The sequence below is a fragment of the Phaseolus vulgaris genome, chromosome 1, assembly GCF_000499845.2.
Source record: "Phaseolus vulgaris cultivar G19833 chromosome 1, P. vulgaris v2.0, whole genome shotgun sequence".
NCBI lineage: Eukaryota > Viridiplantae > Streptophyta > Magnoliopsida > Fabales > Fabaceae > Phaseolus > Phaseolus vulgaris.
Window position 1 is genome coordinate 42,893,708 of NC_023759.2, and position 62,706 is coordinate 42,956,413.

General features: G+C 32.2%; 6 protein-coding genes across 6 annotated transcripts; 4 read left to right on the plus strand and 2 right to left on the minus strand.

Moving 5' to 3' along the window:
* Window positions 1-5,721: 5,721 nt before the first annotated feature.
* LOC137814397 (phosphatidate phosphatase PAH1-like) lies at window positions 5,722-13,522 on the minus strand. Its single transcript, XM_068617107.1, has 11 exons — window positions 13,253-13,522; window positions 11,295-13,107; window positions 10,622-11,208; window positions 10,457-10,530; window positions 9,415-9,499; window positions 8,188-8,274; window positions 7,306-7,378; window positions 6,588-6,631; window positions 6,365-6,493; window positions 6,172-6,270; window positions 5,722-6,086 (listed from the first exon to the last, which is right to left on the minus strand). Exons 2-11 carry the CDS (start codon window positions 12,892-12,894, stop codon window positions 6,033-6,035), a joined length of 2,832 nt encoding a protein of 943 aa, XP_068473208.1. The 5' UTR covers window positions 12,895-13,107; window positions 13,253-13,522; the 3' UTR covers window positions 5,722-6,032.
* A 399-nt stretch (window positions 13,523-13,921) lies between these two features.
* LOC137814398 (protein CANDIDATE G-PROTEIN COUPLED RECEPTOR 7-like) lies at window positions 13,922-15,773 on the plus strand. Its single transcript, XM_068617108.1, has one exon. The coding sequence runs from the start codon at window positions 14,023-14,025 to the stop codon at window positions 15,343-15,345; it is 1,323 nt and encodes a 440-aa protein (XP_068473209.1). The 5' UTR covers window positions 13,922-14,022; the 3' UTR covers window positions 15,346-15,773.
* A 4,404-nt stretch (window positions 15,774-20,177) lies between these two features.
* Window positions 20,178-21,059, minus strand: LOC137814399 (uncharacterized). The gene has a single exon (XM_068617109.1). The coding sequence runs from the start codon at window positions 20,844-20,846 to the stop codon at window positions 20,412-20,414; it is 435 nt and encodes a 144-aa protein (XP_068473210.1). The 5' UTR covers window positions 20,847-21,059; the 3' UTR covers window positions 20,178-20,411.
* Window positions 21,060-28,836: 7,777 nt separating this feature from the next.
* LOC137816070 (wee1-like protein kinase) lies at window positions 28,837-29,989 on the plus strand. The gene is made up of 2 exons (XM_068619168.1): window positions 28,837-28,843; window positions 28,929-29,989. The coding sequence occupies exons 1-2, from the start codon at window positions 28,837-28,839 to the stop codon at window positions 29,987-29,989; spliced, it is 1,068 nt and encodes a 355-aa protein (XP_068475269.1).
* Window positions 29,990-41,865: 11,876 nt separating this feature from the next.
* On the plus strand, window positions 41,866-48,276 carry LOC137814400 (calcium-transporting ATPase 4, endoplasmic reticulum-type-like). Its single transcript, XM_068617110.1, has 8 exons — window positions 41,866-43,732; window positions 43,962-44,034; window positions 44,358-44,479; window positions 45,068-45,349; window positions 45,448-45,825; window positions 46,090-46,199; window positions 47,059-47,287; window positions 47,422-48,276. Exons 1-8 carry the CDS (start codon window positions 42,323-42,325, stop codon window positions 47,995-47,997), a joined length of 3,180 nt encoding a protein of 1,059 aa, XP_068473211.1. The 5' UTR covers window positions 41,866-42,322; the 3' UTR covers window positions 47,998-48,276.
* Window positions 48,277-53,587: 5,311 nt separating this feature from the next.
* Window positions 53,588-55,950, plus strand: LOC137814401 (ABC transporter G family member 20-like). Its single transcript, XM_068617111.1, has one exon. It carries the CDS (start codon window positions 53,644-53,646, stop codon window positions 55,873-55,875), a length of 2,232 nt encoding a protein of 743 aa, XP_068473212.1. The 5' UTR covers window positions 53,588-53,643; the 3' UTR covers window positions 55,876-55,950.
* The last annotated feature ends 6,756 nt before the right edge of the window (window positions 55,951-62,706 follow it).

Sequence of the window (62,706 nt, forward strand, 5' to 3'; positions counted from 1 at the left end):
TTAGTGGTAGTTATTAGCTTTTCGGTTTTTCTTTCCTCTTTTTTCAGTGCATTTATTGTCTTTGTTTAGTTTAGTATTAAAATACATTTCTCAACGTGTTGACGTGAACTTTATAATGAATACTAAGTTTGGTATGTATTTTAATAATATTTAAAAGACTAAAGATAATTCTATTAAAAACAACACTATTATTTTTAAGTGTATTTTTTCTTTTCTTATAAAATTGTTGAAGATGAAGAAGACAAAATCATATTCCCACAGTGAGAATTATGCTGGAAGAATGTTCCCCATAAATCATATTTCTCACCACTTTCCAATTCTTTATTTTTCATTTTCAACTCATTTATTGGCCCATTAATTTTAATATTAAAAATAATTTATCGTCACGTGTATATAAAATTTATATTTGATATAGTTTAGTATATATTTTTAGTAATATTTAATAACATGAAATTAATTCTATTAAAAGTAATCTTTTTTTTAAACGTGTATTATTTTCTTAACAAAACTATAGGTTGGAAAATGAAAAGTGAGAATTATGCATGTTAAAGCAAGAGTATTCCATCTCAAATCTTAGTTACAAGAGAGAGTTGCAAAGGAACCATTTTTTAATTACTAACGTCGCAAATTAGCAATAATATCGTTTCGCATCATTTCATCGTAACCTTTTTCTGGCATTATTCTATAGTAAATCCCTTAATCATAACTTACACATGTGTTACAATCAATTTTTAATTATCAACCATCTTTTTCTCACGAAAACCTCGTCACAATAAATCATTTTCACTTGTTAATGACCAATACTCTATAAAAACAACTAGAAATTGGATAGAATGTGTAGATTTGAAAATGTTTCTACAAACAAGTTCATAAACTGTTTCGTAGGTTTTATCTAAAAAAAAAAAAATCGCGAGCAAGTGAATTCTCTTAATATAGGATTAATAATTACATTTAAGTATTATTGAAATGTACAGTTTTGTCGTTTATTTTTAAAATGCATATCAGCAAATTAAAAGAGAAATGTGCATTTTAATTGTCATGAACAATATGTGATTATTGAGCGTACCAAAACAAATTTCTCATTAGAGAACTAAAGGAACAAAAGTTCATCTTCGAAATTATCTTTTCATGTCCAAAGATATCAATGTTCGTTTCTCAAATCCGTTGAGATAATATCATTATGTGAATCATTAGAATTTGAAGAGAGATCACTCAAGCCCACTAAAAATAGAGACTAATTTAGAATATAAGTAGTTAGTAAATAAAACTTTGCACCTAATGATTAGATACCTATTTAAATTTTTTTATTAATAATAGAAACCACTTTAAATACCAATAATTTTTTTAGTTTCTAAAATAGTTTCTAATTTAGTTAATATAATAGTTAATTATTTTAATCTCTAAAGTTATTTTCTATTTTACAGTCAATTAAAATAGAAATAATATTTCTTTTGGAAGAGGATGAGGATGAGATGGAATATAAATATTTACTGTGCTTTTTAAATTAAATTAATATTTAATTATATAATTATTTATTTATTTATTTAAGTGGAGGAAAAATCTACCTTTTATTTTATTTTTTAATATTATCATTATTTTATTTTATTTAAAACCTTTTTCCCTTCATTTTTTTATATTATTATTATTATTTTATTTTTAGAAAAAATATTTATATTTTTTACCTTTTTTACCTTGTTATAATTTTTTAAAATTATTCGATTCATTTTTCTGTTTAGTTTTTATTTGCATAAAGTACGATTATTTTTAAAATATAAATTTAATTATAGTAGTTAAATTGTAAGATTTTATACAATTATTTAACAGTAAAGATGTTATATATGGGAAATTCTGAACTGTGAAAGGTTGTGATAATCATATTTGAAATTTGAAATTAAATATTTAAATTAAAAATGATTAAATATTTTTTTCATTCTTTACCCTAACATTTGTTATTGGTCTAAATTTTAGAACATTCAATGTAGTATGAAAATAATTTAAAAGATTACTTTTATAAGTGAAATTGATTTAATGTGATATTTTACTTCATCAACTCATTAGAAAACATCGTTCCATCAACTCATTATAAATAATTCCAGTGCACCCGTCTACAATCAATATATAACAACGAATTATCTTGAAAAATTATCAATCTTTAAAAAAGACTAACAAAATCATTTCACATATATAAAAGGACTCATTTTCTAATAATTTTTAAATTACAATTATCTGAATAATCTAAAATTTAAAACAAATAAAAACTAATTTTGCTTTATATTATAAAAAAAGAAAAAAAGAAATATATATATATATATATATATATATATATATATATATATATATCCGATTGAATAGTAATTAATACTTGTTTGTCTAATGTCGAGACTAATATAAGTTGGGAATGTTATAAATGTTGGTTTCTTGTGAACCATCCAACAGTAATTAACATCGATATGACTCTAATATGAAAAGAAAAGAAAGTTGTGTCTAGATATGTAACTTGTTACTGTTGTTTGGAATAAATATATCCTCATTATTCATTCACACTGACGTCCACTGCTTTAATCATTCTTTCTAGAACACCTATTAACGGCTACTTTCTAGAACAATAATTGTGAGTGAATAAAAAGGTCTGAATATTTTGTGCAAATTAAGCAAGTTCAACTAAAGAAGAATCATATGAGAGATTGAATCTCGACATAATTGACACAATCATGCATGTGTTTCATTCATACATATAATAACATCCTTATTTTGTTGTCTTCTTCCATTTGAATTTGATATACGTAAGTACAGGATCATGAGAGTCTCCAACTCAGGACGATGTTGACACTAACATTGTTTTTTTTATTGAGTTTCAATGTTGTTCGTACCATGAAAATGAAAGTAAAGAATGATTCATCTAAGCTAGTACCGAAGTAGGTAAATGATACATCTACTTTGGGAGAGGTCTCAATAAAATGAATCTTCGCGTCCTTATCTTTAGGCCTTTCATTAATCACTAATTAACAACGTAACTATGCCATGCAACAGTACCACTGTTATGTACGTAAAAAAGGAGTTATAAAATTTAATTTTGACAATGCTTTTTTCCTTAATTTCATGTTACACCGACGTGCTTCTCTGCCATATCTTGGAAACAACATAAAATTTTCTCTGTATTAAGACATGTCTCAAGTGAGAAGCTGATTCGTAATGACGTGTCTAAATATCAGAAACCCAAACGCAGCATCTCTCGTGGAGGAACCTTGTTTTGTCTACTTTTTCAATTTTTCCTTTTGTGCCTACTCTCAATTTTATATCAATTAATCATGACAAAAGGCTTTTTTTACTAAAAAAAACAAATTATTATCTTTCTCAATTATTTTATCAAAAATAATTTTATATGTTTTGAACATATTAATGTGGTAAATATGTTGATATATTTGACTTGGTCAAATAGAAGTGTTCTCTTTTTTTAGCATTTTGCTTTGTTTGTGTCTTTGGAAATTCTAACATGTTTGAGGTGATGAGATGAGAGGGTATAGGTGATTAGAATGTGATCATAGCTCTCCAAAGCGACCCAAGACGTTGATTTGGAAAAACAAAGAATGGGGCAAGAAAACAAAGGTTGAAAGCAATTGCTTTGTCCTTCGCCAAGTTCCTATTCTCAGTAGATTCTCCTTCCAACTTGAGTAGCGTTAGAAGAGATAAAGGCACGTTAACAACTGCCAAAATAAAGTTCAGATCTTCTTCACAGATTTTTAAGCTCAAAATAAACTTATGCTTCTAACTTGGAACACTATCATTGGATTCTTGTGTCCATGCTAGCTGCTTCAAACCTAATCAAGAGAGTAAACATAATAATTTCAAGTTATGTTTGCTGGTTATTCTCATTTCAAATGTTTTTTACTATCAAAATACTCACTTCATTATTCCAAATTTTCACCCATGTCTATAGTTGGTCCTATTTTTTTCAAAAAAACTAATGTTTATGATGAAATAATTGTGAATAGCGAAATGTGATGAAACTAGAGTTATTTCATTTAAATTTATAGCGAAATGTGATTATTTTTTATTACGTCATCTACAAAATAATAGAAAATTTAGTAAGAAAAAATAAATGCATTTTTTTTATTAAACCATTTTCTTAAATTTGACAGAGAAGAAAAATTAAAAGTATTTAAGACAATAATATTTTTTTTAAAAATGTTTTAATTTAATTATTAAAATATTGTGAAGATCCTAAATTGAAAAGTGAAAAACTTATCTTTTGACACACTATAATTTTGAAAAATGAATTTGCACTCACTTTCATCTTATAAGAATTAATAATTTACACACGCCGTGCTTTTCTTATAACCGTTTTGATAACTAGAGGTATATAATGTATAAGGTTTAGGATTCAGACGGTTCTTTTTAAATACTTTTTAAATAGTGTGTTCGTGTCGGACACATGTATTAAATACCGATATTTTTATAACACTCGTATGATACGTATCGGTGAAGTGTCAAATTCAAAAAATATTTATTGGATTTCTTACAATTCTAGTACGATTCTAAAATAATTTTAAAATTAAAAAATACATTAATTTTCTAAAAACTAAAACTTATTGTATAAATTTTTAGTATAATTATAAAAATAGAGAACAAATTCTTTTGAACCAGCTATGAAAAAACATCTTTCTGTTTAAAAAAAAACTAAAACATATTTGTGCACATAAATCTTTATTGTCAATTTATAAAATTCATAATTATATAATATATAAATTTGTGTCCCCGTATCCTACATTTTAGAGATTATACGTATCTTTGTATCTTTGTCCGTGTCGTATCAGTGTTCGCATCGGTGTTTGTGCTACATAGTATAAAACCATTTTTTTACCAAAATTATTAAACATTGATATTTAAAAATCAGTTTTTGGATAAATTGATTTAAATGCAAATTATAAATTAAAAAATCGGTTTGCCAAAATTAATTTTATAAAGCCTGTCTTTCAAATAAAAAAATCATACTTAAACTTAAAACTTAATGACTTTCTTCCGCTTTGAGATGAAAATAAATGGAAAAAATAAATTTATTTGATCTATTCTGGTTTAAAATTTTGAGAAAATAATTAATTTTTCTGAAATCCAATCAGAGAATACGTTTCCTAAAATGGAAATAGGCAAATGAGTCTTAATTTATACGTAAAAGAGGAAATGCAAGTTTTATAGTAAGTGTAGGAAAAGCAAAAAGTAGAAAAAACTGGTTTTCTTTGTTAGTCTCTGAAGTACTCGACAAAAGTGTCGATGCCACTTCACATGAGGCTCTTTGATGAATTAACAATCACATCTTCACTTCTAAGAATTGTCCTTCTAAGCTCAATGGACAATTGTGATTCGTACTACATGACATGTACCTTGTTGGAATTCGTTATACCAGTATTCTGCATGTTTCAATTTCCGTTTAAAATGTTTCAAAAACATAATTTCATATGCAATACACAGCCTTGTACCTTGTACCTGCTTTCACTCGTGTGCCCAGGTTCAACGAATGGAAACTGATATAGATAGATGCATGGGTCAAAACAATCACTCGTTTCACCATTTTTTAACCATTATAATATCTTGAGATCTCTAAATGCATTTTTCAATGCATTGGTTTCAAGGTTTTCAAACTTGGCTAAACATTTGAAATCATTTAAACTAACATGTTTTTTTTTACCAAGTGAATTTATTGAACAGATGTTGGCCCGGACAATATTTGGTCAGGAAAAAATGAGTATAATACATGTAAACCAAATGTTATACAATGTGGTTGATTAATGGGTAATCATTAACCAAGATTCAATGAAGATCAAAAAGAAGAAAAACAAAGGCGTGTTGAATAACGTTCTGCTCTGCGAGAACACTTGTATGCAATCATCGAATTCCCGTGTAGTAGGACACTTTCGAATCATGTCACAGTTTTGTGCCAAGTAGAAAGGACATGTTGCATTATCGATCAACATCTTGGATGGTCCCATACCAACGGATCCTTGTCAAAAAAGGAACAGAATATCTTAAGCATTGAACTAATCCACGTCTGGAAAAGGCATTCTCCAATAATTCCATGAGTTGAAATCCTCCTGTCATAATTGAAAATTGCAAATCAAAACTTATTAGTTGTAAAGTTCATAACAAGTCTACGCGTTTTGGAGACTCTTTTATCACCTGCTCAACCAAGGAAGTGGGAGGGAACATATCATTGACGAGTGTGTGTAATGATGTGTAGGATTTTGAATCAATACGGTGACTTGTTGCGACTTCACCCTATTAGTTTCCATGCCATTTTGTTAGTGCCCTGTGAGAACTAAAGAAAATACTATGAATACTATGGTAAAAGAATATCAATCCAGGATCAAACCTTGGGATTGATGATAAATATCTTGCCCTTTGGGATTCCAATCTTCCTGTAACTAAGTTCATCCGTGTCTCTATTGCCAAACCCCGCATAAAATGGATTATAATCAGAAGGGAAAAGTCTTTTGATATCCTGCAAAACATTATTAACAGAGCATGTGTGATGTCAGTATGGAAAATATCTTTTGATGGCACTTCTGAGTTGCTTGTGTTTGGGAAAAAATTACCTCTAGACAAGCAATCTTGAACTCATGAGGTGCCCTTCTTATTACTTCCATCAGTTAAGAGGCCCAATAATAATATAACAAGTCAGATGTGTATATTTAATAAAATATGATGGGTATCATAAACACACAAGTGATAGCTGATTGTTAGTTTTTTTTCTTCTTTTTTTAAAGCTTTGTAATGTCTATCAGCACAGATCAGGAGGACTATAGATAATTCAATGCCAGACAAAAATAAAAGTGAAACCATGTTTTTTTGCTGCTAATAAACCAAAACAAGTATGTTAAAACTTTTAACAATATCATAATTCAAAATCAATATATGAGCCCAAGCCCATAATATACCCAGCCACTTAACTCGGTCAGAACTCCGGACACATAATGATGAAATGATTAAATATCAACATCTCCATTAGCCTAACAGTAGTCAAAACTCAGAAAACACTTATTTTTGCTGAAATCCGTGCATTTGCATCACTTATATGTTCCATAGTGACAATAGATTCCATGTTGGTCCACCATACTATTTACTGTCTAGCTCACTTAGGTCATGTTGACAACAGTACACAAGTAATCATAAAGATGGCATCATCATATGTAAGCATGTGTACATCAACAGAAAGAGAAGTCATTATAGCATCCATGGATCACAAGTGGCTACATAAACAGAAATTGCAATACGTATTCAATCGTAATTTCTCTCACATTAAAAGTGTCTCACCTTCTCGGTAAAGAGAGGGAAATAATCCGTCAGGAGAAATAACAACAGGTCCATTGGGTAAGGTCTTGCCATCCTGCAAATATGAACTTTTAGTATCACCTGAGATGGGGGAAGCACTAGCTAGCAGAGAGAATTTCTGTTATACTGCTCTACAAGGGAAAACCTCCTTTACACCATGGAAACAGTTTAACTCAATTACGAAAGCATTGCCCTTGTACAATATACAATGGTATTATTAATCCTTCTCCTCTTAATTCCCCTAACCGACAAACAGGCCTTCCAACTACCCACTAGATCACATTGGTTCCTTTGCCTCCTAGAATAGACCTTTAATATTGGTACCTCTTGGTATCTAACACAGAACTTCTAAAAAGATAACCGACCAGTCAAGATGCAAGGATATAAAGAAGAGAAATTACAAAATTGAAAAGTTGACAAAGTGATGATATCCAATTTATGAGGTATGGGACTTGAGTCCCATATTGGAAGTATAAGATTCTGATGAGAGGTTTATAAAGCCTGGAACTCTCTGGCTGGCTAACTTTTATGGTGCGGTACTCCCATACTTCTAATCAATTGATATCAGATTGCTTCAACATGTCTTTCAATTGTAAATGTAAATTAGTGATAAGTCACACGTTTTAAGTATGATGTGATTTTCATATGCTAATAATTATGGCTTCCACATCCATTCAACTTGACAATCCTAGAAGGATAATTAAAGTTGATAAGTCACACCCCTACCCACTTACCTTTATGCTAAACTTTTCAAAACGAAAATCTCATAGAAGGGTGTTTGGCATCATCTCATTAGAAGCAGAATAATCCTACTATAAAAATTATCTGTTATTTGATTATAGAAAAGCTTGGCTGTATCAGTACCTGTTTCAGGTTAACTAAAAAATTCCTGGTAAGATAAGCTTGGACAATAGCACGGGCACTCAAAAACAGTAGCTGGTATCCATTCTCCTGACATAAAATTAGGATCTAGTATGAGACATTAATCTTCTTGGCATAAAATGAAGTATAGGAAATCATGATAACATTAAGCACACTATGTTGACTTATACAGATAGAAAAAGGTGAGCTCATACCCACTACATGTATGTATCTGCATCTATACTATATTCCAAAGCAAGAGAAGGTAAGCAGAAAACTAGTACTGAAGCAAAAAAACAGTAATGTTGATTAAGTGTGCGAACCGCAAAATGAAACAGTAAAAAATTGTAAATGTTATTGAAAGAGGCCTGTGGACATTGTCCATTACCATTTTAGGTACATGGTCTTCAAGTATATACATTAATCGGCAGTATATCCCTTTCTTTTTAGGATCTCTGTAACAAGTTTATTGCAATTTGTTAGCTTAACCAAATTTTGTTAATTACAGTTTGTTATCCTTACTGCAGTGAACATCTCTACCATAGTTAGTTCACTAGCATAGTTAGCTCATATCTGTATAGTTATAAATAGCTGAGCTTACTGTAGTAAATCAATTTGTATAATCTCATAATAAAATCTGTTTCTCTCTCTTCTCTGTAAATTCTAATACATGGAACCAAAAGAGCCTAATCACTAGTCTTTGTATTAACTGAAAATTACTCATTAAACACTAGATTTTGCCAGGCTCGTGGCTCACTTGCTGAACTTGCTTCAGTTTTTAGCAAACCTGCTTGTGTGCATAGATACATACCCAAAGTGTTTACAAAATCCACTCCAATGCAACAAGCACTCTTAGTCTATAGTTCATCTCATCCTTAAAATAGAACACTGATTAAGTAAACACCAGTTACTTGGGAACTGAGTGTTCTTTTCCTGTTCTTCGAAGTCAAAACTCAAAAATATCGTTACAAAAGTCAAGCCACTAATTTGAGAATCATGTAAAACTTAAGAATGTTGAAATGAGAACTGAGGAGGGAGTTGCATAAACATTCAGAAATGGCAGCAACAACAAAGCAGATATTTGATTACAAGCCCACTACACAATATGCCTCTTACAGATAGACGTTTGAAAGATCTATTGCCATTGACCTCATTAAATGTAAACATTAACTACCCTACTTCATCTCAATTGGCATAAACTTCGATGTGAAGTAAAATAAATGTACATACTTTAATGGCTGAGAAAAGCCTTGCCACTCCAGACTGTGTCCAATCTTTGCCAACTAAAGGCATGACCTGCCCCAAAACGTCAGATCTGAAAGGAAGAAAATAGCAAAGCACTAAGGAGTTGATATGAATTGAAACCAGTGGCACTATAATACAACCCTGTCTTCTATTCTTGCAGCAATTTTTTTTCATATTTTAGTTTAATGTTCATTAAGATATGTTCAGCTAGCCATAAACTCTCTCTATAATTTCATAGCCTGGAAAAAGGACTGTTAAGCATTTGGCAGTCGGCATAAAATTAAAATCTGAACAAATTCATCTACCCATAACAGCAAAAGCATTCATGCAAACAATTTTTGTCTAAGCTAACTATTACATTAATGTAAAAGCAACCTAATATCGATAATAAATTTCAGAGTAGTTAGTGAACATCACTGAAAAAAGTAAAAAAAAAAAAAAAAACATGACAATTCATTTCAAGATTTAGAAAAAAGGATTGCCCTAATATTGTACACACATAAGCTAATGATAGAAAGGTTGCTCATCCCACCCCGAGAATCTGAATAAACATTATGTTAATGTATTGTAAGACTACTCAAAGCCTAACTGATTCTGGCCTACATCACTAACCCTATACCATAAACCATATAAAACAGAACTACCATTCCCTTATGTATATTCCTTCATCCAGTAAGATCCAGGATTATAAATTATTACCAAAATTAGCATATTAGATCCATACTCAGATTTCATCAAAAGTAATGTCCAAAGCAGGGAGCAGAGGTATTGTAATGAATTAACAAAAATAAATAAATAGCATAAGAAATACAATCACTAGTCTTACTTGGTAATAGTTCCATCTACATCAGAAATTACAATTCTTGCATTTCACTTCCGGAAGTTAAAAGAACATTAAAAAGCATAAGAAGAATTATCTCTAGTCTTACTTTGTAATAGTTCCATACACATCTAAAATACAATTCTTGCATTCCAATTCCACAAGTTAAAGAACATTAAAAAGCATAAGTATGAACACTGGTCTTACTTGGTAATAGTTCCATCTACATCTGAAATTACAATTCTTGCATTCCACTTCCATAAGTAAATATGAGCATCAACCTGTAACATGATTATACATCCCTGCTAAAGTAAGTAAAACCCAACAGTGTGTATAGTCATATGGAACTCAGATCCACAATTAATGTCAAACCTGCTGTGTTCCAAGAACCCTGGAAGAGAAACTGAAGGTTACCAAATTTTGACCATCCTTGAGATTTAAGGACGCTATCATCTCATTAGACGGAACATTTGTCCTCACGAATTGCTTGCGAGGAGACTCATGCCTAGCAGATGTTGGAGAAGGTTCGACAATAGAAGTTTGCCAATCAGACTCAGAATCTACGAATACATCCTCATTTGATGCACTATCAGTGTGCTCAATTGTCTTTACTCTTCTAAAAGCAATTGGCCAAAGTCTCCATCTGCGTCCAGATGAAGCTGGCCCGGAATCTTCATTTGTAGCCTTTACTGCACCATCCTGTCCCACTGGAATTGTATCTTTGGGATCAACAGGTAAGTCTAAACCAAATACAGTCATTCCAAGGACAACAGGAGCAGCCTTTTCCCACCGCAGATACCTCTCTCTGAACTTCAAAACCAGATTTTCATTCTTAATTATGGATGGTGCAGAACTTCTAAATTCCTCCACAGATATCCGATGTGCTTCAAAAACCTCAGCAGCAGCAACTAAACCCATACCCACCTTAAGTTCATGACCACAAAGTGAGGCCTCAAATCCTGCACATATTTTAAGAAAAATAAATAAATAATTTAATTGCTTAGTATCAGCCAAACTAATTTGAAGCGCAGTTTTTAGTTCTTACTCAAAGCAGAATGACATTGGTTCTCCTCGTTGGAAGTTTCTCTTTGAGGTTCAGTTGGTTCACTATTCTTACTGGCATCTTCAATTGCAGGAGTTTGTTGACTATCACCAACCTGATCATTTGATACTGACTCTCCAACATGTTCATCGTTACATCCAATAATATCCGTAGTACCAGAATGACTTCCAGAACCAGTGTCAACTTTCACCGATGCATCTTTATCAACCTCTTGAGGTTCTACTTCTAATTCTGGAGAACTATGGTCATCCAAGGAAGAAGGTGCACTAAGGGGAGATAACTCGTCAATTTTTCTACATTGTTCGATGTTTTGTTGTTTATTTTCATCAGTAATTGAACCATTTGCAATGAATTCCTCTGCTGTATTTCGAACCTCCAGTGAAGAACTTATTACATCTAGTAAATCAGCCTGAATGTTTTCGTCTTCATTCTCATCAGTAATTGAACAAATTGCAATAGATTCCTCTTCTGAATTTTGAACCTCCAATGAAGAATCTACATCTTGTAAATCAGCATTTCCAGCCTGCTGAGCAAACTCGTGTAATTCCAAACAACTTTTAAAGACTGTCTCTCTCTTCATACAAGATACAACCTCTTCTGAATCAGTTTGCAAAACATGATTTTCTTGATTTTTAATCACTAAGGTTTCCTCAGTGCAACAATTATTTTCCTCCTGTCTTTGAGCTTCCAACAGGAGCTCCGAAGTATCATCACCAACCTTAGTGTCATAACTACTAGAAGCATCCAGCTGACTAACATAATCAGCAGTCCAAGCATTTTCATCAGAAATAAGTTCCCCATTGCCCTCATAGAAGTCAGTCCCTTCACCTGGGCCTAGATGAAATTGAGGATTTTTTAACTGAACATTGTCCTCATTCTGCTCTGATTCTGAGATAGGGGCCGTCAATACATGACCATCAACACTGACCAAAACCACCTCCGGATGGGAGCCCTGTGAGTCCATAAAATTCTCCACGTCTAGAGTCTCATACCTAGTAGAATCATATTCTGAAACATCAAGTGAACCTTCAAAAGAGGATTGATCATCAGGGAATTCATAAAATCTCCTATCGACATCAGATTCTGCTCTTTGAAGTTGTGACAAAACCGAGGAATGGTCTTCACCAGTAAGATAAGGCACCCGTGAATCAGATATGCTATGGTCAAGTCTGTGACCAAGCCTATTATCCATGCTCAGATAACTATTATTTTTTTTATCAATTTCAACACCAACGTCTTCTTGACTACACTCAGAGTTATCAGCAGTCCCATTTGACTTTATTCCTTTATCACCACCACCATCATCATCCACCTCTTTTACAAAATAAGCCTCCCCCGAATTGTCAAGATACATGTGGAAGTGTGATTCAACCCCATTGACGTTTATCCGAACAACTTTTTCAGTACCTTTGAGCACACCTTGAAACTTACCAAAGCGAACATACCACGGCGTGCAGCGGAACGTGCCATCTTGCTGCTGGACAACAATGACATCAACCGCCCCACCAAAGGGATGAAAAGGGGTAGCAACTGAATAGACACCTTGGGTTATCAAGCTTCCAACTTTGCCCACCACATTCATTCTTGGCAGCAGCAACCAATGACCAAATCTCTAGAATTTTGGGAGGCCCAAAACTCAGACCTCAAATGTATTGAGTCTGATCCTGCTTTGTTTGAATCACGACAGGTTGATACAACCATATACTTAAATTACTCACCAACCCACCTAACCCAAGATTATCCTAATTTCTTGGTTTATTTCCCCGTGATTTCAAATTCTTGTTCAAAAACAGCACTGCATGGCACTCGACAAAATTAACAAACGGAATGATGCTTAAGGTGATGAAATTCGAGCAACTCAATTCCAAGTCACAAAATTTCAAAGTTTGAAAATAGCAAAACTTGTTCAAGAAATAAGAAGAAAAGGCGGCGAGACTTACAAATTGAGAAACCAACAAGAGAGCTGAAAAAAATTGAAGGCGATTTGCGTTGTTTTAGCAACAAGGCTTCTTGAGATTCTTGCAGTGCGTTGAATGGTGTTGGGTTTTTTTTTTCTTGGGGGTTTCCAAGTGAAGACTTTTTTTTTATTATGTTTATTTATTTGTTTTGATGAAGGAATGGATAAAGAGAGAAAAATCAGGTATTAGAAGTTTGAACAGTGACTACGAAGCAGAGCATTTAATAAATCGTGCCAACCCAGACTACTAACCGAGTGAGGGCTCTTCCGCCATTTCATACTAGTTAGTTGCCGTTACAAGTGTTTTTCACGACAATTTTATGTCTATGTCCAGATCATGTTACGAAACCAACTTCGTGTAACAACTACAACTCTCTCCTGTTTAACGATCCAACATAAGGTGCAATATTTTTCTGAAAAAATTAAATTAAATATATTTTTATTTATCAAATAACATCTCTGAATTAAAACATATTTAATTGAACTACTAATACTAAATATATAGTTATATAGTTAAATATTTAAGTAGCTTATGGGTCAGATCTATGACAGATGTAATGAAGAATGAAAGTAATGGGCCTAAAGAGGAAAAGGCCGTGTTGGGCTTGATATGTTTGCAGGCCCATGGAATGTGTTAGCTCCACGTAGGTGGCAAGTCATCGTCGTGGAGAAGGAGTTGAGGAGCAGATTCAGATCTAGGAATATGATATGTTGAGATCGGATTCACTCACATTCTGAACCCAAACCAGAGCAATGGCCATGGCCGGAATGCGAACGGCATTGTCGCTGATCATCGTCCTCTGCCTCCTCTCCCCCTCCACGGCGGAGATAAAGTCCCTGACCATAAGCTCCGACACCCGCCCCATGATCCTATTCGAGAAATTCGGGTTCACACACAAAGGCCATGTGTCCATTGCAGTGTCCTCGGTCTCCGTGGGCGTGCTCTCCTCTGCGGTGCAGCCGGAATCGTCGCGGTTGGGATTCTTCCTCCTGAACGAAGAGTCTCTCCTCCAAGTCCTGATGGAGATCCAACAGAACCCTTCCTTCTGCGTCCTGGACTCCCACTACATCCTCCACCTCTTCACATTCCGCGACCTCTCACCTCCCCCCGCGGCCTCCTTCAACCGCTCATACCCGGTCACCTCGCCCAACGAGTACAGCCTCTTCTTCGCCAACTGCGCACCGGAAACCTCGGTCACCATGGTCGTCCACACCGAGGCCTACAATCTGGACTCCGACGCTTCCCGCGACTACCTCTCCGCCGGCCAGACACAGCTCCCCTCCCTATTCTTCCTCTTCTCCGTAACCTACTTCGCTTTCTTCGCCTTCTGGCTCTACCTCTGCTACACCAACCGGCGCTCCGTTCACCGCATTCACATCCTCATGTCGCTCTTGCTCCTCATGAAGGCCTTGAATCTAATCTGCGCCGCCGAGGACAAGCATTACGTCAAAGTCACCGGCCTCCCTCATGGCTGGGACGTGTTGTTTTATATATTTCAGTTCATCCGCGTGGTTTTGCTCTTCACGGTCATCGTTTTGATAGGGACGGGATGGTCTTTTCTCAAACCCTTTTTGCAGGACAGGGAGAAGAAGGTCTTAATGATTGTGATCCCGCTTCAGGTTCTCGCTAACTTGGCTTCCGTTGTGATAGGGGAAACCGGGCCTTTTATCAAAGACTGGGTTACTTGGAACCAGGTGTTTTTGCTTGTGGATATTATCTGCTGTTGTGCTATTATTTTCCCTATTGTTTGGTCCATAAGATCGCTGAGAGAGACGTCCAAAACCGATGGGAAGGCTTCGAGGAATTTGGCTAAGTTGACGCTTTTCAGACAGTTTTATATTGTTGTGATTGGGTACTTGTATTTCACCAGAATAGTGGTGTTTGCTTTGAGGACTATTGCGGCTTATAAGTACCAATGGGTGAGCAATGCTGCGGAGGAAACTGCTAGTCTTGCGTTTTATGTTGTCATGTTCTACATGTTTAGACCTCTGGAGAAGAATGAGTACTTTGTGCTTGATGAGGAGGAGGAGGAGGCTGCGGAGATTGCTCTCAAGGATGAAGAGTTTGAGCTTTGAAGATCTTCTATATGGAATTTGGCTGGCCCTTTTCTCCTTTGTTTTACTATACCCCTTTAAACCTTCTGCTGGCAGAGAAGTGTCCACAAGGGAATACTGCCTCTATGTTTAGCTTCTTTTTTTCTTGGTTAGCTTTGATGATGATGATGATGATGATGATGAATTCCGCGGCATAGAAAAAGGTTTTCTGCTTTTCATTTCTCCATTTCAAGCTGTATGTCTTTTGAGAAGTTGTACTGGTGAGATCTTTTATTGATCGATCATTCTTGGATTTCTTCCTTCAGATTTGGCGGGAACAGGTGCTGTACATTTCTCAATTCATTCATTAGTTTCTTACTTTATCCAAATTTTTCCTAGTAGTATAATACTGTTGCTTTACTTTACACTACTAATTTCTGTGCAATTATATAATGTTACGTTTATTACAAGAGGGTGTTCCTGTCATAATTCGTATTGCTTTTTTATTTAGTTTTGATGCAGAGACCCTGATTAGAATATTGGATAAATTCTTTAAAAAAAACTTGAAATGAAGAAAACAAGAAGGAAAAAAGGCATTGAAGTTGTCCTATAAGCTAAAACCAACTGATGTACCTGCCTTATGATGTAGTCGTGAATAATAAAGGATTTATGCTTCTTTAGTTAGCGGCGAAATGAATAGAGCGTTGTTGAATTGCCTGTGAATGGTATCAACAGCCAGGATCAGGCTTCACATTTTTTATCAAAAGAACAACTGATGGGTTATTCACTTCATAAATATGTGTTTTATGCTTAGTTGTTTTTCTGAAAGATCTTCTATATAAGCTAATCTTCTTTAATACATGATAGTTGGAATATAATTTGGGCCCAATCACTAAGTTGATCAAATGTAATTCTCCCCGTTTTAATGAGTTCACTGAATAAAGACTTTCCCTCTCTAAGAAAAAGTGTCTAGAGTGATTTTTCCAATGTGAATTTCTAACTATATTAGGGACTTTGAGTGTTATAATATCACCAATAATTCTTTTTTGAAGGAGTCATTTAGGTCAAATTGGTTGGTAGATAATAATCATTGCACACCAGCTAGCTTTCTTGGGGGAGTGGATATGAGTGAGAAGAAAAGTATTAATTTGAAGAGAAAGAGAAATGATTTGGATTAAGGTAATTGAAGTTAACAAAGTAAAAAAAAAAGTTATAAAAGGTTGTGAAATATGGATCTGATTAAAATTTTAATTTTATTCATAAAAAAAATACAAATTTGTCTTTTATTTAAAATTAAAAATAGTGGAAAACAAATATATTCTCATTTCAAAGTTATTTTACAAATTACGATTCAATGAACATATACTGTAAAATAAAAAGTAATTTCATTTCAAATGAACTTTGCCTCACAAATTCATCCAATAAAAGAAAAAGGAATGAATTAACAATGGTGTTTACACTTCTAAGAGTGAATGAAAGAACCACAGCCATCAACACATGAACAATATAATCAGACAATACTTGCACCACTGCGGAAGTAATCACCGGTAACACGTCCACACCAAAAATTATGGAAACGATAACTCATAATTGATTATTCATGGACCAAGATCATAATTACTATTCATTACCATAATCGATTAACACATACAAACATAAGTCATAATCCTTTATCAATGTATAGATAATCGTTTATCACACACAATACTCATATAATCGATTATTCTTTTTTCATAATCAGTTATGCTTACTTTATGCATTTCTTCTCCACTGACCAACACCACACCACCTCAACGACAACAAGAACCAAGGATCCAAGCACCACAAAACCAGTTTCACTCACTTACACACACCACCACTGTGTTTGTTTCATGACTTTCACTGTGCATATAAATCTATGCGCCTAACAGTGAAAAGCAGGTTGCCATGTACAAATTTTGTATTTTTACATGCAGATACATGACTTTGCTCTTGTTTCTCACCATGTAAACGAGGCTATAATATTTAACAGCCTCCATTTTATTGTACATCACTTGAAGTAATCAACCTTTAACGTTAATGAAGATTGTGTGGATAAGCCGATTTAGGAATTTCTAAGTTAGTTTTAACTTTAATTTTGATGTGAAGATTTATTTTATGATGGATTTCCTTATGGAAATTATTTGAACTAAAAAATACTTTTTAGAATTGTATGCAAACATATTTTGAAAAGAAAAACATTAAAAAATGAAAATAGAAAATAAAAGTCAAAAAGTTATTCTTTAGAGACTTTTTAGATAACTTTTTAAATTTTCCTGTGAGAGGAACAAACGAGACTTATTCTAGGGTGATCACCTTAACAAGTGGTCTTCTATACACCATTGATACTGGCCATTGGACTAATATTAATTCACGATTATATACAGTTTGTTATTTTCAGTTAAATAAACTTTATTAGTCACCAAATGAATCATTAATATTTATCCTTTGAAGATGTATCACGGATGTATTTTGAGTATTATTGTCATCTTTTTTTATTTTGTATTAATTATTCTTTATTGTATTTAGACTTTATTGTAATTTTATTCGTCCCTATATTTTGCAAAATTTGCAACTTTGTTTCTATTTTGTCAAATTTTAGTCTATTAATTTTTTAATTATTGGTAATTTTGGTATTTGAAATTTCTTTTACGTAATTTTAGCCTCTTAATTTTTAATTATTTGTAACTTTATTTAATTATTAGCTTTAAAATTACATTTGATAAAAGTCTTTACAGGTGGTGAGCATCATGCATTGTTCTTCCATCTCATTACGTCATGCCCAAAATAATAAAACGTTACGAATAATGGTAAATTAAGGAATCAAATTTGTGTAAGAAAATCAGAGACCAAAAAAAACATACTAAATTGTGAAAAACAAATATTAAAACTATGAATTCTATAAAATATAAGGACCATAATTATAATAAAGAATGGTAATTTTGTTTAAAATTATATTACAAAAATTGTAAAATAAAAATTTAAATAATTACATTCATACATTTCTAAACATCGATAACTTATTTTTTTTTTCAAGAGTAGAATTCCTTGTAAACAAGACATTTATATCCAAAGAAAAGTTGAAATTTTAGTTCAGTTATAAGAGTATAAAATAAATTAGTAGAAAGATAGATATATAATTAATGTTATTTGGTGTAATATATAATAATGAAGAGTTTTTAGAAAGCATAGATATCGCAAATGCTACAGTAAAAAAACATAACACCGTAGAGTGCATGAGTGAACGGGCGTGGATATATAATCATTATCATCCACCAAACTTGTATGTATCACTCAAACTTGCGTATTCACCAGGACCTTAATCAATGCTCTAATTATTTATTCATTTTTTTACGGTTTAAAAGACAATAACATTTTACAACTAATTTTTTTTTAGAATAAAATAATTTAGATGTTAAGTGAGAGTAATCCATATAAAGAATCATTACTCTATAATCAAATTAATAAAGTGAAAAGAAATCGCAGCAAAATCAATGAGGGTGTCAAAACAGCTAAGGCTGCAGTAGAAGTAAACTTCAATTCTAAGATTCATATGCCATATGAGAATATTTTTAATTTCAGAACAAAAAATGGTTTAGTTACAATCTTTAGTATAAAGATAGTTTAAAATCCTCCAAAGGAGGAAACAAAAACTTAGTAATGAAATTTGTTCCAATATCAAGTATGAGAGATAACATCGTTAGAGTCAATCACCACATTCGAGATATTGTCCGCTTTGGAGTTCGGTATTCCGTCACAATTTTGTCCTGAAAATGTGTCTTGACCTTGACTCCTGAGCGATGTGGGACTATATTGGCATACCGGAACAATCTCCAGTTGAGGTCTAAGGGGAGTGGATTCCCCCTAGCTGAGGGGCTAAGGAGCCTAGAGAACGATTGTCTTGTTCCTCCACTCGGTCGGTTGTTGCCTCTCTTAGCTTCTTGTTTCTTCTCTCCCCTCTCGGTCGTCTGGTAGCACAGACTGGGACAATACTCTGACAACCGAGGACCGACACCCTTACTGACTTGATTGTCGGAGTGTCTTCTGCGGATACCATCTCAGCCTGTGCTACCAGACGACCAAGAGGCGAAAGAAGATCATCGTTCTCTAGGCCCAACACCCATTCGAGAACAAAAATTTTAGAAATTCACGTGTAAAATAAGAAAGTTAAGAAGAAAAACTCGTAATTTTATTATTTTAAAATTTTTAAATCTTATAAATTTATTATTTAAGGTTTTTTTTATTGGAAGTGGTATCGAAGTTTCATTTACAACTATCAAATCATAAAATATACGATTAAACAAATTGTATCTAGTGACTCTTGAAATATTCGAAAAACCCATGGTCTCTAAACCCGCATGAAATGTGTAGCGAGCCGAGGACAAGGACCCCTAAAATGTTACAACCTCTACAATTTTATTATTTAAGGTTGATTTTCTTTCATTTTTTTTATTTTTTATTTTTGCATAAATTGGTCGTATTTAGGTTTATAGGTTTGAGAAAATAAAGGAGTAGAAAATAAAATGAAAATATGAATAAAAAATGGTACATAAAATTTGCTATGTTCGAAGGGACAAACCTGGCGTGAACACCGCTAGGCGTGGAAGGCGACCAACTTTCTATTTTTAGGAGTACATCACAGAGGAAGATTCTAACATCTCTCTCACACTCCCAGAGATAAATAATGAAACAAAAAAATTAAAAGAAACTAAACAAACCATCAACATTACATGTATCATTACTTGATTTGTCTGCAGTTTTTCCAACTGCCTTCAAAACATAGTTAAATTTTGAAAATCCAATATGAAATAGGATAAAAACTATGTTTCTGATATCCAAATATTAAGCGTGGATCATAAACTGAAACTATACATTTTCCTTGATAAGACCACAAAAAAGTTGACATAAGGCAAATACAGCATCACAAACAGAAATGGTAGTAAAAAACCACAAACCTTTTCCTGTAAGACACAATTTTTTTACATACAGAAGTTAATAAAAGAAAGCAAAGTGAAAGATACAGCACTAACAAACTCTTCTCTCTGGAGCATAAATAGGAACAGAGTGTGTATATATATAAAAAAAAAATATTAATCGTGGACAACATCTACACTAGCGGAGCAGAACAAGACCCTTCGGAAAATCCTGGACAAAGCAGAACATGAGATCTCCTTAGCCTTACTCCAAACCAAGCACTTTCTTTTCCCAGTCTCGGGCTTTGAGTTCTTGTTCTGCTGTTTCTTCTTCTTCTTCTTCACGCCAAAACATTTGTGTGTTTTCTCACCTTCGTTCTCTTCTTCCCTGGAGAAGGTGTAGCTTCTGAGATACATCTGTCTGCAGGAGATGCTGTCCACCACCCTGGGGTGTCCGTACACCTGGGAACCCTTTTCTCTGTTGCAACTCACTGACCTCACAAACTCCGCATCCGATTCCGGCCACTTGTAGAGGTTCACGTACGTTGCCCTCACCGGGACACGTGGGTCACGTGCATCGTTGAGGCAGTTGGATATGCAAACTGAGGTCATCTTTTCTTCTTCTCACCTCTCAGGTGAGGTGGGAGGTTGTGCAGGGGGTATAAATTCACAAAATGAAAAGAAAAAGAAGAAAAAACTTAGATTACAAGAAAAGGGTGTGGAAAGGAAAAGACTAATAATTGAAGGGTTTTGTAGTGGACATTATTTGTGAGGCTATGATGTGCCATGATTTGCAATGACTACGTTTTTCGGTGTTAGTTGTTGTGTGTATCAGAGTTTCTGATGCTGATCGCAAGATTAAAGCATGTTTCCAAGCATCTATACGGTGCCAAAACAGAAGCCAAGTGGGCGGAATCATGTTTTTTTTTAACCTAATTTTTTTTATCTTTAGATAAAGGCACATTTTGTAATATATAACTAATTACAAATTTTACTTTATAAATTAATTATTATAATGTTGTGATAGGTTTAACGTTCATTTATGTTTTAATATGATAATAAAATCATTTAAAGTCTATTTTATCAAGAGTTTGTTGAATTTATCAAATTATCTTGACGTTGAATAACTATATTACAAAGTGAATTTTAAGTTTAACTCAACCCATAAAATCGGCTCATAAAATGAGATTTACACTCACTTATATACAATGAATTGTCATCATCTCTAGTCGGTGTGGAATCTCCAATAAATTAAGATAGTCTCAATGTAAAAGACATGTGTTGAATAACTATGATTAATAAAATGAGACAAACTTAAAGTTAAAGTCTTAATATATCTATTGATTCCTTATTTGATGTTATATGTTGAAATGGATAATGGCCTCTTCTGAACCAAAATGCTGATGGAAAATAATAAAGGAAGAGTTAGCGGGTCAACACAAACACCATGCGTAAACTTTGCTTTCAGATTTAGGGAAAAAGAAGGAAGGATTTGACACTTCAGAAAATAAAACAAGCAGATCCAAACAATTTGGAGCATCTCCTGACTTTTCGAATGGCTTCTTAATTTGTTTTTTTGTGTCGTATAATAATGTCACGTTAGATTTAAGAATTCCCACCAAAATGTTTAAGTTGTTGACACAAATTTTAACTTTCTTACGTGGTTTTTGCAATTAATGATATTGCAACTTTATATGGTGCATGAGAGAGGTGCAATGCATTTGTGGATAAAAAATATATATAATAATAACGTATCATTAGTTGTACAAATAATCAATACCAATCGACTAGATAAATAGACAACATACATACGCAAAATCATAGAGGATAAAAATTATGTATAAGAAATATCTCAAATATGTGACACCGAATTTCAAATCTGTTTATATTTTTTATATTTATTAGAAGATTGTAGTTAAAATATTAAGATCAGAGAGAGATACAGAGTAATCGTTTTGAAATATAAAATTATTACCTTAAAAAACAAGCATAATCATTATCACGTTATTGTAATTAATTAACTGTGTAATGCATAAGATAGACGCTTATTTTATATCACTAGCGCTTATGATAAATGTTTTTAAAATATGTAATTTTTTAGTATATACAGCGTTATTTTTATTTTAGTTATTGATAATTTTTTGAAAATAATGAAATACATTTAAAATAGGATAAAACTGATAGTTTGAAAAATAAATAGCCGATATAAGAATGTGAATATATCTCTGTGTGTGTGAGAGTGAGATTTTAAAAAAATTAAGAGTGAAAACTATATATAAAAAATATCGAGTTTTAAAAAGTCTTCAAAAATATTATTTTCGTTGAAAATGACCTATTGAAAATATTGAGATAATAATCTAGAGTTGTAATTTAGTAAGAACTTATGTAAATTGAGAAGACATTTCTCCAAATTAAGAAAATGTTTGAAACATAAAAAGGAGTAGAAGAGGCCAAATAAAAGTGTAAAAACAACGATAAACATAACATAAACATTAATTACATTGAACGACGTCAATTCATGTACAAAATGAGGGAAATAAGTTAAGAGAAAAAAAAAACTAAAATTGAATGTTTAATTATTTTGTAAACTAGAAACAAGTGAAAAATTAAAATTAAAATTATTTTGAAAGTTATTTAATTTATTACAAAAAAAACACAAAGAAATAATTAAACGCATAATATATAGTAAGTCCTATAATATTTTTTATTCTCTCATCTTTCCTAAATCAAATAATTAGTATTATATTTATATCTCTCCTATCGACGAAACCAAGTAATTTAGAGCATTTATATGATATAATCGAAGATTTTACGTATGCATTTATGAAGTAATATGGAGCATTACGCGGGTCATAAAAAACTCGCGGATTGTGCTTGATGGGTCTTAGATGTTGGGCTGGACCTTCCTTGTTTTGGGTGTGCTTGGTCGACCAGAGGCTCGCGAGATTGGGCAAGATGGTCGGTCAGATTCCTAGTTGTGATTCAGACGGTACAGGGACTGATGAGTCTTTAGATGTTGGGTTGGACCTTCCCTGTTTTTGGGCATGCTCGGTCGGCCCAAAGACTTGCTAGATTGGTCAATAGGGTCGGTCGGATTCCTAGCTGGGATCCGGACGGTACACAGCCCTCCAGCCTTGAGCCACGCTTCTGTGGGATAGAAGCTTAACACTACATGTCGTTGAGTATACAAAGCTATAATTCAAAAGACTTGTGGTCAAGCCACCTTCCGACGGCATCTGACTGATGCTACTTACTCTGTTGTTGATGTGTCTGGACTCCATTGAAACATCATGTTTGTACCATGATTTGCTTTGATTACTGCTCGGAGGATTAAGCTCTTTATTGGCTTATGACTTCGTTCCCCTTTTTTTGCGAGCTAAGCGCATCAGGCGGGAAAACCCCTCTTTTAAGGGTACTGAACCTCCTTTCCTAACTGGGATCTAGACGGTACAGTCACTTAGGCAGTGTTTGTTTATGCAGTTCCACTGTTAAGGCATATGGAAAGGCGAAAAAGCTCTGTATTTGTTTCTTGTAATTCTTGATGGTTTGCGAGCGCAGAATGGCGAGGAGGTTTTTTTTTTTTTCTTTGTTCAAGTGCAGAGAAAGCATGAGAAAAATGGCATGACACATGTTTGTTCTCCGTAATGTTCTTGTTTTTCACGAATCATCACTTACAACATCGATTGTCTAAGGTTTTTTTAGTGAACATTGATGTTGGTTATTTTTTGTGTAAGAGAATCGATGTTCCACAAGAATCGATGTTGGTTATTTTTTGTCTCACATAATCGATGTTTTACTCTATTTATTATCACCAATAATCTATTGTCCACACTTTTTTCACTAAATATTTTCATTATTTATTTTATGTTTTTTCTTATATATACATTTGTAATGTATGCTATTTAACTTTTTTATACACGGACTTTATCCATGAATTTTGTTTTAATACATTATAATTTACTGCATTTTCAAATTTTCACAGACATATTTTTCCTTTACACAATTATAGCTCTGACACAGTATTGGAAATAATCTTTTAATTACAAACAACTATCACAAATAAATAATCGACAATTACAATTTTTTTAAATAAAGTTTCTGACAATCATAAACATCTTTAGAAAATTGTACACAATTAATATTTTTTTCTAAGTTTGCTCTAACATAGTGCCGAAAATAATGTTTCAATTAATGAAAATAATTTTTTAATTAAAAACAATTACAATCTTCAAATAAATCAATCAAATTATTTTTTAAACAATTTTTAAATGTAAGGAAAAATTTGTAAACTTACATTTTTATTAATTAAAAAATAAAATTTCAATCACACACGTGACATTACTCACAAACTTTTCCCACAATTTTTACTTTATTTACCTTAATCCAAACAACCTTACTTTCTTCACATTTTTTCTTCAAATCATCTCAAATTAACTCTCTAATCCAAACAAAGAAATGACGTCAATAAACCACAAAAACTATTATAGAAATAAAAATCATACCATATCAAATTTATCAATGACCAAAGCGTTTAAAATTATTGGGAACTAAGAGTGGAAAACAATGCACATAAAAGTATGAACCAAAATATGTCACTTGACAACATCCACTTAACAAGTATCAATAGATACTAAAAACAAAAAAATTATTAAGGATTAATGTAACTCCCTTTTTAATACTAATATACAAGATACATATGTTACTGGGTATGTGTATATAACTTAGTCTACACAACATTGGAACATTAGGGTCCCATAAAAATATATACATCAATTCAAGCAAAAATTAAAACATAGGTAGGTTTTTCACTCTCACCTACAACATCTTTTATTATTTTCGTATTGAGTAAGATTTGTACTAGTGAATTAACTCATAAAGAATCAAAATACTCAACAACATGTACATTACGGGTCCGTTTGTTTCCAGGTAAAGAAAAGCGCAGTTTTACTTTGTGAGGGGAAAGCGTGAAAACCAATGTAAAAAGCACGGATATTTAAAAAATATTTGCACTCTAAACTTTCTTCGTTCAACTCCGAAAAAAGTTGATTAATTAGTTTTAATTTACTATTTTATGCTTTTTATTTTAAACAAATTATTATTATTTATATTTAAAATAGAATTATAATTTAAATATAAAAAATATATTTAAAATTATACGAAAATAATTAGTATAAAATAACATAATTAATCATATTATATATATAATAAATTATAAACATAAATAATAATAATAAATATACCTTTTAATAATGAAGAAATAAATTTATATAATAATTATATTAATTACAAAAAATTAATGATAAAATAATAATTTTATTTAATATAAAAAAAATTATCAAATATTTATAATTATAATTATTTAAATAATATTTTAAATAAAAATAATTATAATTTATAAATAAAGAAATCAAATTAATTTTTTAACAATTTTTAAATATAGGGATAAATTTGTAAACTTACATTTTTATCAATTAAAAAAATAATAATTTCAATCACATTCATCACATCACTCACAATTTTTTATAAACCTTTCCTACACTTTCTACTCTATTTACCTTAATCCAAACATCCTAACTTTCTTTAAATTTTCCTTTCAAATCATCTCAAATTCACTCATTCATTTCCACTTTTTAATCCAAACAAAGCATACAGATATATCAACCATATCATACTATCAACATAGCGCAAACACAAAAAATTACAAGTGAATAACTTACTTCAAATGTAAGAATCATCCAATAATGTATTTTTATTAGCATCTAACAATGTAATTTATTACACTTTATGTCTTCAAAAAGTCTTATATTAAGAATGTCTCACTAAAGATTAATATCTGACTCATAGGAAATATCATTAGTAAAAAATAACCATAATTTCTGATTATGGTGATTATTTGCATTTGTTATAGAAAATGGTCATACAATAACCTCTTTTAACTTTCCACCCCCTCAAATTTATCTATGTGATTAAATTATTAATGAAACATATGATATATCCTTTTGTTGTGAGTTTCATACTCAATACTACGACTCTTGGGGAGCATACCATCTCAAACATTCTCACTACAATCATAGAGGGTAGCATACTCATAAAGGGTCACACCCATGGAGTGCAACCTATCATACAAAAATCACAATACATATCATCATATATATTGTATCAATGCATATATCTTATTATCAAAACAATTTATCAAACATGCATCTCATGCATTAATCATATACAGTTGATATAACATATAATCCATCAACATCGTGATCACCATGAGCTAAGTGTCACTTAAGTGAACTCCTCTCGCTTAAGCAGTCTCGTACCACTTGATCAGGATAACTCCAAGGAGCAAGATTGATTATATGTATCCCTTTCTTAAACACTCTTTTCACACTTGAGGGTCCATCACTTTAGTGTCCTTACAACTTTTAACAATGCATTTTTTGTATCACTTATAATAAGTTTCAGAAGAATAAGATAATTATTTCACCATTTCTTGAGCGACTCTCTCATTGGTTGAACATCATCATCTAGTTTCATGAACTCACATGTTCCAAAAACTGAGGAACCACCACCAAGACTTAATGGTTGATAATTATATTGTTGCTTGAACATCATCTACTTTAGAGGAGAGGGAATCGACTCAACCTCTCACTCGTTCAAATTTCAAACTGTTCTAGACAGGCCAATTGGTGACCTAAACCCAGAACATTCAAGGTAGTCAAGAACAAGTGCTCTTAACCTAATTTGTGATATGTCTATATGTGAGGTTTTACCTAGTATATATAGAGTAAGTATTAACCCTTTGTCTGTCGTTATGATTCTCTCTTTACTGCCTGGTTAATGCTAATTAATCCAAATCTTCATCCTATACTATTTTCTTTACATTATTCATTTACATCGGCGTCCTACCTAAATGAGAAAAGGTCGGCCCAAGGCCCATAACCCAACATGCCCCCCAGCCTTATGCGCAGGCAAATAAGGCTACTACTAGCTTAAAGTTGTACTTGATCACCAAGTTGGGCTACACCCGCGATAATTAGATCGGCGTCCTTCCTTAATCGCCAAGGGTCGGCCCAAGACCATAACCCAACATGCCCCAAGCCTTCTAAAGAAGGCTATTGTAGATCCCTTTTCACTATCGACTTCCGAGCTCGCGCCTTTTCCACAACCCCTCATTAAATGCATTCTGCCATGCGTCCCATCATCTGACTGTTTCGTCTTCCCGGGCCCACGTGTCGTCAAATTGGAGTGGGTCGACATTTTCTTCGTATTGATAGATCTCCATTTCCTTCACCTGCAAAAAATATAATTTCATTCGGCATCTCCTTCCTAAACTGGACCGATTGTTATTGGCATTTTTTTCATCTGATAAATCTCTATTTCCTTCACCTGCAAAACATATAATTTAAATCGACATCTCCTTCCTAAACTGGACCGATTGTTGTTTGCATTTTTTTCATCTCATAAATCTCCATTTCCTTCACCTACAAAAAATATATTTTTTGGTACCTTATCAGGCTTTTCACCTTATTAAGGATTTTTTGGTACCTTATCAGGCTTTTCACCTGATTAAGGATTTTTTGATACCTTATCAGGCTCTTCACCTGATTAAGGATTTTTATTTGGACCAAGCATCTAGCTTGGCACCATGATCAGCATGGATTTTATTTGGACCAAGCATCTAGCTTGGCACCATGATCAACATGGATTTTATGGGACCAAGCATCTAGCTTGGCACCATGATCAGCATGGATTTTATTTGGACCAAGCATCTAGCTTGGCACCATGATCAACATGAATTTTTTGTATTGGACCGATCATGCTCCTACAAACTTCAAACTTGTACACCATATAGTATATTGAACACCAAACTTATTTTCAATCAACATAAATTTCAACGAAACACTCAACTTAATTTACATATAGAATAAGGAAAATTTTAAATATATATTATGGAGGTAGGAAAAGTTTTAACTAGCCCCACGGTGGGCGCCAAATGTTCTAGCCAACTTGAGGTCGGTCGACATCTGGATGAGCTTCTGGTGGTGGTCTCCCTTCAAGAGATTCAACCTTCGGGAAACGAAAGGGGCTCCTCCTGCGATAACCCTCCGACGCTCAAGTCAGTAAGAACATAAATATAATGAGTATAATATGAAATAGGAGTTGAGAGCACTCCATGTGTTATTTATTAGATGATGATTAGATCATATATTATATTATCTTTTCTTTAGAGCGTAATATGGTATATATAGATTGAATTGTAACCTTTCCACCTTTAGTCATGATTATACCTTAATTGAGTGATTAAAGTTAATCAATTGAGATCCCTTGAATTGTAAAGGTTTTAGACAGGCCAATTGGAGACCTAAATCTAGAACATTCAAGGTAGTCAGAAACAAGTGCTCTTAACCTAATTTGTGATCTGTCTATATGTGAGGTTTTACCTAGTATATATAGAGTAAGTCTTAACCATTTGTCTACCATTATGATTCTCTCTTTACTGCCTGGTTAATGCTAATTAATCCAAATCCTCATCCTCTGCACGCGTCCCTTCAATCTTTCATACTATCAGTTGAAAACTCTCGGAAGTTCCAATCTCAAGAACAAAATGAACGGTTAGGATGAATTTGGTTTCTCTACAGTAACTTTACCGAACCCATTAGAAAATAACTAAAACGCTTTCTCTCACTCACTTCATAGCGAAGCAGCAGAATAGGAAAATGGGAAAGGAGAAGGAGCAGGAGGAGTTGGTGCCTTCTACCGTCACCGCCGACGAAGTTAACCATGACGACTTGATTCTCAGCCAGGATCTATTTTGCACACCAGATTACTTGACTCCGGAAAACCAGTTTCCTTTGAAAGGCTTCCATTTTAGCGTCGACATGGAGGAGGAGGAAGATTACCCTTACCCCAAGTCACTAGAGAAGCCCAACACTTCAAAAACCAAGAGACGTCGAATGGATGATGGTATCTCAGGAGACACTCTCAGTTCTATGTCTTCTGGTGATGGTCAGGCAATTGTGGAACTTGGGATGGACTTTGTTGGAGAGGAAGTCGAATATAAGCTTAGGGCTCGAAGTTATGTGTCACGTTCTGCAATTGCATTGCGTTGCAGGGTTATGCCTCCTGCTTGCACTAGAAACAACTTTATGACAAGTCTTTCGGAAGAGGAACTGTACCCTTTTAGACTCCAAAATTCTAAATGTGCTGACCTCTTCCCTTCACTTACTCGTGGTAATGGTCAATCACGCTACCACAACGACTTTTATCAGTATGAGCAAATTGGTAGAGGAAACTTTAGCAATGTTTATAAGGTATTGAAGCAACTAGATGGTTGCTTGTATGTTGTGAAATGTACCACCAAGAAGTTGGGCAGTGGAAGAGAAAGGATTAAAGCTTATACAGAAGTTCAATCTATGGTTGCCATAGGTTTCCATGAGAACATTGTGGGATATTATTCTTTGTGGTCTGATAATGGACAACTGTATATTCAGTTGGAGCTATGTGATCACAGTTTATCCACTAAAAATTGCCCAGCATTGCTTACTGAACGACATGAAATAGAAGCTTTATATCAGGTTGCTTGTGCATTGCAATTTATACATGAGAAGGGAATAGCTCATCTTGATGTTAAGCCGGAAAATATTTATGTCAAAAATGGTGTTTATAAGCTTGGTGATTTTGGATGTGCAACTCTACTTGATAATAACATGTTTATTGCAGAGGGTGAGCCAACTCGAGGTCGGTCGGCATCTGGATGAGCTTCTGGTGGTGGTCTCCCTTTAAGAGATTCAACCTTCGGGAAACGAGAGGGGCTCCTCCTGCGATGACACTTCGACGCTCAAGTCAGTAAGAGCATAAATATAATGAGTATAATATGAAATAGGAGTTGAGAGTACTCCATGTGTTGTTTATTAGATGATGATTAGATCATATATTAGATTATCTTTTCTTTAGAGCGTAGTATGGTATATATAGATTGAATTGTAACTGTTCTAGCCAAGACAGATGACCCTTAGCTAGAGCATCAAATATATTAGGAAACAGTGGTTTCCAATTTTTCTGGTCCCTTTTCCTGTTCGGCCTCCTTTCTTTCTTATAGAAAACTTCTCTCATGCCCTTCTTTGTAACAGTTCTCTTTCATGGCTTAACTCCTTCATAAATTCTTGTAACCCCCACCTTCGCCAATTTCGCACTCTATTCTTTATGAAGATTTTGCGGGTATCTTCATTAATTTCTCGGATCAGACTGTTATAATATATTAATTGGATCGGCCAATGACCTTACAACCCCTCAATGATCGTCCCATGACCTCACAGCCCCTCAATGATCGTCCCATGACCTCACAGCCCCTCAATGATCGTCCCATGACCTCACAGTAACCTTTCCACCTTTAGTCATGATTATACCTTAATTGAGTGATTAAAGTTAATTAATTAAGATCCCTTGAATTGTGCTCGCTCATAATGTTAGATACATAGGTCGGGAAACAACCTATAAATGACCAAACATCGGGTCAGGCCCATGACCTAACATGCCCCCCAACCTCAGGTGTAGGCCAATGAGGCTAATAAGTTCATAGTCATTATTTACATAGATCGGTATCAGATCCATTTCACCACATAATTGGACTCGACACTTTTTTACCTGCAATAAATATAATTTAAAACTTACAAACTGGAACGAGTGAGATCGGTATCTCCTTCCTAAACTGGAAGGATCATTGTCAACATTTTCTTCACATGATAAATCTCCTAAACCCAGAACATTCAAGGTAGTCAAGAACAAGTGTTATTAACCTAATTTGTGATATGTCTATATGTGAGGTTTTACCTATAGAGTAAGTCTTAACCCTTTGTCTGTCGTTATGATTCTCTATTTACTGTCTGATTAATGCTAATTAATCTAAATCTTCATCCTATACTATTTTCTTTACATTATTCATTTACATCGGCCTCCTACCTAAATGAAAAAAGGTTGGCCCAAGGCCCATAACCCAACACAAACTATCATTTGAGTGTTTATATTATTGTCCATATGATAATGAAAGATGTGTGTAATTAGGACTTACTACTTGAGTATTGTTTAAACAATATGACATTACTTGAACATTAACAATAGATAACGAAACATACAAATTCTTACACAAAACTTGTTGAGCATATCCAAAATTTACAAGTTGCACTACCAAGTACATTAATTCTTACTTTGAATTATTCATAATCACTTACATAATGGATAATCACAACTCAACATATATAATTTTATTATTATCTTATTGTATAATTATAGAATTCATTCATCTAACCGCATGATGTAATACTTTTATTTATTTTATCTTTATTAAACCTTAAGTTTTATAGTTGAAATATTTTTTTATGGAAATCTATGCAAAATTCACAAATTTATAACAGACAAAGAAGTTATTTAAGGCATGCATTGTTTATTAATTTTTTTTAAAAAAAATACTCTCTTCGTAAAAACATTATTTTATGTGTTTCAAATATAAAAACTGGTCTAATTTATTTAGAATAAAAAAATTGAAAATTGAAAACACTGATTAATTTTGAATTTTGTAACAAACGATTAAAACTAGAGTGTATTAGTTTTACATTACTATTAACAATCCTACTAGGACGTGAAATGTCATGGCCAGTACAAAGTGAAAATGAGAACATATCTGAGAAGGTTATCATGCACCAGTACAATTACATTTTCATCATAAATAACAAACAAATAAGTTTAATTAAAAAGGAATTTTTATGTCCATTTCTCTCATAAAATGAAACAAATTATAATTGCCTATGGTTCTTTTTTTATCAGAACACTTTAAATTATTTAATAATAATTTATGTAAGTCAAACTTTAACATATATGGGCCTGTATGAGATCTAGATCTACGACCTTTTTAACTTTTTAAATTCCAAAAACACAACTTTTAATTATACTTAATACACCAGATATATTAGAACCCAATGTTGACTCAATTTACTTTTTATTTTATTTTTACATTTGTTATAAAGAAATAAAAAAATTTGAAAAAGTGATTTTTAATTGATTATTTATTCAATCGACGTGGAAATCAATATCGAAAGCTGTAAAATGATTTCTAACTATTTTTCATTCTCATGTATTCATAAAAATGATAATAAATAAATAACTTGTTTTAAATACTCTAAAAAAATTAAATAAAAATGTCAAGAATTAGTTATTATTTTAACTGACAGAGAGATCAGAATAAGCAAATTTTGTAAAAGAGAGTATTTTGCCTGTCATCAAAGAGAAGCAACCTCGACCTTTCCTACCTGTGGATGCAAAAGTTTGAGATTAGAATATAAATATAAATAAATAAAAACTTAAATCTAACATTTATAATGTTATGTCTTGTTACATGTGTATATATTTTTAATCAAAGTAAAAACTATCTTTATTATTTGAAATTCTCTTTTTTTTATTTACAAACATATACATTTAAATTATCTATCAATGTTAATCTACATTGATTAAACTAAGCTTCAATAATTTTTATGATGGTTTAATTTACTGTTTATCAGAATATATAAAGATCATATTTAAATATATCTATTTTATATAATTTTAGTTATAAAATAAGTTATAGATTAAAACTATGAATTTAATATTTCAATTTCAAATAAATATATATAATCATTTATTATATGTGATCTATAGACATCATAATTAGCCCCGGTGTACTTGTCCTCATTTGGAGCCAAAGCAAGCACATATGTGACATTTTTCTATCAATAGTAATGATTTTTACAAAATTCTCTGAGTGGAACACTTTTCATTTTATTTTCTAAACTAAAATTATTTACTAATCACATGTGAAAATTTGGTTTCCAACATGAAAATTTGTTTAAAATTTAGTTTACATGAGGCTGAATCTTTTGACAGTTTTAATTTTTTATTTTTGGTGGTGAAGAAGAGATGTGGATGAGAATTTGGTTTTTGGGAAGTTGAAATCTTATCTATTTTTTTAATTTTCAGACACAAAAATCTGTTCAAGATCAAATTTTCGGAACAATTTTGATTTTTTTTCAGTAAATAAAGAAAATACGTGGATTTCAATTGATATTTGATCTTTTGGGAGCTAATTTCCACTTTTCTTTTGCCTTTTGGGAAAAAAATAGTCATAAAATTTGGTTAAGAAACAACTTATACAAATTTATTTTTTTAATTTATTAATTCATTTTCATTTTCAATTCAATAATAATCACAACTTTGATTTCAAAAAAATATAACAAATTAATTCTCCACCTACATTATTTTTTTTATTTTTCTTCCTGACTTATTCAAATTAAACCCAACACCTATATTTCTTTTAATATTTCCAATTGTATATTTTAAAATCATCTAAAAAAAATTATTTTTAATTTTTAACTTTCACATTATATTTACTTCTATTTTCAAATTTAAAAATATTTTAATCCTCTACCCAATAAAATTATATTCAATCTTACATAATTAAATAATTATTTTTCTTGTATTTAAAATTTATTCTTCCCATCTTTAATTAAATTTTTTAAACATATTTTACTTACAAAATTATGACCACCACATATGTATGTTCGGCTCTACTCCAACACTAAAAACAAAAATAAAAAAGTTCCTACGAGTTGTCCATAAACACTAAAGACGAGTGAAAAATCAGTTTTCTAAAGACTTAATTTTGATCATGCATAAAAAAATCCCACATTTCTTCTTCTTCACCGAAAATAAAATAAAAAAGTTTAAAATTGTCCCAGAATTTAGTCTCTCAGAAACCAAATTCTGAACAAACTTTTATGCCATAAACAAAAAATAGGTGAGAATTCGGCTCTCCAAAAGCCAAATTCTCACCCAGTTCTTTTTCACCATAAAAAAAAAAAAAATTATCCCAAAATTGTGTTCATGTAAACCAAATTCTCACAAGTGATCAGTAAGGTTCTAAATTGAAAAATAAAATGCAAAGTGGTCTATTTAAAATTTTATTTTTGGAAAAATCCATACTATTAATGAAAAAAGTCGCGTAGATGTTGTTGTATGACATTTGGTTTGTTTATATTGATGTAAAAATGAATGGGTAGTTTTTTTTTATGGATCTAATTCTTTTTATGTTATCTTCTAAAATATGAAGAAAAATCAAGAAAGATGTATTAAGGATAAATTATCCTTTCACCTCTATACCTTCCCGTCAAATGTGAATAGTCACTTCATTTTAATTTAAATATCCTAATTTTGGCATAACTTCACATTCCTACATCCTCGCACCTCTTCTCTAGTCGCAACACCCTCATAATTCTCATGTTGAGGGTATTCATTTTTTGTTTCGTATTCCATTCATCGCACCAACCAATTTTTACCTTGGAAGGTCTTTTTTTTCTTTGTTTTGTTCCTTTTGGATCTTATAATTTGGAAGTTATTACCAAATTCACTTCCCAAATTGGTATTCCCAAATCTCGTAATATATTATGGATTGTACAATCTATAATGTATTTTCATAATACATATTATAGTAAATGAGTGTTATAAATTATACAATCAAATATACACAAAATAAATATATAAGTGAACAGAAAAAAAAACATAATAAAACTTACCTTAACCACCAACGTTAACCTAGAAACCACAACTGACTACCATAAGCAACCAAAACCAATTGAAATGAAGAAAATATCGAGTTACAGTGAAAATTTTCCTATATTAAGAGTAAAGAATTTCTTTCGTTTTTTTATATAGTTGTATTAATATTTTTATAGTTCATAATTTATCATATGTAAAAAGCATAATTGATTATATAGATTTATATTCAGTCCTTTGTTACAATATAAATCGTACATAATTAATTATATGATATACAATCAATTATATAAGTCCAAATTCATCAAATTAGCATGCTTTTCATTGACATAATTAACTATATTTTTATATCCTTACTTAGGCTAAAATAAGCATGTAATTCGGACACACATTTTCATTTATAATTAGTTGTCTATAATCTTTAAATTTAGAGTACTTTGGTAATCACTTAAATTAATTACAAATTATATTTTATTATTTTAAACTAATCATAATCATACAACTTTTTACTCGTTTATTCTTTATTTTTATTAGTCTACAATTTTTTATTTTTTTTAATTAATCTCTTTTCACTTTTTTTTATCAGAAAATAATAAATAAAATAAAATGAGACACTTCAGAGGTAAATTCCCTATCTAGCACCATTTACATTTTTATTTCCCTAACTAGCACCCTTTTGTTTTTATTTCCCTATCTAGCACTCTTTTGTTTTTATTTCCCTATCTAGCACCTTTTTATTTTTTATTTCCCTATCTAGCACCATTTCAAAAATAAATTAAAAAATAATAAATTATTATTTTTTGATAATTTTAATTTTGAATGCATTAAAAAATAAATATTTTTAATGTTTAAAATAGTTAGAAATATAATTAATGAATAAAGAAATGTGTTTTTACAAAATAAAATAAAAAAGTAATAAATTTAAAATATTTAGTTTAAAAATTATTTTTTTAAGAATGAATAAAATAAAAAATTAAACTCTACAACAACATAAAAGTTGAATATATAAACATAAATTAGTATTTATTTTTATTATTATTGATGATGTAATTATGTTAATTTCAAGTAAAAAATACAGGACATAATTATAAAAAAAAAGTTAAATAAGGACTGATATGGATATAAAAGAACAACATGATCGGAAAAAAAATGTTCATATTGTTAAACACCAAAGACACACATAAAGAATATGTCCAAACATTACTGGATTGTGCACTTCTTGTCATTAATTATGTTTCATTTCACACAAACTATTTAATGTACCATTGAAGAAAATATTAAATTAATTATCATCTTTCATTTATTTTCATTTTTATGATCAACATATACTTATTTAGTATCACCTTGTATCTCTTATATTTATCTTATTTGGATTTATTTTTACATATTTTATCTTTATCTTAATTTTTTTTGCCTTTATTTTATATCTGTTATGTTTTTAGTTATTCTTTTTTTTTTCTACCATTTTTTTTTTTATTGTTGCTGTTTTTATTTTCTATACTTTTTTTTTCATTTTTTGCTTCTCATTTTTAAGCATTAAGTGTAACATTTGCATTAGTTTTTTTTTAAGGATTTTGCATTTAGGATACACACTTCAATATTACTTGTGTATCCACTATTAATTAATACTAATTGACTTTGGTTTTTTTGTAATTATGTCATGTATTTTTTACTTGAAATTAACATGATTACATCATCAATAATAATAATAAAAATAAATAGTAATTTATGTTTATAGATTCAACTTTTATGTTGTTGTAGGGTTTAATTTTTTATTTTCTTCATTCTTAAAAAAAATAATTTTAAACTAAACATTTTTATTTTTTTTTATAAAAACTCATTTCTTTATTCATTAATTATATTTCTAACTATTTTAAATATTAAAAATATTTATTTTTTAATGCATTCAAAATTAAAATTATCAAAAACTAAATAAATTATTATTTATTTATTTATTTTTGAAATGGTGCTAGATAGGGAAATAAAAAATAAAAGGGTGTTAGATAGGGAAATAAAAACAAAAGGGTGCTAGATAGGGAAATAAAAACAAAAGGGTGCTAGTTAGGGAAATAAAAGTCTAAATGGTGCTAGATAGGGAATTTACCCCACTTCAGGAGTATCTAAACCCTTATACCAATAATCTCAATACAAGTTTCTTATCCCCAACAACCAGTTGGGATCCCACAGACATTACAACGCATCAATCACATTACTATACCATAACAAAAGTACATCAATATACAATTACATCAACTCTCCAAAGGAACACATTCTCAAGACAAGACACAAAAGTCCAACAACTAAACTCAGTTTTTGCCAGCAAACAAAAGTAAACCAAACACCCAAGTGTGTGTGTGTGTGTGATTTATGTCATATAGAGTCAGATAAAATGATTGGTAGTGTGATTTTGGGGAAGTTTTAAGCTTTTCGTCTTTGTTATGCTCGTGTTATCGTTGTTTGTTCAACATGTCATTTACAACTAACAACATTCATTGATCCAATCTACAACTTGCAAAATACTTAGAAGGCATTTAAAGTCCAATTTCGTCAAATTCAAAATAAAGATTATTAGTTTATTTATACGAGACCAAATTTCATATTGAATTCCCACATGCGACATGAAGGATTAGAAAGACCAACCACTACTTATATGCATAATGAGATGAACAAACGACTCTCAAATAAACCACATGAATATTTTTAGTTTTAGGAATGAAAGTCATACATATTAACAATAAAATATTATTACATTTTTATATTCTCTTTATTAGTATTTCTTTACTTCATTCAACACTCTATTATATTTTATTTCATGTATTTTATCAAAAAAATATTAAAAAAAATGATACACATACATATTAATAACAAATTACTTAAATAATTAAAAACAATAATTTAGTACATGTTATACGTGAAACAAATTTTTAATGCAATTTAAAAAAAATACATGTCAATTAAATAGATTGTTAAATAATTTGGTGCCAGTTTCATTTTTCATTAATTTCACAAATAAAAAAACAACAATTTTATTAATTCTTAAATTAATCAAATAATAATTTCTTACAAATTTTGTTAATTATTTAGAAACTCAATTTTTAAATTTATATATACATCTTACTTATTCACAAAATTTCATTCACCACATATATTAGTTATTTTTTTATTAACACTGAGTTATTAAATAATTAGAAAAAAAACTACATGTAAATTAAGAACGAGTTTTTTGTATACTTATACATACCACTGAACATGTGACCTTCACGAACGAACTTTTATCTTAATTAAACTCGTTTTCAAGTTGCACGAGTTTCTTATTATTGCATCCTACATCAAAGTAGTGTTGCTCAACCACTATTTCAGTTAAAAAAGTAAAAAAAATATATATATAGGATAAAAAGTTGTGTAGTTTAAATAGGATTTTGTTTATTTGAATTCCTTAAGTTAAAGCAACACTTACTCAAAAATATAATAAAAACTTTTTATTTTTGTTCATTTGATAAATTACGAGTAAAATTATAATATTTTCATGCAAAAGCTGGATTCCTCGAGTGTTCTTATATTATTATTATATTCATGGGGGTAAGTTTGTTTGGTAAGATTTGTATTTCGGTGAGTTTTTTGTCATTTATACAAGTTGTGTTTTTAAACTGTGGGGGAATTTTTTATTTTGTTTTATTGAAACAATGTGCTGACATTGTTTTAACTTCACTTTCATGTTTAATTTAAAGAATCCAAAGAGAATAATGAGTGAAAAAAACTAATGCTTTGTTGCTTACTGCATTTGAAATTGTACAGACTCTGGTTCTGACATTCACACGTTAAAATCGAAGACAATTTGTAACCAAAAGTTTTGCATACGAAAATTGTTGTTCCTAAAGAAAACACAGTGCAATTGAAGCGTCGTCCTTTGGTCGGATGAGGTTGCTGTATAAACAGTCAAACTGAAGAAGGAAAGCACAATAATGTACATCGCAATTTGCCCCCAAAAGTCTATGCTTTTCATTCCTCTTTTCCACCACTACAACCTTCCACCATTGGTTTTCAAGTGAAATCAATTTCCCAAACATCCACTTTTCAAATTTCAATCACCATTTCTATGACCACTTATACTTTAAACTGTACCTACCAACACAAAATTTAAATCACCAATGCCTTTATTCATTTTAGTTTTCCTCTTTTTCCAACAACTTCCCACTTATTATCCCATATTCCTTTTTTAGTCAACACAAATATTTAAACCTAATTATTCTTATTTTGTTTTTTCACTAATTATATCATTAAAATAAGATTTCTTTTAGTAATTAATATTTGTACCAATTGGGACGGGATGGTTTCGAGATATCTTAATACCCAGTATTGACCGACCGATATATTTAAATGCATCAAGAAAAAAACGATAACTAACAAGAATAAATTGCACGAAAACTATATAATATACCCTTATTCATGTTGTGTATCAATAATAACTAAACTCATGACAACTAGACGCAACAAACAATACAAAAGTATATTTTTATTATAACGAATACTTACTAACATCGAAACATCTTTTATCCATAATCAATAAAAGAAAACTAGAAACAAATTAAAAAAATAAAACCGATTGAAATAAAGGAAATAATTGTTCAACTAGTTCAGGATACTCTAATCTTTTCGATACAATAAAAATGTTAATTAAAAAATTCAATCAGTCGTATTTAATAAAAATGCTTTCCTAATTTATTTATTTATTTTGTTTATAGAATGTCTACTCTTGGATATTTTATCACAAAACTATAGTTTTTGTTGGTAGTGTGTGCATTTGTAAAAAGAAATGAGAAATTGTGTGAAGCTATTTATTTAATTTTGTTTACGTTGCTTTCGTGAAAGCATATGCCTGGAATTTGGAATCCCGGTCAACTCAGCCACCTCCACCTCGACCTCGACGTTAGACTTTTTAATTTTCTAATTCTAATATTTGAGTGGACCCCTACTGTTCGTTTCACTGACATCACTAAAAACTAAAAGCTACAGAGACCCAAATTGTAGGGCTGCAACGAATATTTGTAAGACTAAGTTAAAAAACAGATAAAATCATGTTGATTCAAGTATCATAAATTGATAAAATGGTCACAAATTGATAAAAGATTTTTATAACCAGAGTGAGTTGTAGTTTCTTAATAACTTCAATTAAACAATAACACTGTTTGCTCATACATATTTTTTCCATTATATTTCTTTTCTCTTTCTGTCACTCTTAGGTTTTTTCATTCTGATAAAAGAAGACATTAAGTTTTAGAGATTAAATTATAAATTAGAATAATATATTTTCTGGTATTCTATTAAAATAATAACACTGTAATTTTGGCAATCCCGTAGCACTGTAATTTTGACTTCGTAGCCCACTCATAGATTGGTGTGACAACGAAATTCCACGAAAGCACGCATTAAAGTTGCGCCCCAGAATTCTCAATTATTACTTAATTAATTTGTTAAATTATTACTTAATTAGTTTGTTAAATTATTACTTAATTAATTTGTTAGTCTGTAACAGAGGATATTTTATTTTACAGTCTAGTTTTTTCAATATTTATTTATAATATTAAAATATGATTATTTTTTAGGTCAGATGGTCTTTGAAACAATATCTTATAAATACAGCTTGACGCGATCCACCTATTGATAGGATTTCACCTTCTGACAATAGACAATATTCCAAGAATCATGTTAATTTGTTTTTTTTTTATCATTATCTATTTGTATAGTTTTTTTTACTGTTTTCTTCCCATTTATCTTAATCAGAATAATATCATATCTAAATAATAATAGTCGTATATTCTTTTATGAGTTTATAAAGAATAAAAACATCATATCATATCCGAATAAAAATCTTATCGGTTACTATTTTACTGTTTTTCCTTATTTTCATATAATTGAAAAATAAATAGTTTTTTTAACTCTTAGTAAAATTTTAAGAAATTAACATGAGACAAGAAACTCGATTCTCCATGGAAAAGATATATCAACAATAGTTTTACCGACTATATTACATAGACTTTATATCCAATCAATATTATAGACCTAAAAATCGAAATGGTTTAATAATAAATTTCATAATTATCTATTTTAAATTTTAAAAAATTTGACTTTGAAATTTATTTTTTTTCAATTTTATCTTTTATAATATTAAAATATAATAAATTTAAGAGTTGTCTATTTTAGACTGAAAATTTAAATTTAAAATATTTAGAAAATTTTGAATTCGGAAAGAAACAAAAAGAAAACCCAACTTTTTACAATTTTACCATTTTAAAATTCAAATAATTATTCACATTAAAAACTACTTACACAATAAAAAAAACATAAACAATAAAATTTAAAAAAGTTATAATCAGTTAATTTTTATTCTATTATTATAAGATTATCACACTTTATATTAATATTTTCATTTTTAACACATAATTTATTATTGTTACATATCAGACTTTAAATTAATATTTTTTTAATCTATATGAACAAAAATATATATTAAAATTTATAATAATATTTATAAGTTTACATCATATATTAATTTAATAAAATTATAATTATTATAAGTATATAATATAATATCTATAACAAACTCTTAAAAATACTCCGCTAGTGATAGTAACAGAAAACAACATACGTTTAATCTTTGTTTCATTAGTTGGATTTAGATTAGTGGTAAATATTTTTTATTATACGTAGAATAAGTGAAATGATAGAATATATTATATATATTCTATCATTTCATTTATAATATATACAGGAGTGGTCAAAATACACAGGAGTATAAATATATAATAATATATAAAATAAGTTAATAGCAAAAGAAAGGGAGATTATTATGAGAGAAAAATACACAGGAGTGGTCAAAAGTACTGATTGAAGAAGGTTCTAGATGAAAGGCAGAGGTCGAAGCAAACGAACGAGAAAGAGTGCTGATTGGACAGGACACGTGGCAATAAGAAGGAAGAGTAGCGAATGAAAAGATGGCACGTGTGGTTGGAACTTTTCAATGTGAATTTTCAGTTATTATGCGTAGATTTTAAATGTATGGCGAAGTGGGAGGATGGTACCACGAAATTTCGGCTGACATGCTCGAATTAACAGTAGTAAAAAAGTAGTGACCATTAAGCATAAGCCACGCACTAATTCCATTAGTTAGCTTACTGGGCAAGCACATTGTACGATGCGTGAGGCATTCAATAGTTGAAAACCCTTTCCCTTTCCCTTTCGCCCTTTTCCTTTTTCTCTCACTTTCAGTTCTCACGAGAAACCAACGCCCCTTCCGCCATTCTAGAGCCCCAACAAACCCCGACTTATCTTCACACTAACAAACACTACTTCTTTCAGGATCTCATACTTCGTTTCGTTTCGTTTCCCCACTCCTTTAACCCAAGCAGTTGCTGTTGCTGCTCTCGCCTATCTTGCGATTAGGGTTTCCGATTTCAACGATTGGGATCGCTGACGGTCTCCAGGTTTATTTTCAACGGATCTGAATAGGGATCTGAATGGGGAAGGGAGGCCAAGATTATGGGAATCGAGAGAAGGGTTCAGAAGATTCGGACCGTGATATCTTCAAGGCTTGGGCCAAGGACGTGCGTGAGTGCGAGGAACACTTCAAGGTGAATGTCAAAGTGGGTTTGAATCAAGAAGAGGTCGAGAATCGGCAAAAGATTTATGGATTGAACGAGTTGGAGAAACACGACGGCCAATCGATATGGAGTCTGATTATCGACCAGTTCAACGACACTCTGGTTCGGATTCTACTTGCCGCCGCCATAATTTCCTTCGTGCTCGCTTGGTACGACGGCGACGAAGGCGGTGAGATGGAGATAACGGCGTTCGTTGAGCCTCTGGTGATATTCCTCATACTAATCGTGAACGCGATTGTTGGCGTGTGGCAGGAGAGCAATGCGGAGAAGGCGCTTGATGCGCTGAAAGAGATTCAGTCGGAGCACGCGGTGGTGATTCGGGACGGCGCGAAAATCCTCAGTTTGCCAGCGAAGGATCTCGTCCCTGGCGACGTCGTGGAGCTTAAGGTTGGTGATAAGGTCCCTGCTGATATGCGCGTTGTGGAATTGATCAGTTCCACTTTGCGGTTGGAGCAGGGCTCTTTGACTGGAGAAAGTGAAGCGGTGAATAAGAGTAACAAGCGTGTGGAGGAGGATGCCGATATCCAGGGGAAGAGAAGTATGGTTTTCGCGGGGACCACTGTTGTTAACGGGAATTGCATTTGCTTGGTCACTCAGACGGGCATGGATACGGAAATTGGGAAGGTGCATATGCAGATACATGTTGCGTCGCAGAGTGAGGAAGACACCCCATTGAAGAAGAAGCTCAACGAGTTTGGAGAGAAGCTAACCATGATAATTGGACTTATATGTATTTTGGTTTGGCTCATTAATGTTAAGTACTTCCTTTCATGGGAGTACGTGGATGGATGGCCCACGAATTTCAAGTTTTCGTTTGAAAAGTGTACCTATTACTTTGAAATTGCTGTGGCGCTGGCTGTGGCTGCTATTCCAGAAGGTTTGCCGGCTGTCATCACCACTTGCCTAGCTCTTGGTACTCGCAAGATGGCCCAGAAGAATGCCCTGGTTCGGAAGCTACCTAGCGTGGAGACTCTGGGTTGTACCACTGTGATTTGTTCCGATAAAACTGGTACACTGACTACCAACCAAATGGCTGTGTCGAAATTAGTCGCAATTGGCCATAATGTGGATACACTAAGAGCCTTCAAGGTGGAAGGAACTACGTACAATCCAGCTGATGGTCAAATAGAGAACTGGCCGACTGTAGGACTGGATGCTAATCTTAAGATGATTGCAAAAGTAGCAGCTATCTGTAATGATGCTGGAGTCGCACAATCAGAGCATAAGTTTGTCGCCCATGGAATGCCTACTGAAGCAGCTTTAAAGGTAAGACCCCTTTTTTATTTTATTTTGGCATATTCTTCATTTACTCTTTGCAATTTTGGTTTGCCTCGGTAGGAAGTATCTGTTCAAATAATTACTTTGAGCGCCAGCGTGAGCATTATCTAGTTATCTAATTTCTTGTTTTTTTTGTTAATCCATCCGTGTGAACGCATTGACCAGCTTTAGGAAGTAAAGGTATTTAACAGTTTTTTGTACTCTTTTGGAACTCCAGGTTTTGGTAGAGAAGATGGGCCATCCTGATGGATCCAAGGATGTTCGGTCTGCAAGCACAAGTACCTTGCTGCGTAAGTTGATTTTGTTTATTGACAGAATAATTTGTGGTGAAATGTACCAAGGCAAATTATTTTGATGACTCCTCTGACCATATCAGAGACATTTTCAAAAGGCTTAAAGATATTTGTAAAGCATTTTTTTTTAGCAAACTGGCTACTTTCTGTTATGTAATATTAAGTTTTTTTTTAATTTGTTTATTAATGTATTGAGAACTTGTCAGAAAGATCACGTATATGAAGATCAACAAGTCTTGTTGCTCTGTAATATGAATTAGTATCGAAAACATATTAAAAAAATATATAATAATTTTCTTTACCTTCAAATTTCATTTTAGGTTGTTGTGAATGGTGGAGTGAGCATGACCGCCGGCTTGCTACTCTCGAGTTTGACCGTGACAGGAAGTCAATGGGTGTTATTGTGGACTCTGGTCTAGGAAAAAGGTCGCTTCTAGTTAAGGTATTATCTCTTTTTGTCTCCTACCTGGAAAGTTCATTTAGATTATCAGTTTTTTTATACTATGACCTTATCACGTAATATTTATTGGCGTGGTGGAAATACTGGTTTACTTGGAAGTGTATACAATTCTTTTTATCATGTGGTTTACTCATTGTCGTAAAATGAATGAAAGCCAGTATATCTCTTGGAAACCGAATCTTCTCAGATATTTATTAGAGTAAGGTATTTTTATTCTTCCCCCAAAATAAATTTATTAATGTATCACCATTTATTTGCTAATAAATATTTTAAAAAATTATTCCCGTACAATGTTCAGTACCAGTTATTTACAAGTACGACAGAGTGCTGTTGAATGAACAAATGCTTTCTAAATTAAATTCGATAACAAGGGTTTGTTACAGTATAGTCGAATCATTCTTCTCATTCACCTTGCCATTTTGTTTCTGATCATATTTTTAGGAGTTTGGATAGTTTATTTTTCTCAATCCATACACGAGCCTATGTATGCTTATGTTCTCTGTTTCTTGTTTCCTTTTTCTCACTACTGGGAAATTCTTTTAACTGGCATTTGTCTCTAATATTTGGTAGGGTGCTGTGGAAAACGTGTTAGACAGAAGCACTAAAATTCAGTTGCGAGATGGTTCTGTAGTGGACCTAGATGATAATGCTAGGAACCTTGTATTGCAAGCACTTCATGAAATGTCAACTAGCGCATTGCGCTGTTTGGGATTTGCGTACAAGGATGAGCTCCCCAAATTTGAAAACTACAGTGGTAGTGACGATCATCCAGCACACCAGCTTTTACTTAATCCTTCCAATTATTCATCAATTGAAAGTGAACTTATTTTTGTTGGCTTGGTTGGATTGAGGGTAAGTTTTAAGCCTTTGGTTTTATATGCCATGCTTTATCATCTTCATCACATCTTGTTAATGTGGTAACTTTGTGAAATTGAATATTGAATGCTCAGGACCCCCCTAGGGAGGAAGTATACCAAGCAATTGAAGACTGCAGAGAGGCTGGAATCCGTGTTATGGTTATAACTGGGGACAACAAGAACACTGCTGAAGCTATATGCCGTGAAATAGGTGTATTTTCCCCTGATGAAGACATTACCTCTAAAAGTTTAACAGGTAAAGATTTTATGGAATTGCGTGATAAAAAGGCCTATTTGGGTCAGAGTGGCGGCCTTTTGTTTTCAAGGGCTGAACCTAGGCACAAGCAAGAAATTGTGAGGCTGCTCAAAGAGCAAGGAGAGGTGGTGGCCATGACCGGTGATGGTGTTAATGATGCACCTGCCTTGAAGCTTGCAGACATTGGTGTTGCAATGGGTATTGCAGGGACTGAGGTATTTTTTTTTTTCATTATAATCATATTGCAGATTCTGGTACATTACTAACAAATGAGCATTATTGATTGATTTGGGTTTTCTAAATGGGGGGTAGTCTTGGAAATGCTTGTGTTTTGAGTTTGATGTAGGGTTTCGATGCCAAATTTGATGCGTTGGGTCTTTTCTCACTGATAATTGTAATTAGCTAGACTAAGGAACGCTAGTTAATATTGTTTTATTTTTGGCAACTCATTTCTTCTATCTTTTGCTAATCCTATGTAGGTGGCAAAGGAAGCTTCAGATATGGTGTTGGCAGATGATAATTTTAGTTCAATTGTTGCTGCTGTTGGTGAGGGTAGATCTATCTACAATAACATGAAGGCTTTCATAAGGTGATTCTGATGGTCTTTAAATAACTAATGCATGCATGAAGGGATGTGGTTACCTTGCAATAGGCTTTTTCTCTATCGGTGGGCTCTGTTGATTTACAATTGGCATATAAGATCTAATTTAATGATTGGTTGTCCTTTCCACAATTCCATCTAAGCCACTTCTGCTAATATAGGATAATTTGCTGCAGTAATCCCTCTTTCAATCTTTGCTTAGTTTATGTCTCAAAAGAAAAGGGATAAATGCCTTCGGTTCATTGAGTTGTTTTTTACACTCTTACAATTAGATTTCTAATAAGTAACTGAGATAAACATGGACTATCCATAAGTTTACAATTATGATGCATGAACTTTTTTCTATGAATATCGAGTAAACAAAATAAAAAAATAACGAACATAGAGAATTGTATATCAAATTTCATATCCATCCCCCAAAATTGTTTGAAACGGGAGGCAGTAGTTTTGGCTAACAGGTTGCATTTGTTTGGTTTAATATGGATTTTTAAGCTGTGTCGTTTTGATTTAGAATAACTGAGATGCTATGATGGGGTTGGATCAAACCGTGTTTTGCTAGATGTCTTTTTACCAATCCTAAGGTGCCTACTTCAGATTTTGCTGTCTATAAAAGAACTTTTGTTATTTAAAACTTTAAGAACGCTAAAATGCACATTTCATAATTTTTTTTTTCTAAATGTAAAGCATTCAAAATCTTGAGCCACATTTCATGGCCTCCCTTATCTAGTATTCTAGTTATGTACTTTTGTTAGTTACCTATATATGCGTGCAACTATTTTACGATCCTTCTCTAATGATAAAATCAGAGTTAATATTATCTTGAAGTGGTGACAAATTAATTTTGCAGGTATATGATCTCTTCAAATATTGGCGAGGTTGCTTCAATATTTTTAACAGCTGCACTAGGTATTCCTGAAGGATTGATACCTGTCCAGCTTCTGTGGGTCAATCTTGTCACTGACGGACCCCCTGCAACTGCTCTAGGATTTAATCCTCCAGATAAGGATATAATGAAGAAGCCTCCTCGTCGCAGTGATGACTCATTAATTAATTTTTGGATTTTATTCCGCTATATGGTAGTTGCCTTTTTTTCTCTTTCTTTCTGTGGCACACATGTATCTTTTGTTGGGCTTTATTATTATTATTATGATGATGATGATAATTTATGTGTATTATTACTTACCTCTAATATTCTCCCTATACTTCACAGGTTATTGGGATTTATGTTGGATTAGCTACAGTTGGTGTCTTCATCATATGGTATACACACGGTTCTTTCTTGGGTATTGACCTTAGTGGGGATGGACATTCTCTTGTCACTTATACTCAACTTGCCAACTGGGATCAATGCTCCTCATGGAAGAACTTCACTGCTTCTCCATTCACTGCTGGTGCTAAAACTATCACGTTCGACAACCCCTGCGATTACTTTCATACTGGTAAAGTGAAGGCTATGACATTGTCCCTTTCTGTGTTGGTAGCCATTGAAATGTTCAACTCTCTCAATGCCCTATCTGAAGATGGAAGCCTTTTGTCAATGCCCCCTTGGGTCAACCCTTGGCTTCTTTTGGCAATGTCAGTATCATTTGGTCTTCACTTTTTGATCTTGTACGTGCCATTCTTGGCACAAGTATTTGGTATCGTGCCCCTGAGCTTAAACGAGTGGCTTTTGGTTTTGGCTGTTGCCCTTCCGGTCATTCTGATTGACGAGATTCTGAAATTTGTGGGGAGATGTACAAGTGGGCCTCGACCAGCTGCAAGAAAATCAAAGCAAAAATCAGAGTAGACGATTTACTGTAGTCGGTAGAAAAGTTGCTCAAACCTTCAGCAGCGACATGGACGATGATATACTTGAGACTGAAGAGGTGGCCTCATCACCAATTAATCTTAAGTTAGTGCATTTTAGGCCTTTCTGTAGTCTCCATCCCATTTTATAATGAGGGATGGCCGGGCTTGCATTGGGTGCACTATATCTTTTTTTTTAATCTTTTATTATCCTTTTGCCCAGTTCTTTTAAACATTTTTAAGATTTTCACAAAAAAGGGAAAAACCTTTGATTTCTTCATTTATCTTACTCAATAATCTGTCATCTTCTACATTTTTTGTTTTAGTGATTTGCTCCGACGATGGGTGTGGATAATTTTCATCCAATATGTGAATATTTTCTGGCAGCAAATAATTAACACATATTTTAACTAAAATGAATTTTACAAAATTAAGTTAATTCAATATCAATTTAGAAGCCGCAATCTAAGCATTGTCGTGATATCTGAGTGAGTAATTATGTTTCAATAGGGATATTATTATAGTTAATTAATGTTGAAAATCTAACTAAACTAGAAACCGAGAGTTTAGAATCTCTACATTATCACTATTCTTGAGATTAAATTTTAAAATGTATATTTTAATTTAAAAATACAAGTAACTACATTTTAAAAAGTAGAGAACAATTTTAACGAAAAGCAGTATTGAGTAATATAAAACTTGAAGAGAAACAAAAATATCAAACGTAGTTTAATTGCAAAATTTTCGTTGGCATAAAAGAAATATATCTGAATTAGACGTCTTAGAAAAACTTATAATAGAAAGTTATTTGACAGTTGAGTTGGGAGTATTTGGTATTATGTAGGTGGATCCATAAGTTGTGATGAAAAATAGAGAAATGGTGGAGTGTGTTTGGACAATGTCATTTACTATCAATTTGGACTATTTCTTCCTACATTTTCATAAGTTCTTCTTACATATCTATATAATTTTTTATCTTTATTGTGCATTTTCGTATAATAGCTTCTGGATTATGTAATCTGAAAATTAAAAAAGACTTCCAAATTATGTAATCCAAAAATTAATTATACATTTGAAAAATGTTTTCAGATTATGTAATCCAGAGACTAATTACAAATTTGAAAAAAAAATCTGAATTACATAATTCAAAATATTACATAGAGATATTTTTGAAAATACAAAAATTTATGAAAATGAGAGAAAAAATATGGAGAGAAGAAATATGGAGGTGTTGAAGAAATAGTCATCAATTGTCGTAAGATCAGATGTTAAAACTTATTTTTGTTGTTTTCAAAAAATGTGAACAAGGATCCCTTTTTATCACCTAATCCAACATGCATTTGTGGGAATACTATTACATGTTGAAATAGAAATTAGTGTTACCATTGTATTTATATAAGTGGTCATGTTACTTAATCAATATTTTTTTAATATTATAAATAATTATTTAATTAAAAAGTAATTTTTTTAATATTATAATTTTATTTTCTTTTAAATTTTAAATTGTGTCCTTGTTTCTTCTTCTATAAGACCCCACTCATGCTCCACTTCAGGTTAATCATTTTATTCACTTCAATTTTTAATTGTCACATAAAATATTAACGAAACAGACTACGTTAATAATTTATTCACTTATCAACATGTATGTGAATAATATGTCATCTTAGTTTATTATATTTCATTTTATTATTATAATATAATTTAGGGCCTCAAATACATCTAATTCTTTTGTAACACTTAAATTTGCGTTTTCACACACTAAAATTGTAAATGAAAACCAAAATTTAGAGTTTTATCTCCTTCTAAAATAATACATAGACACAGTTTAGATTTAAAATAGAATAGAATTATAATTATAAAATAAAAGTAAAAACCATTTTGATTTCTAGTATTATTTACCATATATAGCAACTTATATCATGTCTATAGAGATATATTATTCAAAACATACATACGAAGTTTAAAAAAAAAAGTAATATTAATTACAGTTTACACACATCTGTGAACTCAAAGCGATTAACTTTAATTGGACTGTAACACAATTTATAAAAATGATTGAATTTTATTTGGATTTTGTGGTTATGGATCGATTCCTTACAAGATAGATTATTTCCAAAAAATTTAAGTCTCATTGTCTTACATCAGAGGTTAAAGGCTAATGAGCTGTATGGTCATGGGTCAAACCCAATAATATTGTTGAGTGATTCATTTCAGGTCATAGTACTTATGAAAGTTTGTATTTACTCTAGAGAGGAGAAATGAGTCCTGGATCATGGAATTATATATGATTAGGAAATGGAAAGGAACGATCAGAGGTTAAAAAAAACGGAGACGAATTCATAAAAAACAAAACACTCTAGTATGGAAACATCTATCCTAACTATAACATTTTGAAATAATTAAAAGATTGATTTTTAGGATAAAATATTTAGTTATTATTAATATTACGACAAAAAAAAAAACTTGACCGAACAAATTAAAAATTTAAGAAACAAATAAAGCTCTTTCCAAAAGTCTTAGATGGTAACTATATTAATAATGTCCCTTGCTTTGAAAATATGAGCAAAATAACTTATATCATTCAATAAAAAATTAGTAGGATTTTATAATATTTGTCTTAAAAGTATTTTAATTATAACTTTGCAATTATTATTAAGGTACTTCAAGGTGTCTTTTTAGTCAAATATTTTTCGAGTATTATTATTGAGGCACTTCAAAGTGGCACACGAAGTTTTTAGCCGAATATTTTTTTTAGTATTATTAAGGTACTTCAGAGTGCCACGTGAAGTTCTAGAGGAATATTTTTTAAAAATAATTTAAAATTTCATTAATTATAAAAAAAATATTCCTTCTACTTAAAAATTAAAATTTATCCATGTTTCAATTTATTCAATTAAGATAAAAATGTAAATTCAAGTATGAGAGTTGTTAGAAGACTTGATTAAAAATAAATAAAAAATTTGCTTTGCATTTTTTTTTTCTATATATGTATATAAATGTACAAGAGTATTTTATCAAATTTTTGCAACAAAATATTTTAACAAAGATAACTAATTTTTTAACTATCCTATTGAAATCTCTTCTTTATATTATTTTTTTATTAACAAATTTTAAATATAAGACTTCACTTAAAACTAAATCCAGTGTCACTCTTAATACTAACTTTTTTAGATGATTAAAATAAAACATTCAGTTTTTAGTACATTAAATTCAATTTTTTTAAAATAAAATAAAATAAAGGTCATATTGGAATTATGAGTGAATGGAGTATGATTTTCTTTTTTTACAACAAAAATATTATTATTATTTATTTATGCTGGCCAGCGGGCCAACCTGCCCCTTTTCACTGTTGGCTCGCACAGGCAGTGGGTTATGCAGGATGGGCCAAAGCAGGTCAAGAGGCTATATTAGTGAGTCCGCTCCACATTTTTTGGTAGTGGGTTGCAGGGCGACCCGCATGGAATGTCGCACATTGCCATCTCTACCCATGACTATGCATATGCACAAAAGAAATTCGTGTAGATATGATACCCAGATTCAGCTTGTCTCCCTCATCGAATAAAGATCGAGGCTAAAGGGTAACGACACGTGACAAGATAAGGATAATCGAAAAAGAACGCTACAATCTCGGTGGTACCTAAAAGATAATTTTATCCCAAACAAAAGAAGTCTAGACTCAACCCTTGAGGAGATGGTCCTTTTCAAGTTCTAAAGAGAGTCAATGATAATGCATTAACTTTAGAATTGCCCGAGGATTATGAAGTACATGTCATATTTAATATCAATGATCTTATTCCTTTTTCAAGTGGCATTGATGACGAGGCAGAATCTCCAAATTTGAGGACAAATCCTCTTCAATAGGGAGGGGATGATGGAAGGCCCCTTAGAAAATAACCAACTATAAGAGCAATGACCAAGAAGATTCAAGATGAGTGGGATTCAGCAACAAAGTCAAACTCTTGTTAGCATGAGTCATCCTTCCTCATTGTAAATAGTAGAATATGACTTTTTCTTTTTATAGGTTCTTTTGCGGTTTTATGCTTTGTTATTTTAATTTTTCTCTTCTCTTTTTGCCTTAAAATTCTATCTTCCTTGTCAAGAATGGCAAAGCAAACATCTCTTTCAATCTTTTTTCTTTTCTTGTTGAATGGCCTCTTATTGCCTCCATAGTTGAAATGACTTGTGTTCTTGATAAATATGGTGAGAATTATAGTTAGACATCTTAAGTTTTGTATTTAAAGATTTTTACAAGAAGGAAAGTGAGTTTAACACAAGGTAAATTTTCAGAAAAGAGAGTTAAATCACAATGGACAGTTTTGCAGTTCACATATCTCCTTCCAATGAAAACTTCTTCAATGCAGGCAAAGAATTTTCCAAAGAAAGAAACTAAATGAAAACTTTAAAAACTAAGAATTTAAAGTGCAAAAATTTAGACTAAACAACTCCTAATAATGAGTTTTGTTGGAACTTGTGAGCCTTCCAGATATATTCATTGTCTAAAATATGTATCTAATAAACAAATTAAAGAAAAAAAATTGACTAGATAAAAGAACACCAAAAACTCTTTCAAGAGAACTAAAGTAAAAATAATGACCACATTACATTATAAGAATTTGAAATCACACAAAATTTAAAAATCTTCAATGTTCTCTTCTTCTCTCTAAGAAGTGTTTTCCTGGATATTCTATAATAAGAAACCTCATTAAAAAAGGATCAAATTTAATTTGGAGTGGTTGAATGAGAGATAAAAACTCTTCACACTTCATTTAACCCAGAAAAGTTTTTGAACCACAACAATTACAGTCTTAAAATATTGGAAAAAATTATTGTCCAACAACGGCCATCCACGTAAGAAGTTGGTGGGTGTACTAAAAGTGGGGTTTTGGTTTCGTATAGAAAGGAATGCGTGCGGAAGGCGAATATGGATTAAGATGTGTTTGGTGATCTCTTTTTGTGTGGAGTCTTCAACTTAGATTTAACAAATCGTAAATGAATTTGAAGCAATTGACTTGAAGCAGTTTGTGTTTGAGCACTGGAGTTGACTAGGACGTAACAGTTTGCTGTAACCAACATATCAAACCAGCTTTTAAGAATTTATATGTAAAAGATTGGTCATCTTCCTCCCCAACTCTGCATGGAATTAGAACTTTTGAACCTTCTGCTTCAGACTTTGATCACTCCACCACGTCTCCAAAATTAAACTAAAATGCAACAACCAAACAATCCAATCAACCATTTTGTTAACAGGAACACGAAAACTAAGCATTGGATCCATTGTCGACTTTTTTCACAACGCTGACGCATTGCCAATTTCCTTCCAAGCTCGTTAACTATCTATCAAAACTTTCATAAAAAATAAAATAAAAACCGATAATACTAATTTGGAAAATAAAACTTTCACACTAATTTATCATACATAAATCACGTATTCACAACCCTTTAAAATCATACATAGTTTATTTTATATTTTAATTTGATATCTTATTATCAATCACAGTTGTCAAAAATATTTTTTCCATAAATATAAATCTAAGAATACTGAAAAATTCTAATGCAATGCAGTTCTCCTTATAAATTGGGCAAACGCCAAACTATCAAGTGTGAAAAAACTGAACTCTTCTGAGCTTAATAGAGTTCTCCCACACCAATGTCTCATCTAACGCCGTCGTCGCCGCCGCCACAACCCAACACTACTCTCGACGACAGGCTTGCTTTCTTCAACCAATCCATGGACCTGGTTCAACTCCCAAACCTGCCCACAACCCGAACACGATCCCGCACCCTCGCCGATCTCCTAAAACGCGTCCAAGACGCCCAAAATGACCCACCCCCTGCACCACCCCATCATGTTCTTGACCTCTCCTCCTCCTCCACCATCCACCCCTTTGTCCTCTCCTTCTCCAACTTAACCTACAGCGTCAAGCTTCGCCGCAAGTTCACTTTTTTTCCCGCCACCACCGTTTCCTCTCCCGACCATGAAACTAAACCCAACGGCACCAAGACTCTCCTCAATGACATCTCTGGCGAGGCCAGGGACGGCGAGATCATGGCCGTCCTCGGCGCCAGCGGCTCTGGCAAGTCCACTCTCATCGACGCCCTCGCCAACCGCATCTCAAAGGAAAGCCTCAAAGGAACAGTCACCCTTAACGGCGACGTTTTAAACTCGAGTGTTTTAAAGGTGATTTCTGCATACGTCATGCAAGACGACCTCCTCTTCCCCATGCTCACCGTCGAAGAAACGCTCATGTTCGCAGCGGAGTTCAGACTCCCTCGCTCCCTCTCCAAATCCAAGAAGAAAGCACGCGTACAGGCCTTGATAGACCAGCTAGGTCTCCGCTCCGCTGCCTCCACCATAATCGGAGACGAGGGTCACCGCGGCGTATCCGGAGGCGAACGGCGCCGAGTCTCCATCGGAATCGACATCATCCACGACCCAATCGTGCTCTTCCTCGACGAACCAACTTCGGGCCTCGACTCCACCAGCGCCTTCATGGTGGTGAAAGTGCTGCAGCGAATCGCTCAAAGCGGAAGTATCGTTATCATGTCCATTCACCAACCTAGCTACAGAATCTTAGGCTTGTTGGACCACATGATCTTCCTCTCCCACGGTAACACCGTCTACAGCGGCTCTCCGACGAACCTCCCAGCCTTCTTCTCAGAGTTCGGCCACCCCATACCGGAGAACGAAAACCGCACCGAATTCGCACTCGACCTAATTCGCGAACTCGAAGAAGAACCCGGGGGGACCAAGAGTTTAGTGGACTTCAACAAATCGTGGCAGCTGAAAGAAAAAAACTCGGCTCAGGCTCAGAATGAGCCTAAAAACAAACCATCTCTGAAGGACGCCATCAGCGCTAGCATTTCCAGAGGGAAACTGGTGTCCGGCGCTAACGGTAACGGCAATAACTCAACGGCAGTTGTTTCTGTCCCCGCCTTCGCGAATCCGTTTTGGATGGAAATGGCGGTGATAGGAAAACGGTCGCTGAAGAACTCATGGAGGATGCCGGAGCTATTCGGGGTTCGTTTGGGTGCAGTTCTTGTGACGGGGACAATCTTGGCAACAATCTTCTGGCACCTGGATGATTCACCGAAAGGAGTTCAAGAGCGCGTGGGGTTCTTCGCCTTCGCCATGTCCACCACGTTTTACACGTGTGCCGAAGCCATCCCAGTGTTCCTCCAAGAGCGTTACATCTTCATGAGGGAGACCGCTTACAACGCCTACCGTCGCTCTTCCTACGTCCTCTCACACGCAATCATCTCACTCCCTTCCCTGGTTTTTCTCTCTTTCGCCTTCGCGGCCACCACCTTTTGGGCCGTGGGCCTGGCGGGCGGCTCTTCAGGCTTTGTCTTTTACTTTCTGGTGATCGTGGCCTCCTTCTGGGCCGGAAGCTCCTTCGTCACGTTCCTCTCGGGAGTGGTGTCGCACGTGATGATAGGGTTCACGGTGGTGGTTGCGATCCTTGCCTACTTTCTTCTCTTTAGCGGGTTCTTCATCAGCAGGGACAGAATCCCTCCCTACTGGTTATGGTTCCACTACCTATCGCTGGTGAAGTACCCGTACGAGGGAGTGCTGCAGAACGAGTTCGACGTTAACTCTCCGAGGTGCTTCGTGAGGGGGATTCAGATGTTCGATAACACGCCGTTGGGGATGGTGGCGGATACGCTGAAGGTGGAGCTGCTGAAGAGCATGAGCAACACGCTGGGCATGAACATCAGTAGGTCCACCTGCGTGATCACCGGAGCGGATGTGCTGAAGCAGCAGGGGATAACGCAGCTAAGCAAGTGGAGTTGCTTGTGGATCACGGTTGCATGGGGATTCTTCTTTCGCTTCCTCTTTTATTTGACGCTGCTCTTTGGGAGCAAGAACAAGAGGATGTAGTCATGGAAACAACGCTTCCTACTCCTTGTTTATTTCAATAATAACAACTAAATCAACTCTTCTTTCTCTTTTTCATCTTCATCATTTCTTCTACCCACAATCTTAATTACGTTACAACTTCTCCATCTCCCCCTTTAATACTTAATGATACATTAAGAACTTATCCTTTATTATATATTTATTTTTCTATATCACATTATTAAAAGAATTTTCAATGCATCATTTTCCCTTTTTATTTTTATTATGGAAAACATTTGCTTGATACCGATCGTAAAACAACTCACTTGACACTTCTCACGCTGTTGGTGCTGGGAAAATTGACCAAACGATGTAAATTCACTTTCAAAATTAGACAAATGTACTAATACAAAAAAAAAAAAGGAAAATGATAGTGTGACAACTCAAATAGTTGTATAAATAGATTTGAAAATAAATATATATAATAAAAAGTAAATTTGTAATTAAATGATATATAAAAGTATTAAAATAATAGTATTAGGAGTTGTAATATGATTGTATAAAAATAAATGTGGTTATCCATATATCATTGCATAAAAAAAAAAGAAAACTTTTGTGGAAATCATAAACCCGAACCGTAAACACAATAAAAATATACATCTAACTCCCTTTTATATTTTAAATTAAAAAAATAAAATAAAATAAAAAATAAAATATTAATTTATGATGGTAAGAAGGGTATGTTTTGACTGTTTAGAGTGTTAATATATCAGCATCCCAAAAAAATTACAAAATATTTTTGAAAAAAAATTGTCAATAATGATGCAGAGAACATCAATTAAATCTATTAATATATTTTTTTTAATTAAAGTTGCTATTGACAATTTAGTTTAAATAAATTATGGAGAAATTGAACATTGGGTTAGTAATTTTAGTGTATTTTATCTAAATTGAAGTTGTCAATGTGGTTCAATTGAATTATTTTTAATTTTTTTTTAAAATTAGAAAATGTATATAATAATAATTAAAATTTGTTTAAAATTACATGAAGTGAATAAGAATGTTGTGAAATGTTTTAATACACTAAGAGAAAATTATCCATTTAGATAATATAATCATCCTTTCTAATGTTGTTGTCATAAAATATTTTAATATAATCTTCTTTTAATGACTTATATTTAATAATTAAATATTTTTATTTTAGCATAAATACATGTATATTATTACTTTTTACATAATATATAATCTATATTTTCATATATTACCTAATCTAAAAATTTATACATAAATCATATGTTTTAATCTTATTAATTAGTTTTTACTACAAAATATATGTTGAAGTTCATTTATTGTACAAAATATATGTTGAAGTTCATTTATTGAGAAGAAAAATTATCATTCACTCACATCTTCTTCCCTTGTTTATGTTCATGTATTCACCATAATAGTTATCATTCATTCCCATCTTATTCCCCTTGTTTATGGTATCTCGTGTTTCCTTGTATTTGTTATTGCATGTTTCTCAAGTTGAGTTTAATATTTAATAAAAGTTAATACTTTTAGAAGAACCGACTTTTCAAATTGTTTAAAGAACCAAATGAATGAAAAATCATTCACATTTTGTCTATTTTTCAAGTTTATGAGTCCAGTTTTCCAAATCTATTAAAATTGAATCATTTTTTGAGGATTTCAAGTTCCCATGATTGTCGTGTTTTAGCATACTAGATTTTAAATTACATTTATGTTTGTTGTTATAGTGACTTAGATTGAGTTTGTTTATTTTTTCTTATTATGAGATATTTATGTTTATATTATTTTTTAGGAATGATGTTTGATTTTGTCAATTTATAAGAATGTACAATTCCTTTTTAGTGATTTTTTCATTGAATATGAAATTATTTGCCTTCTACTGTGTTTGAGATATTTTATATTATGTTAATGATGTTCATTATGTCTACAATGCATATTAAATGTAACGATAACTTACTTATAGATTGGATGATGATGACCATTACAAAGAAAATACTGGTGGTTTAAAATATTAAACATATGTATATGTTGATTATGACAAGGATGTATCCTATATGGATAAGATATATATATTCTCCATATAAAATTCATATCGATTTCAAAGCTAAATATATACCAGGAATTAATTTTCAGATGTTGTTATACATATGCTAAGTGTCATGGTTTTGGGATTAGAAAATATAATGTTGATTATGGTTCTAAAGTTAAAGTAACAATGTGAGAATTTTTATGGAATAAAGTTGAATTAAGGTACAAGAAACATATTTGACAAGGGATGATAAAAATATCGTAGACATTTGATATAGACAAATTATAAAGTGATGTAGTTTCATTTGAGGACTCTTTTATTGTGAGACAAAATATGTTGATTTAATTTATTCTTATTAAAGTTTGACGGATGCTAATAAGACTCAAGTTGATAGATTATTTATAACTTTGCAAAGAATACACTTTTTAATGGATAAAAAATGAAATACATTTAAGAAAACAAGAAAATTTTGATGAATTATATAAAATAATATAAGTAGCCTTATTTGCACATGATAAGCTAAAAAAATATTCAATGTTTTTTCAAGATATATGGTATAAGTAGGGTTGATTTTCAATGTTATGAAGATATAGTTGCATTTGATATTACATACACAAATAACATGTACAACAAGTTTATGATCATATTTTTAGGTTAAATCATCATTCATAAATTGTTATATTTGGTTGGACTCTTATTTAAGATGAAACTACTCATGCTTACAACTGGATTTTACAAACTTTTATATGTAATGTGAAATAAGAAGCATATTCAATAGTGGTGGATGAAGATGGTGTATCAGAGAGATAATAAAAGAAGTTTTGTAAAATGTAAACCATTGACTTTGTGCATGACGTATAAAAAAATGTTTTTGAAAATGTGGAAGATCGAAAATTTGATTTTTTTAAGGAAATTATTGTAAACAACAACATTCATCTAAACATAACCACAATCCTATGTTTAAACCTTTACTATAATTTTCTAAATAAGTGTATCTACGAGACTCATGTACACATAGTCACATTTATGTGTTTGAATCTTTGTTAAAATCTCACATCAAAAGCACCTCCCACACCCATTTGTAGGCAATCACATTCTCGTGGTCAAATCTCAAACTTTCTATGAGTGTGTCTCCCACACTCATATGGAAGCATAACAAATGTTATGGAACCTCACGTGCAATCTTCTATAAATATTAATAACGTGTTTCAAAATTTATAAACAAACCTAAAGAATTATTTTTTAATCTTTAAAAATAAGAAAAAAAGCTTTATGTTTCATTATTTATAAAAAAATTGCGCTCAAAAGTATCAAACATTATTATACTCTTGAAAAAAAATATTTATTAAAAATTATGTTTTATATAAAAATCTTACTAAACATAAGACTTGTTTCCTTAAAATGGAGGAACATCAAATTATTCACATATTTAACAAAAATTATTTGAACTTTGAGGGTTTAGGGGTTAATCAATAAATCAATGAAAGTTCATTGATATACTTGTTTCCAAACATATATCATAATTTCTTATGAGACGATCATATGTTTAACAAAACAATGAAATATTTTAATATATTTTTTATTATATTGATTATTTTATTTTATTATTTGAAATTAAATGATAGAACTTCACTGCCAAACGAGTGACATTTGTTTCATATTTGTTATTTCACTTAAAAAAAATTATTTATTAAGATGAGTCAAAAGTTAAAAGTGGACACTAGTTATAAATAGCAGACGCAAAAGTGTAATCATTGTGGACTGTGTTTACCGAACTTTGGAAACTAATATCCGTGACGTAAAAAATTAGTGATGTGTGGGACATAATTACTGTTGGCTAGACAGTCATATAGGCGTTGCAATGGATGTTTTTTTGCGTCAGCTTAACCTACAAGTTGCCCACACAAAATTATAATTTACATTGTTTATTTACACAAGTGTGGACTTAGTCTTTTAGGGGAGATAATGAAATTAAAAATAAAGTGTAAACTTAGTCTTAGATAAGGGGACAATGAAATCAGAAATAAATTGTGGGCTTAGTTTTGCCTATGTGAGCACATAATTTTTTGTTGTTTGTATAGCCGACACTAAAGTGGGGCTGAATTTTGATAGCTTGGCAGCAATGGCACTGGGCTCACTTGTGAAAAAATTCATTCTTCTATCCATGTGGTGATGACTCCACTTTGAAATAAAAATTTGGGTTTTACATATTAAATATTAATATTTTTTTAATTTGCTTTTTTCTTCAATAACATTAAAGAGAAAAAACATCGATAAATTGATAACTTAGAAACTAAAAGACAAAAGTAATAAATAAATTATTATATTAACAAAAATTTTATTTTTGTACTGGTATGGGCGAGATCGAGATTCGGTCTTGCTGACCGAGACCAGGGAAACCTGACCGAGACCAAGAAAATCTGGCCAAGACGAGGGAAATCACCACGGACGGCCCGGCCGACCGACACATAAATCCATTAATGCTCAAACCAATGTTAGTGAAGTTAATTTATCATTAAGGATTAGGTAATACATTCATAAGTGTGATCTATTTCACTAATCAAACCCAATAAGGTAAGTCCATTAAAATAATATAAATAACAACATTTCATGGAGAAAGGTACGTCATTTATTAGTGTGCACCTACCCGAGTGCCGATCACCCGCTTTACTAACTTGAGCGTCGGAGTGCCTTCTGCAGGTACCCTCATTCGGTATTCATCCAAGACTGAGGGTCGAAGGAGAAGCACGAAGACGACAAGGATTCCAATGAAGCCTTAGCAAGCTGCCCGACCGAAGGAGAAAGACGAAGACTTTAATAGTTCTCTAGGTCTATCTCCCTAGTAAGAACAATTTTACTAAATTAATTATTAATAATTAAATATTTTATTTATTCAAAGACTCATTCTTACTGCCTCCACTTACACTGAAATCAACGACTGCCAACAACTAAACTTCACACTCCTGTTGTGTTTCAAATCAAAATAACAATAATATTTTGGGTATTTAAAAAAAAAAATTCTATGGTGCATTGCTTATAACTAACCAACAAAGATGTGTGCTCTGCAAGGTATCACAAGAATATGGACCAAACCATCAATTTGTGATGCATGAGTCTCACATAGAATAGTGCAAGAATTTGTCATGGACCCATGAAGCTGAAAATTTAGGCAACTTAATTCTTTAAACGCAAGACAAACCCAAGTAAACGCGCTTCCGAACATTACTCTGTTTATTGAATTTATTGCCAAAATTATCATTGCAACTTTAACAACATGCAATGGAAAACAGAGAAGTTCATAAGAATTATTATTTCTTTTGAGTGATAAAGATCCAAGTACAAGATAAAGATGCCATTCCACAACAATTCATTTCAGTTCCTCTTGTTCGTAAAGGATCACATCAAGAATGCTGATCAGAGATGATACACTTCAGATTAAGTCAGGCTTCAGATTCGGTTAATGACGTTTGGGGTGCAATTTGGGTTGGAGTTGTGAGTGGTATTTGGAATCATAGGAACTGCGTGTCCTTCGATAGGAGGGTGGTAGATGCGCTCGAAGTATTCACCTTAGTACAGGTAAATGTTTGGTCGTGGATTTACGCAAAGTCTCATTGTGCTTCCTTCGGGTACTCTAATTGAGTTTTGAACCCAGTGGAGTGTATGAGGATGGTAATTTAATGTTTTTTTGTGGTTAGTTTGGTTGTTCCTTAGATAATCAAGTAGGGTGGTAGGAGTATGGTAAGGTGTTTTGTTCTTTATGTATAAGGGTTGAACTACCCCTGAAATTATTCCTATTTATTTATTTTTTATTGTCGATAAAAAAAATAGTAAGCAAATCAAATCATCAATTCATCTTTAAGTAGATATATGGAAATGAGTATACAATAACCATTATTTCAAACCCTAATCGTACATTATCACATCTAATATAACAAGATGTGAGGCTATAATGCTAATAAAGGTACTACTATTTATACATAACCAAAAATAAAACAAAATAAAATCAATTTATGAAAACACTGCAGTACTACTCAGGAGACCTTCGATACCGTATTCAAAACTCACAAGGCCACACATTCCATAAATAGCCACTAGACATTGTTTTCAATTTTAAATTGAAACCCACTTATTATACCTGTAACAAGATGGTCTTAAATTTTCAAATTAAAGAAATGTTAAGCTTGAATAGGGAAGTAATCAGTAAAAACCAATAACAAAGAGCACCAGGATTAATGTAATCGAACAAACATTTATGGTAAACTAGTAAGAGAGTCACAAGTTAAACAATTAATTATCTTGAAAGATATACCTATCTCACTCTACATAATGAAAAGATGGGAATACAAAGCAGAGCATATATCGAAATAAAATTTTGGAGTTTGTGATTCTGTCTGACAAAATGAATTTTGGTTCTCTATTACTCAGCATCAGACTAGAGGCTGAAACACTACCAGTATCAGAATCTGCAAAAATAAAATAAATAAAAATCAGACATAACACTTGACTAAAACGATAAGCAGAAGTGAACATGCAGTAGAAGAATAATAATGCTTAAGATATATCTTGACTAAATAATTAATCGAAGTTAACACTTTGAACTTCTTCTTGCACGTGAAAGGATTGGGGAATATTTCTTTGATCTGCTGATAAAAAGGTGAATATTTCTTTGATTTGCCTCAAGTGAAATTGTCTTAACCTCAACTTCTCAATATAACTTCTCAAACTCATTCAAATCACTGAAATCGAAAACACGGTGTTGAAAATCATTCTGAAATTTATAGGGTTATACCTTCAAAAATAAAATTACACAACAC

What these genes read in the sequence shown, in the direction of transcription:
- LOC137814400 (XM_068617110.1), top strand. Translation starts at nt 42,323, where the DNA reads ATGGGGAAGGGAGGCCAAGATTATGGGAATCGAGAGAAGGGTTCAGAA. An exon ending in CTACTGAAGCAGCTTTAAAG is followed by an intron (nt 43,733 to 43,961) that starts GTAAGACCCCTT and finishes TTGGAACTCCAG; the next exon opens with GTTTTGGTAGAGAAGATGGG. An exon ending in GGATTTTATTCCGCTATATG is followed by an intron (nt 47,288 to 47,421) that starts GTAGTTGCCTTT and finishes TATACTTCACAG; the next exon opens with GTTATTGGGATTTATGTTGG.
- LOC137814401 (XM_068617111.1), top strand. Translation starts at nt 53,644, where the DNA reads ATGTCTCATCTAACGCCGTCGTCGCCGCCGCCACAACCCAACACTACT.
- LOC137814398 (XM_068617108.1), top strand. Translation starts at nt 14,023, where the DNA reads ATGGCCATGGCCGGAATGCGAACGGCATTGTCGCTGATCATCGTCCTC.
- LOC137814399 (XM_068617109.1), bottom strand. Translation starts at nt 20,846, where the DNA reads ATGACCTCAGTTTGCATATCCAACTGCCTCAACGATGCACGTGACCCA.
- LOC137814397 (XM_068617107.1), bottom strand. Translation starts at nt 12,894, where the DNA reads ATGAATGTGGTGGGCAAAGTTGGAAGCTTGATAACCCAAGGTGTCTAT. An exon ending in GGGTTCTTGGAACACAGCAG is followed by an intron (nt 10,531 to 10,621) that starts GTTTGACATTAA and finishes ATCATGTTACAG; the next exon opens with GTTGATGCTCATATTTACTT. An exon ending in GTAGATGGAACTATTACCAA is followed by an intron (nt 9,500 to 10,456) that starts GTAAGACCAGTG and finishes TCTTCCTTTCAG; the next exon opens with ATCTGACGTTTTGGGGCAGG.